The 61,409-nt window shown below is 37.7% G+C and overlaps 1 protein-coding gene across 1 annotated transcript; it reads right to left on the bottom strand.

The window, feature by feature from the left end:
• Positions 1–2,246: 2,246 nt before the first annotated feature.
• On the bottom strand, positions 2,247–45,363 carry LOC148939124 (uncharacterized). The gene is made up of 3 exons (XM_089107238.1): positions 45,289–45,363; positions 43,712–44,026; positions 2,247–2,321 (listed from the first exon to the last, which is right to left on the bottom strand). Exons 1-3 carry the CDS (start codon positions 45,310–45,312, stop codon positions 2,247–2,249), a joined length of 414 nt encoding a protein of 137 aa, XP_088963364.1. The 5' UTR covers positions 45,313–45,363.
• Positions 45,364–61,409: the final 16,046 nt, after the last annotated feature.

The following is a 61,409-nucleotide window of genomic DNA, read 5'->3' as shown; positions in this document are numbered from 1 at the left end:
GGGGAAGTGTACACCTCAAAAATATAATTTATATCTGGAAATCAATTGCTTAGAAGAAAATGGTTATCTAAAAATTTTTATTGGGTTTGTTTGGGGAGTTAGGTGGCATAGAAGGGTTATTAGTTGCCTTTCAATAACTTTTGACCTTGAAAAAATGCACTAGAACTCACTATTTTCGAATCGAATGAGCCCCCTTTGAAGTTTTTACGACGACACCTTCCATATGAAGTGCCTCTGGGGAAAAAAATAAATATTAAAACATTGGAGCCGTATGGCTTTTACTATAGGCAACGCTACAGTGTTGCCTCTGATAACTGCCAACTATGTCCCCTAACCAAAAAGTTGAGATTTTTTAAGCCTTTTGGCCAGCAAAGTTGGTTCCTATGGCTTTTCGTCACCCCTCCCTCTGCTCACTCGGGTCTTTGGCCCTTGTAGGGTCAATTAGATACCGTCACATATTCTTCATTTAAGCGATGCTCAGGTCTTGAGCCTTGCAAGATGATGACTTTCTTTCAGATGTATTTTCTGCATATAATTCTACCCCACAAAAATCATTGACAGACAGATTTAGCATGCTGGGAGGCATAAACTACACGTTATCTTCCAAAAATTACGTTGCTACAATCAGGGACATGTCTAGTTTTTTTGTCGGGGAGGGGGGGAGGTTACAAACAAACTTTTTCGGGGGGAAAGTGGCATACAAAAAAACTTTAAAAAACGCATCAAAAATTTTTTTATATTCATTTTTGTGACTTTTTTCGCGAGTAAGACAAACATTTCAGGGTGGGGGTTCAGACCCCCTAGCCCTTCTCCCTTGGACACGGCTTTGGCTGCAACCATTCATGGCGATAGAAACTGAGGAAGAGCGAAAGTATTGATTCTTCAGGAACATAGTCCATATTTCTTTTCTTCAACACAATACGTCCATTAAATTTTTGGAAAAGAACGAACAGTTTTTGTTGATTTATTGCCTTACAGATCACCTGATTGGTCTGTTTGTAGTTTTGAGGAGTAATTTAATGCTACACAGAAGCTTTAGCCTTACGTATAGCCGTAGTTAAAGGTTTACACCAACAATCAACGTTCAATTAAAGAGTTGAAAGCCAACATTTTACATACAACCACGAATATCACACCGAGTGAACTGGAAAAAGTTTGCAGAAGTGTTAAAGTGCTAATTGACATATCAAACGTTTACATACTTGCAACAAATCCTGTTAAGTATTGAATCAGTATATATATTTTTTTCAATGGATAGCGGTAGGAAAGCGGTAACCTGGCCCTGGTTTGCTACTCTAAAGCAGATCCTTATTTGCTTTACTGTCTTCGGGTATCTTTACTACTGAAAAGTGAACAAAAATAAAATAAAATAAATAGCTACTAGCTAGAGAAAAGTGAAAATCCAAATTCATAGACCTGTAGGGAATGATGTCTCAACTGATCGTAGTACAGCTGAACTTCCAATCTAATCCCCAAAAGATGATGGTGCTTGACACACAGTACTGGAAGAATATGAAGAACAGAGAAGGCAGACACCCCATATGTTCTAATAAGCCTTATATCCCCTACCAGTCTTGTCTGACAGACATCACATATCTTGTCTTATTGTTATATCCAGGGATATCACTAAATGCCAAAAACGTATATAATAATAATAATAATAATAATTTACTATAAGCAAAAAAAAAACAGGCCATACAGAACAGTATTCTTAATTACACTCCACAAGAAAAATAGCATAAATATCAAGTTTCACTCATTGATGTCAACGCTTCATTTACATATTTACATAACTGCCTGATTGTCCTTTTTACAGTCGTTTTAAGGATACCCGGGGACACCCAATTAACACCCTCAAAATAAATTTCCCTTAATATAGAAAGTTGCTGGCACTCGGTGAGAATATGGGCCACATCCTCAATACCAAGGTTACATCTGGGGCAAGAGTAATCCGCATCTGCATCTGCAGATGCAGATGCATCTATAATAAAAACAATTTGCAGCACTTATGTGACTAATATAATTATTTGGAGCTTCTAAAACGAATTCATCATAATGATACAATTTGAACTCGTGACTAAAAATTAAGCTCTAATTTGTGCCTATTCACTAAACAAATAGCTTTTTAGTTCAATTTGGGAGAATATAAAGAGGTTTCACGTGGATTGAGGATGATACTGACGAAACATATTAGTAATATGATAAAAAAATAACTTAAAGAAAAATCAAGAAGTCAAAATATTCTCTCAAGGAGCATATTCTTCAATTGCCAAATCATATTGGTGTCCTTTGCATCCTTTGACGGTATCCACTGAAGTGCTCTATAAAATAATTTGTATCTTCCATTATTACACCGAGATGATATTAAAAAAAAATGAAATAAAATTAGAAAAGCTCGTTTTCAGAATGGACTAAAAGTACTAAATAATTTTGTTTTTCCTGAATCGATAAATATACGTGAAAACGAGTGGTTTCAGTTAAAAGCTGCAAATAATTTTTTTTTTCTTTTCAAGAACTTATTTAATTCTAAACCCAGTCTATATAAATTGGGCCTTTGCTAGCTTGGGAAAATCATGGCATGTTATGTAGACTAGCTGACCCCTAAGTGGGTACTCTTGGTAAAATTTAGGACTTTTTACCCTCCCTCCTTGCAATTTTTTCCCTTTATTTGCGTTAAAAAGAGTGAAATTAAATCAAATAAAAATATCTTTTTTCTGAATGTACTAAAAACTACTTATTATTCCTGCAGCATGAACACTAAGAAACGCTTTGTATCTCAAAATATTCCAAAAAGTGAAAAGTCTTTTTTCCTGATACTCGTCAAGTGTGGGGCCGTCATAAGGGCCTGATTCATAGCTTTGCTTGTACCCCCTTTTGATAAACTGCATGCACACAGTATATTTTGATTTAGTTCATCATCCCTCCCAAATTCCCTAAATGTTTCACCTTAATAACCTTAGCCTGTTTTTAGCCCTACGATCAAATATATCCCCCTTTCCAAAGAAGAAAACCTATCTGTGAACAATGGGCAACTTGCATGACTTACAGGTCTTATAAGGGCTGTGGGGGGCTTTTAATCCCCGGAGACACAGTTATTGAACATTTTCGACCATTTTAAACAAAATACTTATCTCTAAATTTTGACCAGATATGTTTGTAAGTTGGGCAGCTAAAAAGGGCGTAGAAGGGGTCTCTAATCACTTTTGACTCTTAAAAAGCGCACTAGAATTTCCGATTTCCAATCAAACGAGCCCCTTCCAAAATTTCTGCAGCAACTGTTTTCATACGAAGTGGTCTGGAAAAAAATTAATAATAATAATAATACTTAGAGCCCACATCGATCTTTACTTAGCCGCGCTCCTACGAAATCATTAATGTTGGTATCGCTAAATAGTACGATATCATTAAAAAAATTATTTAGTCTCCCATTTTGAGATGATTCAATTTTTTCTGTGGTACGATTGAACCTCCCACCGTTAGTTCTTACAACCAAGAGTAATAAACAAGCAACCCTCCCAGACAAAAAAAGATTTAAATTGATTCCATTTTAACCTGTTATTTCTTTGCTTTACCAAATTATTACTAAGGGTTCCGAAAAGCTGAGGTTCGGGAAGTGTTGAAGCTGAGAAGTTTGTGTGGTAAGCAAACAATTAAAGATATTTCTTATTGTCATGTTATTCTATTTTTACCACTTCCAAACTGTCGTGAAAGCAATATGTCAGCAAGGGGTGACTTGGCCCAATAGTGACCTTTTACTCCTGCTAACATTTCACTGCAACATTAAGCCGCCTGAGGCCAACACAGCTACGCACACTTCTCGTCAAAAAGACGAGTTTTTTTTTAATCTTTTATGTAGCACAAATTGGCTCCTGTGGCTTTTTGTCACCTCTCCCTGCTCATTCGTTTCATGTGCTTTTGTACGCTTAGTATGATACTGCCACATATTCTTTATTAAATGATGCTCAGGCCATCAGCCTCTAATGATAGTCATTTTCTTTCAAGTATATTTTCTGCATATAATTTGTTTTTACGCTTGTTGTCTATCTTTGATTTGACTTTGAAAATAAATAAACACTCTGTAATATAAGACTGATCATTTGGTTTGTTTTTAATTTAAAGTTGAAACTATACACTTTAGCCTTTAAGATACCCCACAAAAATTATTGAAAGACAGATGTAGCAACCTGGGAGGCCAAAAACTGCACGTTCTTTGCAAAAAATTACGTTGTTGCAGCCATTTATGGCGATGCTAACGAGGAAGAACGAGAGCATAAGTTTTTTTTCCTGGAAAACGATCCGCAATTCTTGTCTAAAACGTCATGTGTCCATCAAGTTTTCGGAAAAGAACAAATCATTTTTGTTGATTTTATTGCCTTACAGATCACCAGACCAGTCTACCTGTGGTTTATCTGAGGAGTAACTTAATACTACACAGAAGTTTCAGCCATATAGTAGCCGTAGTGAAAGGTTAACAGCGACAATCAACGTTCAATTAAAGAGTTTAAAACCAACGTTTTGCACACTACCACGTATATCACACCAAACGAACTGGCAAAAGTTTGCATAAATGTTGACGTGCTTATTGGCTTATCAAACACTTACAACTCTTGAAAAAAAAGCTGTTAAGTATTGAATCAGCACATTTTTATCAATGAAGATAAGAACCGAGATGATTTACAATTTTATTCTTGTCGTACGATTGAACCTCCCACCGATAGCTCTTTTCTGTGCAATAATAAGAACAATTAATCTAATTAGTGTAACTGGTATATCAATGGCGCCATTTGGATGGGGGGAGGGGCAGGGGATACCGTGTCCCCCCTGATTTTTTAAGGGGCCAAATTTTAAACTCTGAAGCTCGTATTTTATTATTCTTTTTTCAAATTTCTTTGTTGCTTTCGATTTATTCCTGAAAAACCAAAAGCCAGGTCATTACAAAACAGCAAATTGAAGACAAACAAAGATTTGCAGCGAAGTCACCCATTTGAAGAACATCTCTTTTGGCATGTTTTCGTCAGATTCGGCTTGTCATATTATACTGTCTCCCATAATTTATGATATGGCGTGCTAAAACACAATATCATAAGACATTATGATAAGACATGGCGCCAAAGCACTCGTCGACAAAGGATTGAGAGAGTAAAAAGAAATTTCAGAGCTGGTATGGCAGCACGAAAGCAGTGACCGACACAAAGCATGTACCATTTCCTGGACCAAATTTAAGGCTATTCAGGCGGGGACGGCTGAATCTGTTGCCTCATGCCTCTCCAAAAAAAGGGAAAAAGAAATACTAAAGAACAGACGGTATGTAAAAGCTCTGCTAAAAACTACAGCCTTACTTGGATGGCAAGGTCTAGCGTTTCGCCACTACGGTGAAGGAGAGTCCAGTGCCAATCGAGGGAATTTCGTTGAGACGGTAGGTCTTTTAACGGAAATTAATTTAAAAAATTTTTGCTAAAAAATAAGTTTTTCAAAGAAAAATAAAGAAGAAATAAAACCTCATTAAACAAAAAATGAGCAAAAATAAAATAAAATAATCTAACGAGCGTGAAACTACCAAAAATCAGCATCGATAAATAACTGAAACCAAAACGAACAGAAATTACAATTAATAACCGAGTCAAACTTAAAACGAGCAAAATTAATATAAGTTGGGCTTAAAGTAGAGGGGACCCTAAAGCCCCCATCCCTCACCCCTGCTGCCACCTACAACTTTTTTTGCACCCCATATATGGGCATGGAATCCCTAGGGAGAAAGATTGCGTAATGGGGTCAATGACCTCTTTTTCCAAGGTCGATTTATTTGATGTTTCTATGTGTAATAACTCCGGAACGAAGGTTGCACATCCGCATTGAATTCTAACGGGAACAGTGTTATTGATCTAGGACTCGAGGGGGAAGTGAATTTCCGAGAAATTGATTGCGTAATCGTTCGTGAATGTCATGGTGTCCAGAAATAGTATTTGTTGTTGTTGCTCTCGAGCCAAAATGTTAAGACTTTCCCGGAAACAGTTAGATCACGAGTTTCCTTCTCAGCCAATCAGCGAGTCGGATACATCCCCCTTCTCAGCCAATCAGAGACCTGCTTACATATGATTTTCCCCGTTACATAACAATTCTCCCTTGAGATTTCGTATATAACGGACATGCACTGTGATTCAATTATCAGAAAGTATTTCGACGCTGTGTAAACAACAATGGATAAATTTGATGAACTTGAAGCCTTGGCAACTTCAATTTACCATGTAAGTACATTTTTTATTTTCAAACGAATTTTCCTTGGACATCCTCCAGTATATTCAGCTAAAACGTAAATATATTCCTTTACCCCAAATCCCCCCCCCCCACATACAATACAAACATCACTTTACAATCAATGGAAAACATAAAATAAATTCTTTTACCCTCAAAACCTAACCCCATCCCCCATTGTTTTACAACAAAAATTCTAGCAAAAAGAAATAATTCTCTTTTCGTTAAAGTTTGAATTTTCTAAAGTGTAATCTTTTCTCAATTGTAATCATTTCTCTAACTGAGACATACATCGATATGTTGTTATTAGCTTGCTCTGGTTTTGACACAAGACTCCAGTGTGTGGCTCTAATTAGCTATCACCCTTTCCGGCTTACAACCGCGGTCCACGGAACTCTTTCTCCGTCAAAATTAAATACATAAAATATTTTCTTTTACCCTCAAAACCTAACCCCCCCCCCTCACCGTTTTACAACAAAACTCTCGCAAAAAGAAATAATTATTTCTTCGTTAAATTTATGCAATTTTCTCAATTGTAATCATTTCTCTGAGACATCCATCGCTCTATTGTTATTAGCTCGCTCTGATTTGACACAAGGCTCTCTGGTGCGAGGCCTATAATTAGCTGTCACCCCTTTCCGGTGTGCTTACGAACGCAGCAGCCAAAGTCAAAAGGAACTGTTTCTCCTGTCAAATTAAAACGCTTTCATGCAGACAATTGCAATTTATTAAGCGCAGGCATATACAATCTCTTTTTGGAGAACCAGTGAAATCTCGTTATTTTCAAATTAAGATCTAACAATATATTTAGGACATTGGCGAAAGGGGGAGGGGGCCATGCCTCAAGTCTATCGCCATCATTGTAAGGTGAAAACAAACTGTTTCTTCGCGTGAAAAGTTAGGGGGGTGAGTTTAAGAAAAAGATACATTGCTTTATTATGCGTAAATTGAATAGCATTTTTACCATATCCTTCGGTGGGGGGAGGGGATATTTTTCCATGTCTTTTCTCAGGGGTATTTTCCGGAGGGCGATTTTCCGTGGGCTGTTTTTCTAGGGGTGTGATAAATATACAAACTAGGCCGGCTTTTGAATGGCTCAGTGAGTCGTAATTCTCAGATTCAAAAAAAGGATGCAATTAGTACATTTCACGAAATTTTTTACGTTGTGCTTTCTTAGTGATAAACTAAACAAAATTATATGGATGAGGGTACTAACGTTTTTTCTTTGAAAAGGGGGCAAATTATTTTGATACTAATTTTTTCCCTTCTTTTTAAGGCCAATTATGAAGAATGTATGGCACCACCGCCCGCTAAGAAAGCCAGAGATGACAAGACAGCCCCATCAGTGCCAGCCCCAATGCAGCCTGGGTTTATGTTAAAGAGAGAGTGGACGGCTACCAACCCTACCGAAGCTATGCAAGATCGTGAAATAGCCGGCCCAGTCGCACAAGAACATAGCGACGCCGCCCCGTCCACCCTCCAGCATGCACTACCCGGGCCATCTGGCACCCAAGTGCAGCCGGGATATGCAAATGTATGCATTTTTTCCTACCTTTCTATTTATTCATTTTTCAGTCCTTTTCAATCCCAATATAAACTTATCTCGGTGAGATATTAACCCCTATTACATATCTAAATATAATTTTTTGCAAGGAAACCACTCTTTTCTAATCTTTGCCATCTCTTCGCCGCTATCTCATAATAATATTTTTAGCTAATTTTCTAGTTTACTTTTTGAAAACCTTTTTATCACAAAATGCTATTTTTGCTATAATATTATATTTTTAAGTGGCATATAAGTAAAACTTTTATTTAATCCCAGTACAATTTTGTCATTTTTTTTTCAGGACCTGGCCCCCCCCCCCTTTTAAATCCGGTCACTGTTAACACATAAATTCAGCAGTCTGCTGAATCGGCTCGTAGTGAAGCCGAAAAGGGGTACTATACCCCGGGCATAATTTCCTCATAGAAAACTGCCTTTGCGTTATAAACTGCCGTTTTATTTAAACACAATTTTCTATGAAAAGGCTATCAAGTAAAGACCACGGTTTTTCAAAAGCTGATTAGTTTCTACCCATTTCCTCCATCTTTTCGCTTTTCGCTTTTTTTCGACACTGTAAAATTAAAATTTCATAGATTTTAAAATATGTTTTTCCCCCACTCAATTTGTGTTGGACAGAGATTATATCATTGCAATCTCTTACACATAGGCCTAATTATAATTTGAGTAATGTTTGTCTAGACACACGCGCCATGATTTTGCATGGGGAGACATTCCTGAATAACAATTAACGGTTCTCGAATTTAATTGTACTGTTTCCCAGAGAATACGCTTGGAAACAGAACAGACATGAGATTAAAAATAATCTAGGCTCATTTGGAGTCATAGACAACCTGTATGGGAAGTAGGCGAAACGGCTTATGTCGCCTAACAATACGGTTTTTTGGGGCATTAGGTAAACGGCTGGGAGCCGCGGAGCCCGGAATGTACCGATGGGTCCGGGGAGTGCTGTGGGGGCAAGGTTAGGGAAGCGCCGGGGGATGCGCCATGGGTCAGGGAAGTGCCACAGGGAAGTGCCACGGGCTCGAGAAGCATCGCGGGAAGCGATGTGGGCCCAGAGAAGCTCCACAGGGATGCGCCGTGGCTCCGAAAAGCGCCACGGGTCAGGGAAGCGCCACAGGGGTGCGCCACGAGTCAGGGAAGCGTTGGGGGAAGTGCCACGGGTCAGGGAAGCGTCACGGGCTCGAGAAGCATCGCGGGAAGCGATGCGGGCCCCGAGAAGCGCCATAGGGATGCGCTGTGGCTCCGAAAAGCGCCACGGGTCAGGGAAGTGCCACAGGGATGCGCCACGAGTCAGGGGAGCGTTGGGGGAAGCGCCGCGGGTCAGGGATGCGCCACGGGCTCGAGAAGCATCGCGGGAAGCGATGAGGGCCCCGAGAAGCCCCACAGGGATGCGTTGTGGCTCCGAAAAGCGCCACGGGTCAGGGAAGCGCCACAGGGGTGCACTGTGGGAAAGTGCCGCGAAAAAAAAAAAAAATTGAACACACTGAAAATAAACGAACAAATTGTCGCCTTCTATGTCATATCTTAGATTATCTTCAGTTGAATTAACCAAATGTTATTAAGCAATAATAATCCAAATTTTAACAGTAGGGATGATTTGAACACTTTGAAAATAAGCTATTTTTTCATTTATAGGTCGGATTGGTCCCCTACTCCCCGTTCAGTGAAGAAGAGGAAGAACCAATTCTAACACCGCCAGTGGAGATTCAAGACAATGACTGGCACAGTATCATTGAAGTACTTGATAATATTGATGAGTTTTTTGCTGATTTTTTTAAAGTAGATAGTAGCACAGTTGAGCTGGTAGACTTGAGCCCGAATACTTTACAAATTTTAAATGATTTTACAGGGAACCCTCCTCCCACTGATTACCCACTTCAAACAACTGAAGTGGAACAGAGTCCGAATATTGTTGAACAACTGGGGGGAGGGGGTACATCTTTCCCCGATTTTCAATTATCCAACACAATATTAAATAATATAGTTGTTTTCACTGCAACGTTTGGGGATCCTTTTAATACACTTATGGGGGGAAATTTTGTTTATGACCCTGTAGAAATTGTGCATGCCTATTTAGATAAAATTCGTGCACTACTGGAGAACCAAATTCAATTGTGGGGGGGTAGGGATTCAATGATTGTCTCCATTGTTTTAAAGGTTTTTTATTTGAATGAGGGGAAAAGCGAGGTTTACTATCATTTTATACATTCTGAGATGCGTGTAATTTATCCAAATTTAAAAAATTTTGAGGGTGTTTTTTGTGAGTGGGTAGGACAAATTATAACGCATCTCGAGAACTATAACGAAAATGGGAGTGGCTCAGTAGTTTTATTTATTGAAAATTTAAGTATAAATATTTGTAAATTTAAGAAAGATTTTATTTTAAGAGGGGGGGGGCAGGTGGGGGGTATGAAAGGGATACAGTTTTAAATTATAATCCAGATCTAGAGGGTTGTCGTGGTGTCCAGAAGATCTGTTTTGAAACAGATCAAATGTGTTTCAAGTATGTTTTCATCATCTCAGCATTCGAGCCTCTAGCACGTGACGCTACCAAGACGAATTTAGACAATTGAGCTATACATGGGAAGGAAGCGTCCCTTTTCCCCGTTGTAGATTTTTCTTGCTTAGAAGGAAAATACCCAGTAACGCTAAGATCCATTGACAATTTTGAAAGGGCTAATGCACATTTAAATATCGGCGTTACTGTGGTACAATATGAAACTGAATTTGAAGATGGAGCTCGCTCAAAAAAGAAGGGGGTGGTTTTCCCCGTAAGGGGTCCGTCAGTTAATTTGGTTAAACACTGGGTTTGGTTGCTATACACACCACCTAGTCAACCAAACACAATCGGTCATTTTAACCCTATCACTGACATTAGTAGAGTTCTGGGGGAGGGTAAGAAAAGGGGTACTTGTTTCTACTGTCCAACATGCCTCTCCAGATTTTGGAGTGAACTAAAGTTAAAAAATCATATGAAGCATTGTAGCCGCCACGGTTACCAGACAGCGGAAACGGTTTCAGGGGATAAGGCAATTCTACGTCTCAAAATTTTTCAAAATACCCTCCTCCAATGCAATAAAATATCTTTAGACTGTGAAGCTAAGCTGGTGGAGATGAATGACCTTCACTTTCCAAATCGAGTCAAAGAACACCTGGCTATTGCAGTTTCCTATGCCCACGCACAAAGAGACAGTTCTAACACCATGCAGTTGTTAGAAATAGTTGAAATATTTGATTAGGGACCCGAGTGCATGGTCAAGGCATTGACTAAACTGATTGGCACGGCTCATTGTGCTATTTCTCGTTTTAGAAATACGCATTATCCCATAGTGGTGTCTGCAGAGGATCGTCTCGTGATTAAAAATCAAAAAATATGTTGGGTTTGTAAGGGGGAGTTTGCAGAGGTGGATAAGGGGGCTAAAGGGAAACGTGGTGGGAGGGGGAAAGTCAGAGAGCATGACCATTTGTGGCAGGAAATATCCTCGGGAAGTAGTAATTTTAGAGGGGTTGCGCATCAATCGTGTAATTTAAATGTTAGCCAGCAGTTTTTTATCCCTGTTTTTATTCATAATTCCAATTATGACTTAAAATTTATTTGACCGGACGGGCACGTAGGCATAGAGAGGGAGGGGGACTAGAGTATTCATGTATAAATAGTTCTTTTACCTATAACATAAGTCCCAAATCGGCCGAGACGTGAGCGAGTCTCGAGATTAATGGGCTAGCTGTGTGTAAAGGGCGTATGTACTTTTCTAAATTCAGGTTTATATACTCTGTTAGTTTTTTTCCCAAGGTTGTTAGTCAATTGATTCATGTGCAAAAAAGCGACAATTTTGATAGTTTTCCCTTGCTTAAACAACACTTTTCGGACAGTGAAATGTATGATCTGTTGACCTGCAAAGGTATATATGCATACGATTATTACTGTTCTGGCGCACGCTTAAGCGAGGAGAAACTACCTCCAATTGAAGCTTTTTACAATTCACTGACCAACAGTGAATGCACAGCCGCGGAGTTTGAGTTTGCCAAGAAGGTTTGGTCCAAGGGGTATTGTAAAAATGGGTGGCATTATTGTAGACTGTACTTGGCCAGTGATTTTTTAACTCTGTTGGATATAGTCTGTAAGAACACAGACCAGATCTATTCAGAGTTCGGGTTAGATATAGGCTATTATTTTTCTACACCCCATTTAGTGATAGATTTAATTTTAAAAATTAGCAGGGAGGAACTAGGCCTAATCACCGACGTAGATCAGCACCTTTTTGTAGAGCGTTCACTGCGGGGAGGGTATGTTTGTCATGGGGACCGCATCTTGTCAACCGATCTGAGCAGACAAAGCACCGGTGTAAAGTCAAAAGCAGTGTTCTTGCACACGAACTCATTGTATCCTTCGGCAATGTCATACTGCTCTTGGCTGTGTGGAAACCACAAATGGCTTCAGAATCTTGATTAGGTCCACAATAGTAAAATAGGTAAGAACACCGAGTAGCCAGGATGTTTATTGGAAATTGATGATCTCAGTCCATGGGCAAGGCACGAAACATTAACAGATTTATTTTTTCCTTGTATCCAGCGACCGGGGAGCAGAGACTCGCTTAGCCCCTCAAATTTTTCATTGGCTGAGGATATGGGGATGCATTGGACTCCCTCTAAACAGAAACTGATTGCTGATTTGGACCCTAAGGAGAATATCGATGTTCACCATGTGCTTTTGCACTGGATGGTGAGCAATGGTTTCAAAATCACTAAAATACACCGGGTCCTACAGTTCAATCAGCGACCCTACTTGAAAACTTTTATCGACACCTTTGTCAATAAATGCTCTAAAGCAACTTCAAAGTTAGAGAAGGAAATGTATAAGCTCATTCTAAATTCAGCGTTTGGCAAAATGTGTGAAGGCGTTCGTAATAGATCTCGCTGCGACGTTGTGACTGACCCTCTAGAGTAGTGCACGAATTATTGCCGACCCCAATTTTACATCGTTCACGAGCATAGAGGCCGGCATGGTTCTTCTACACAGGCGAAAGCGAAATGTGGTACTGAACAAGAATATTGCAGGCGGCAGTTCAGTACTAGAAATTTCAAAAAAGCTCATGTTGTCGTTCTTTTACAATGTGTGCAAGGTGCAATGGCCAAGGGAGGGGGAGATTCAAGTTTACTATGGGGATACAGATTCTCTGCTGTTAAAGGTAAATGGGACTGAATTGGATTTATTGGATGATTTGCAAAAGGGCGAACACATCAGCTCGCGGATGGATTTCACCAACTGGAATCCATCACTCTACCCCGAGCTGGTGAAACGTCAAGCCCCCAACCAACTATTAAAATTAAAATCAGAGACGGGGAGTGATTTGATATCCAGGGGGGTGTTCCCGGGTCCCAAAGTTTATTGCGTGGAAACTCATAGTGGGGAAGAAAAGAAGGCGTGTAAAGGGGTGCCTACACATTTTTTAAAGAGTAATTTTAACATGAGCGTGTACAGAGACTGTGTAGAAAGTAGCCTAGTGCCGAGAGCACAAGTGTTTGCAATTTGCTCTCTACAGTATAGAAATTATACTGTGAGAGTAGAGAAAAATGCAATGTCATGTATATCCGACAAAGTCTATGTGCTCGAGAACGGTGTGAGTGTTCTACCCCACGGCCACTACCGTATTTCAGATCGAGTTGAATGCATTGACTATCGCAATCAACTTGGTCTGGATAAATTAACCTAACCTGACTAACCTCCACCCCAACCTGTTCATAAATTAACTAATCCCAATCTCACTAGCTTAACCCATCCACTAACCTGCAGTGACGATAACTATTCTTTTTCACCCCGCGGCCCCCCCCCCCCGGGGGAGGGGGGGTCCCTTCCCGCGGCCGCCCAGGGGGGGTGGGGGGGTCCCGCCCGCGGCCGGCCGGCTTTCGGCCCCGCGACCCGGGGGAATGGGGGAACCCACACCTTTAAATTCACCATAATCAAGTTCAACTGTGCTAGTTCATGTTCCCTGAGTGTGTGTATTTTCTGTTGTACAAAAAGTGTCAGGTATAGAAAAGTGTTTATTTTACATAAAGTGTTGTATAGAAAAGTGTTGTACAAAAAAGTGTTGTTTTTTATTGAACATAAAGTATTGTACAGAAAAGTGTTTTTAAAGACAAAAAGTGCTTATTTATACAGTGTTATCATTGTTCATGTTGAACAAATAGAGTTTTCATGTTGACCATGAAATTTTGTCAACTGTTCTTGTGTTATTTTTATCGTAGTTCATGTTGAACAAGTATTTTCATGCAGTGCCGAAATAAATACTGCCATGAAATATTGTTTTTTTGTTCTTGAATAGATAGATCTATGGGGAAAATTATTACTTATTCATTGAACACATATAATTTACAGTTAGTTGTAGTCCGACTGTTGTCCCCAACAGCATGTATCAATTTAAAACACCCTTCAGATCGTTTCTGTGTGGTCCCTCAATGTCAGGGAAAACAACACTTTTAACTAGAATAATTCAAAATTGCGATAAAATGTTTTTGGAAAAGCCGAAAAAATCTACTATTGCTATAGTATTTGGCAGGAGTCCTATGATAAAATAAAAGCTATTGACACAACCATACCAATAAAATTCATACGGGTACTTGATGTTTTCAATAGTACTGAATCGAAATCTTGGTTGATTATTGATGATTTGGCTGAATCCATTGAACAGTTCTCACAGGAAATGCTACAACTGTTCACTGTTCGCTCCCATCATGAACACATATCCGTCACCCTCGTTCTACACAATCTGTTTCATCAGAGCAAATGTATGCGAACCCTTGCTTTGAATTGCACCGTCTATATTATCTATCGAGTCGTTCGTGTTTATAGCTCGCGCATAACACACAAAAAGCACATATAACCCCGCGCCCCTAAATGTCTGGTGTCAGCGTACACTCAAGCGACTAGCAAGCCCTACGGTTACATTTCATTGGATCTTAATCAGAGCACGCCCGAGGATCTTCGTGTAGTCACCGACATTTTCAACAATGAAATTACAGTATATCTACCGGTGAACAGTAAAAAAGGCTATTAGTCACCATTATGACGCTTAAGAAATTACATGAACAGCGACATCTGTTTTCCGTTTTAAGCCCATCAAAACCACTGCTTAGGAAGGCTATGCTCAAACATGGGGTTGACAATGATTTCATTAATCTAATATCTGAACTGTTTTTAAATTTAACTGAGGATATTTGTAAAGTGCAATATGTTTTTAGAAACATTAAAACCAAAAAGGTGTCAAGGTTCGGCTCCTGGTCTTTAAAAAAAAATGTAAAATTTTTATTACGACCACGTCTCCTTCAAGCGGTCGGTAGCTTTTTCAAACTTTTACTACCGATAATTGCAGGACTTGTAAACAGTTTTCTATAGTGAGAGAATATGGCAAAACCCTATAAATTGACACCATTTGAACTTGTCTTCTCGCCCATCGAGAATTTTGAGTACAATCTAAGCAAATTCATTAACGACGAGAATATTGCCGATGACAAAAAAATGCTTTTACTTCAAGATGCATTGCGATGTGTGGACAAACATAAACCATATCGTGAGAGACCCACCGTCACCACAGATCCCCCTAACCAGGAAACATCTCCTCAAGATTATGCAGCACTGCAATCAAAGGAGAAGGAATTGAATTCAATTGTATTGAAAATTGAAAACCTATTGCCATTGACCTATCGAGAACAGAGTAAAAGAGTATTATCCTATCTAATATTGGAAACTGGCAATCAAGTTCAAGTCGAGAGCACAGGGAAACGAATTATAATTCAGGGAAAAAGTTATAATCAAGTTGATTTAATTTGTGATATGGTGACGAATCGTAAAGGACTCTTATCCTTTGACGATAATCTATACGCCTTTCTGTGTGTATCAAACTTTCCCAAAAGTCACATTGGCAATAAGAAAATTCTAAAGAAACTAAGAGAATATAGTCCTCCGATATCACCATTTAAAAAAGAAGAAGATTCAATATTTGAAGATGCTAGGAGCGTCACTGATTTTACAACACCCATGGCTTCTAGTCAAAAGCGAAGACGAATTGATTCGCCCGCCAGTGTGCAAAAGTGGAGTGGACTTTACACTACGTGTTTACGCTCAAAATGGATGAAGTTTTGAAAGGTGTCTATAAAAATATTGGCGAGGTGGGAAGTTTAAGTTCTCCCAAAACGCTTTCCAAAGCTGTCCCAGGCCCCACCACCACATTGAAAAATGCAAAAGAGTATCTAGAAAATGAACCGAGTTACACACTGCATCAGAATCACAGGCTTCGCAGCATACAATATCGACAAACTAAAGCCTTTTTCCCTCTGCATATAATGCAAATGGATCTTTTAACTTTAGACGCACTTCAACAGCGTCACAATGTGCCCTACAAATATATTCTGGTGTCAATCGGTGTTTTGAGTCGTTATGAATATGACCGTCCATGGGGATCAAAGAGAGGTGTTGAATTTGCTAGGGCCATTGAAAGTATTCTTGAACATGATTCATATATAAAAATTCAATCGGATCGCGGTAGTGACTTTGTTAATCCCCATGCGCACAAGGTTCTATCGAAATATAATATAACACTTTATCATAGTCACAGCCCGATAAAGGCTGCATTGGCTGAACGATTAATAAGAACTATTCGTCTATTAATTTCAATATTTTTCACTTTTAAAAATACATCGGCTTTTATTCATTATTTAGATAAAATCATGTTGATTTATAATCATCGATCCCATCGATATTTGTCCAACTCTACACCAAGGGATGTTCATTATAGTGAAAATATATTTGATACTTTTCTAAAGCAATGCTCCAATGACAATGAAAAGAAGAAAAAGAAGAAGAAATTCAATGTGGGTGATACTGTTCGAATTAATAGAACCACCAATATTTTTGAAAAGGGGAATTATTTTTGGAGCACCAAACTTTTTAAAGTGTCCAAAATCCTAGACACCGAGCCCACGACCTATCGGCTACGCGACACCAAAGATGATGAGATTCTCGGTGTTTTTTATGAATATGAACTGCAAAAAGTTAGAAACACTAGTGACATTTATCAAATTGAAAAGATATTAAAGAGTAGTACACGCCACGGTAAGAAACAGTTGCTTGTTCGCTGGCTAGGATACAACTCAGATTTTGATTCTTGGGTCAGTGCTGAAGATATTAACAATGCCCAATGATTTCTATGTGACTTTCATGTCCAATGTTTCTGATCCTCTCTACAATGACTTGAATAAAACAAGTGATTTTTGGACGAAACTCTCCCCCACCATTAATTTCGATGGAAAGTATGAAGTGTCTCTTGTCGACTGTATTCTCAAAAATACCTATGACATCCTGAGACAGGATCGTAAATATGAAATAAAAATTAGACCATATGATTGGCCGCCGCCACCAGGTGATCAAGAACAAATTCGAAAAATCAATTGGTTGAATTATCCATATATTGAATTACCCTTAGAGGAACTCACCTGTATGAACAATTTACGTCGTTCTATTAATAAAAGAATTTCCGCTCGTAAAAAAGGAGCTTTTCGTTTAAACTATTCAAAGGATGAGGGAAAGATCTACATTAGTTCACCCATTTACATTGTAAAGGTTATTATAAATGATAATCTAAAGGTTTTTCTTGGCTTTAAGCTCAATATAATCTATGGTAAAAGTGCCGGAAACACTAATTTCATTTTTGCCGACTATCTACCAGCCTTCACCACAGCCACTTGTATATTTTTCGATGCTTCATTTTTGGAAAAATCTCGAGTCGGTCAATCAAACGCTCCCCTCCTACGAGTTTTTCGAACAAAAAACCAATAAGGAACATATTCACCACAACAATATAAAGCATCTTCAGTATATCAAAGTAAACACTTGCTATTTGGAACTCTGTCAGTTAACACTAAGAACCGAATTGTGTGATTCAATAGCAATTTCAAAAGGTTTGGCTGTGATTACATGCCATTTTCGACCCATCGTTCAACAGCAAGATGTCTCATAAAAAAGTGGTATTCACTTGTCCTGATATTGACTGCTACGTTAATACGCTTAACCCAAGACAACCGGGCTATGGAGTAGAATACTACAAAGGTCGCACGTCAGTGTCTGGCTAGAGTCGCGGTAGGTTGTTGGATACGCTGTTTTAATCTTAGCTACCACTGGCCAGAAAATATCGTGGACTGGCTGCGACAGATTTTGCATTGTCTACGCTATCCGATTGGTGCTCTGGCAAGGGTTTTAAAAAAAGTGCTACGGAAAATGTTAGGTCCAGTGCGCGAACCCTTGGCGAGAAATTAAAACAGAACGGTAAAGGTTTAAAAAGGTCAAGAAACAATGCATCCCTCATCAGTCTCCACTCAGGACGGAAACGAAAGACATCCCTTTTGTCAAAGAAAAGAAGGAAAAAGGCGACACGTAGTGTAACCAGAAGCCCCAGAAAGAAAATTGTTAGATCGAAAATAGATTTCTTTTCCTAAAATGTCCTACCTACCGCATAAGGATTCTCAACCTTCAATCACAGCCTCATTGAATCTATTCAATGCCGAAAATGTTGATGTGAGTGTCAAACATGGATACTATGAACAATTTTATCCACTACAACCCCTCTCCGACAATATCCACTTTCAAATTTATTCCAATGAAGACTACTTTATGGACATGTCATCCACATTTATAGATTTGCAAATTAAAGTCCGGAAATCCGATAATTCAATACCTATTCGGGCCGATGGGATATCCTTTGAAAATTGTATACTACATAATTTATTTCGTCAAATTAGTGTGTACATCAATGGCACGCTGGTGAGCACAAGCAACACTCTCTCCAACTATGCAAGCTATATGCAATTCATGCTGATGACACCCAAGTCATACAAGGAATTGATAGGCGCCTCCAATGGATATGAATATATTACTAATACTGCTAGTACAGATGCACTTAAAAATGCTACAACTAGTGAATTACATCTAGTTGGAAAAATATATCATGAAATATTTAATATACCCCAATGGCTGCCGCCCAAGGTTAAAGTGGATATAAAATTGACGTTTGCACCCTCCAAGTTCATATTGAGAAAAGAACTTGTTGGCAATCCCGATGTAAGTCTCTCCCTCACCTCAGCAATACTACATGTACGCAAACAGCAGGTTAAGAGTTCTGTTGCTTTGGCCGTGGAAAAACTGAGAGCCAATGGCAACAATATTAAACTACGTGTTCCTCATACAATCACCAATCACCGTCATATTGCAATGGGCTCAAGCACCTTCACCGATTCATCCTTTATAAATGGTGAAATCCCTTCGACATTGGCGTTGACCTTTGTAAAAAGCGCCAGTGCGATAGGAACATGGACTGAATGTCCACATAAATTCAAGATGTTTGGACTTTCATCTCTTGTGTGCAAAGTAAATGGCATCCCACTCTACAATCTATCTTTTGATAAATCCTATAGAACGTTGTACGAGCTGACCATGCAAACCCTAGATCATGAGTCGCAACTATTTGAAAATGGTATAAACGAAGATTTGTTTGCTAAAACACATGGTATCATTATACTGGATTTGTCAGGTACACAGGATATGAGTATAGTACGTACGGGGAGTGTGCGTTTAGAGTGTACATTTACCGACCCTTTGGCTGAGAGTATTGCACTAATCTCACTAAACCAATATGAAACCTATTGGGAAATCACTCCCGAAGGCAGTGTTATACTAGACTTGGCGCCATGAACACCAGTCAAATAATCAATGTATTTAATATGGACCCCTACATGTCCCAGTACAAATCCTATTGTCTGCCCTCGGATTATCTTTGAAAAATTCAAAGTGTCAACAATACCTTGATTATTGTTAATAGCAGTCCCTCGACTGTGCTGACGGGTCATTGGCTGTGCATCTTTCAAACAATGAAGACGATTGAATTTTTTTATTCTCTTGGTCTACCCTACACATTCTACGCACCCCACATCAGTAACTATATCGAGAGCAGTGAGAAAACTATTATTCAAAATTGGAAGAGGATGCAGGATCTAACGACTAAAAGCTGCGGCTTCCATGCACTACTATATTTTGTGTTCCAATGTCGCGGCTATACTTACAAGCAGTTTCTCCACATTTATAGTGACAATCCCCGTCTGACCGAATTTCTAGTGGAAAATATCCTCTCAGACCTATATAGTATTGATTTCAGTGCCCTAAGAGTAAAGTGCTTAAAAAATGTATGTGAATTTGGTTATTAATAAAATGTATATATATACAACAATGTCTTTAAATCTTCACTTTAGATTTCTTCATCTTCGATGTATAGGCAACTGTCGTGAACCACTAATGCTGGTAAATCATTTGGATTCACTGTATATATATCTTGATTGACGGAAAAGTCAGGGTCACATTTTCTACAGTACAATGTAACTTCACTCTTGTCATATCTCTTTGTATAGTCAATTATACTATTTGCATTCATATTATGAAATTCAAGAGTTTCAATCTGTCTATTTGAAGCAATATCACACACAGTGTTTTCAAATGGTGAATCACATTCGGTCACTGCCAAATAAAAATCACTTGGTTTATAGTCATAGCAGGCATTGTCATCACATCGATGACGTAGAAACCAGATTGTCTTGTTACCCCAACAGTTGAATCGTAGACCAGATTCCTCTTCCCAGAATAATTTAAATCCGTGACGATACCAATCTCGTAGAAATAAACTAAAATCACGTTTGGGGTTCTTTCCAATCATAGCGGGGTAAGTATTCTCCCACTGATCACATTTATCATAGTGACAATTGGAGCACAGGTGCCCTCTAGGATGTGAGTCACACACCTCCTCAAGACATGAATTACATCCTTTAATTTGTACTGCATAGCCTCTATGTAATTTACAAGGATTACATAATTTACACTTTTCACTATAGTCATCAATAATTGTACAATTATCACATTGATTCCAACTGCCAAGAGTGTACATGCACAATGGACATATATAGAACATTTTTCGGTTTCCGATGTCAACTCACTCACAGCTAAAACGAAACTGATCCTCTTCGTTTGATAAATTCAACGAGAGGGAAATGGGGGGGGGGGGAGGAGTAACTCTGTGACGTTACCTCTTTCGAATGATGGGGGAGCCATCTACATTGAATCCATTGGCAATGTTTTCAAAAGTATATCCACAATATGATTCTGCCTTGTTCCAATTAATATGTCAATAAAATGGCTATAAGCCTTTGAATCACATTTTAAAAGTTTCATAAAATACTCCAATGGAAGAGAATCACTCCTCAGAATATTGTCAAGAGTTCCCTAACAAGAGAATATCTTGCGTTTAAGAGATAAATTGAGAAAAACATTATCCAAAATTAAATGTTTTTCCATAAACACTAGATTTGATCTAATTCTTTCTTTCTCAAATTTATTAATTTTTTAATCCTTTCACTCCGACCGAAGACTCTAGAATGTCCCTGATTCGTTAGGATACATGGGATCCTGTTTCCCGTTATCGGATCAATAAAATTCCCAATCGATGGCGCAATCAATTTCTCGGAAATTCACTTCCCCTTCGAGTCCCAGATCAATAACATTGTCCCCGTTAGAATTCTATGCGGATGTGCAACCTTCGTTCCGGAGCTATTACACATAGAAACATCAAATAAATCGACCTTGGAAAAAGAGGTCATTGACCCCATTACGCAATCTTTCTCCCTAGGGATTCCATGCCCATATATGGGGTGCAAAAAAAGTTGTAGGTGGCAGCAGGGGTGAGGGATGGGGGCTTTAGGGTCCCCTCTACTGCTTAAAACCCGCTATGCATTCCCAAGCCCAGAACAAAATTTGCACTTTACTGAAAAAAATATAAATGTTTTTACTTTTATAACTTTAATAAATCAAATAATATTAACATTTTGATTACTAAATATCAGTATATGTATATTAATCTGACAATGCACATTCATTTGTATTTTTTTAGTAAAAAGCAAATATTTTTCTGGTCTTGGGAAGGCATAGGGGTTTTGAGCCCAACTTGTGTTAATTTATGCTCGTTTTGCGTTTGACTCGGTTATTTATTGTAATTTCTGTTCGTTTTGGGTTTCTTTTATTTATCGATGCTGATTTGTGGTAGTTTCATGCTTAGTAGATTATTTGAGTTTATTTTTGCTCATTTTTTGTTTAATGGAGTTCTTTACTTTTCTTTGAAAGACTTATTTTGTGGAAAAAGCTTTTTAATTAATTTCTGTTCGTTTTATATTGACACAGTCATCTCTGGGATAACGCTAATTATACTATATTTTTTTTCTTTTTTTAATACTTTATAGTTTGGCCGGCATGGGCAACCGGGAGGGTGGGCGTGGTAGGGGGATTATTTGCCCTCCTTTGTCCTGGGGGCTCTGGGGGTTTGTCATCCTTAAATACATAATTTCCAAAACTTTCAACTACGATCAACAAAATGGCTATCTCTAAACTTTGATTGAAAGTTTGTGGGGAAATGGTGGGCGTGAGAGAGGGGGTTAGTTACTCTCGACTCACTTTCGACTATTAAAAAGGGCAATTTCAATTTCCAATCAAATGAGCCCTTTTTGAAATTTCTACAACAACTTTCTGTATAAACTTTATATGCCCCTAGTGCATAACTTACAACCAATGCACTGAGGGCTCTGAGGGGGTTATCATCCTAAAACACCTAATTTCAAGAACATTCAACTACGTTGAACAAAATGGATATCTGAAAATTTTTATTGGATGTGTTTGGGAAAATGGTGGGCGTGAGAGGGGCGTTAGTTGCTCTCCAATCACGTTCAACTATTGAAGAAGGCAATAGCCCTTTCAATTCCCAATTGAATGAGCCCTTTTGAAGTTTGTACGACAATGCTTTCAATAAAAATCTTATATGCCCCGAGGGCATAACTTACAACCCATGCCCTGCGGGCTTTTAGGGGGAGGGGTTGTCATCCTTAAAGACCTAATTTCCAAAACTTTCAACTACGTTGAATAAAATGGTTGTCTAAAAATTTTGATTGGATGTGTTTGGGGAAAAGGTGGGCATGAGAGGGGGTGTTAGTTGGCTTTCAATCACTTTCGACTATTAAAAAGGGCACTAGCCATTTCAATTTCCAGTCGAATGAGCCCTTTTTGAAGTTTTTATGACAATGCGTTCTATAAGAACTTTATATGCCCCCATGGCATAACTTACAACCCTTGCCCTGAGGGCTGTGGGTGGGGGGGGGGGGTTCATCCTAAAAGACCTAATTTCCAGAACTTAAAAATACGTTGAATAAAATGGCTATTTCAAAATTTTGATTGGATATGTTTGGGGAAAAGGTGGGCGTGAGAGGGGGGTTAGTTGCCTTCCAATCACTTTCGAGTATTAAAAATCGCACTAGCTCTTTGAATTTTTAATCGAATGAGCCTTTTTTGAAGTTTCTACGACAGCTTCTTCTATAAAAACCTTATATGCCGCCAGGGCATAACTTACAACCCTTGTCCTGAGGGCTGTGGGGGAGTGGCCTCCTCAAAAACATAACTTCTATTTGAAAATTAACTACGCTGAACAAAATGGCTATCTCAAAATTTTGATTGGATGTGTTTTTGGAAATGGTGGGCGTGGAAGGGGTGATAGTCGCCCTCCTATCACTTTTGCCTATTAAATAAGGCACTAGCCAATCCAATCTCCTATCGAATGAGCCCTTTTCAAAGTTTCTAGGACAACTTCTTCGATAAAAAGTGCCCTGCTCTAAAGGAAAAAAAAAATAATAAAATAATACATTGTGCAGAAATCGTTCTTATATACCCCCTGGGTATAACTTAAACCCCTAGCCCTGACAGCTGTGGGGGAGTGTCCTCCTCAGAAACATATTTTATATCTGGAAATCAACTACGCTGAACAAACTGGCTATCTCAAAATTTTGATTGGAGTTGCCCTCCAATCACTTTCGACTATTAAAAAGGGCACTAGAAACTCCAATTTCCAATCAAATGAGCCCTTTTCGAAGTTCCTACGACAACTCCCTCGATGCGAAGTGACCTGATGTGGAAAAAAATAATACATTGTGCCAACTTCGTTCTTTACTTAGGCAGCGCGATAGCGCTGCCTATGATCAACCCGGACCTGATGGACAAGTCTCGCAAGACCTATGGCCATTCCTTGTCACACGAGTACCAAAATGAATACATTTAGGTCACAGGAAATAAAATTAAAAGCTCTATCACCAAAAAAGTCAGAGAGGCAAAATATTTTGGCATTCTTTCTGACGAAACAAAATACTTCTAAAAAAAGGAACAACTTGCGATCTTAGTGTGCTATGTTCATGATATGAAAATCAAAGAAAGAGGCATAGGTTTCCACCACTTGCGCAAGGTTGACGCTGAGAAATTGGCCGATTTTATCTACAACGAAATAAAGGGTATCGGCCTTGACTGTACACTCACTGTCATTTCCATAGACTTAACCTTGTTATTGGCGATTGCAAGCAGGAATAAACGAAGAATTTCGTTAGTATTTTCAATTTTACAAATAGCTATGCTTTTGTTTCTAACAGCTACACTCGATACCAGTTGTTTGTTGAGGCCCAGAAAACTATCAACGTATCCGTGCTAACGCTTGAAAGGACAGTTGTGACACGTTGATCTTACTAGCATAGATCAGTGGCTAAAATTCTGGTAAGATACTACTGCATACTCGCAGTTCTGTCAGTTGTTCAAAAATCTTCTGACAGGGAGGAAGCAGCAGAAGCTATAGGTCTTAAGAATCAACTAGAGTCGTTTCCCATCATATTCAGTTGGCATGTCATTCACAAAGTTCTTGCAGCGATCAACCATTTTTCTGAACAACTGCAGGCCCCAGATCTGATCATTTGAGATGCCTGCATTTTAATCACCAAAACAAAAAACCAACCGAAGACAATGCGTGACGTCGAGTACTTTCGAGTTCTCTACGGCAAGTCAAAGGAGATGGCTATTAATGTCGGAGCTGATCAGTCGGAAACAAGCGCTCTTGCTTAAACCATACCAGCAAAATCAAAACGAGTTCAGAAGATATCCGGAAGACTCAGGGACTATTTGATGATATCAACTTGGAAAGCATTGTATTGGATACGAAAGCGCTGGAACAAAAGAGAAAGTGTAAAGAGAGTTCTTCGAAGTTTCGACCAGTGGGAAGTAAGTTTAAAGAATACTTTTCTGTCCATCTGCCAGTGCTATAACCCAGAAAATTTTGTAACCCCAAATCCGAAAACTTGGTGAGCACGAATTTAATTCTTAACATCGTAACAAACTTCGATAAAACTGGCATCAATGTTATACAGCTGAAGAGTCGCAGCTTCCACAGAAACCGGCAAACGCTTTAGATCTTTTCGAAAGCCTAGGAGGATTGAAAGAAGTTTTTTTCTGAGGTTCTTGAAGTCGTGAGGGTAGTCTTCACACTCCGGCTCACAACATGCTTAAATGAACGATTTTTCTCCGTGTTGACATTTTTGAAGGATTACCTTCTGACAACAATTGACAACGAGCGACTTTTGCACTTGCTCCTTGTGTTCTCTGAAAAGGCTGCAGTGAAAGAGCTGAATTTTGAAAAGCTGGAGGACGACTTCGCCACTCGCAAAAATGAATCCAAGGAGATATCCATTGCTTAAGTAACTGCACATAACTTTCAGTTTTTAATTTGTGTGGTAAATTTTTCTTCTTGTAACGATTTTTTGGTCCCTAACCAGGTTCCAAAAGGCAATATCTAAATAAATTACGTTGCTGTAATGTGTATTCGAAGACAAATCTGAAGAGTAGTCCGTCAAACACAATAATTACACTTTGAGTCAAAAATTTTTGAAGCCCCAAATTGATCTTTGGCCCCCTTCTGAGTTTTTCTGAAATGGCGCCACTGTTGTAAATTTAGGGCTTTTGTCTCAGTTCCTGACTGGAAAATAATTACAAAGTTCGAAAGATGCCAAGTTGCACCAAAGTCTAGATGGTGTGATGGTTTTGTCTACACTATCCCCAGTTCTCACTCAGATAAATAACCGATACTCTTTGGAGAAGCCTTTGACGTCAGTAAATACGTTTCCAGCTCCAAGTCAATGTTGATAAGCTTTAGTTCTTCTCCGGAGTTTTCACCCTCAAATAATGTAACTTAGTGTTACAGTTCGTCTTGTTGGCCAGCTCAAAGAGTATGGGTAGCTTATAGTAGTGGAAAGTGGCAGAAGTGTGGACCAAAAACTATCAAGGCCATCTACCGTTTGGTGACACTTGCTATCTTTTCAAGCTAAATCATCATTTTTCTGTCAGGCGCTGAGATCAGACACTTATTACTGCCCTGGTTTTACCATCTATACTAATTAAATTAATTATTTTTATTATACCACTGAAACAAATGCTAAGTGTTGCCAGACGCTAGATGGCGTTCACAGTTTTTGTTTGTCGACACTAGCGCTAGTTCCCACTCTTATACGGCGACCATACTCTTTTGACCAGCTTTCATTAGGCTACACACGGTATTGTTTTTTTTTTTGTCTTTGGTATAACGTAAGCATTAAAAGAGGAATGTGGCAATTTTCTTTTGACGCAATTACTGAAAAACTGCTTGTGCTCAAATATTTAAAGGAATCATCCTTGGAATCTTGACAAACCGCAATTATCTATTTCAAAAATGTTTATAAAGTCTCAAATTAAAAGCGAAAGTACAGTTGATTAAAGTGTGAAAGGTGAACAGCCTTTCACAGTTTTAGTTAAATGATGGAGCAAGATTAAAATTATGGTTAAAGTGAAACTATTCTATTCCTCAGTTTTGGTCAGGGGCTTAATTTGCTATGGGGCAGGCGTGGCATCTGCATCCCCCTCCACACCCCAATTTACCACAAGCTGAAAAAAATGTTGTCAAAACTAATTTAAGCGTAAATAATTCACATATTCACAGAAAACAGTCCTTTTTCTTTATTATACCTTGAGCTTTATGGTTCTTTTTTCCTTGGGAATCGGCTTCGACTTTGCCTCCCCCCCCCACAGGTTTGTACAAAATTAACCAACTACTTTTTAGTCTGCCCTATTGAAGCGTCGGATAATCTACACCACTAGGCCTATACTATACAGTTTTTCAAGAGAATATATAACTGAAAACTTTTCTCGTCTCTACTTGCACTCTTCTATTGCTTTTAAAATAGACACAAAAAGGTATAATTTGAATTAAAAAATCAGAAAAGAAACAATAAACTATTTAATAAAGTAATATACCTTTAGTCTGTTTGTATTGAAAAAAAAACAGAAAACGGAGATTTGTTTTAAATTGAAAAATCAAAAAAGAAAAGGAAAACAATATTAATAATAAGGGTTTTCATTTATATTTCATTTTCAGCAGGAGGGACGCTTGCCTTGCCTCACGTTGATCCTCCACTCTTAGAATTTACTCTCCCCCTATCTCTGATTCTCTCCTCTCCTCTCCTCTCTCATGTCGCTCTCTCCCTTCCTGTCTCGCCTTTTCTTTCTTTTTCACTTGCACTTCTTCAATCTTTTCAAATCTCTCCCCTCTTTCACTTTCTATCTTTTGAATGATTCATCTTGTAGCTCCCTATGCCAACGCTTGCTTTGAGCAGAGCGGTTTCTTATAACCTAATGATGGCTGAAAAAATATGACTAATTACATTACGCTTGTTTTTGAACAAAATGATAGATTTTAGGATTGATTTGTAGTTTTCTAAGCTTATTATAAAAATAAGCTCAAAATTTGAAAAAATATAATTAGTTTAAATGCCCAAATTTAGCTAAAAGTTTGATTCTAGCCTGTATTGACAGTGTTGAATCTAGTCATTGCAATAAATGCCCAGGACGTGTTGTTCTTCTGTGGTTTAATTTATAGACGATGTTGTTCATCGATTATGTAATATTAAGTCACGCTTTGTCGGAAGATCATAGTATTTTTTACGTGCAAGTTGTGAAATACCGTTTTAAAATCTTGCTTGCCTCATGGTTACACAACAATAAGTTCAATGGAATTTGGAAGATTTTTTTTTCTCGCAGGAAATTTTGATGGTTATTCTGATGGATTTCCTTCTGTTTTAAATTTTTGAAAAACATCAATTTTTTTTATCAATGTGAGGGGAGGAGACAAAAATAATACAACATCATACCGTGGAATAATGACAGTGATTAATGTATTTTTATGGCGCTATATTTGTACTATATTGGGACATTTTCTCTTACAATTCTAATCATGGGTATTTACGTAAGAAAAATGAATTAAAAAATAAATCAAATGAAAGTAAAGAACAACATTACGACTTCAGATAATCAGAAATTATCCAACATTTTATGGATCTTGTATCCCTTCAATTCGCCACTCTTTCCACTAAAGTGATTTTCTCCCCCTCAGTGATTCAATGATGAATGCTTTTACGCGAACAATTTGATATAGAAAGGAGCAATCGCACCAGCGCTAAAAAATAAAAAGCGCTAAAGGTTGTTGGCTAATATAATGGACAAATGGTACTGCTATGATATATGCCCTTCCTAATGTTCTTCTAATATGGTTTTCTGACGCTCAATCCTTATGAAATATACCAAAGTAAGATAGAAATATAATACTCTAGAACAAAATTTGGGCTATTGATTTGCACACAATGGGGATAAGACTTCAAATATATATGAACCATTCTAGGTACAGTATAGTGAGGTAAAGTATAGTGAGTCTGCATGCCTAATGTGTTAGGTACAATTATTTTGCCTATTTTGTAGTAACAATTGCTTTCTAACTTCACACTGTCCAAATACTTTACCTCCTTCCCCTAATGTGCAAATGTATAGCCCAAATTATATATTTATCATCTGTTCTGTTCACTTCGCTCCGTTTTGTCTCACGCTAAGCTGAAAGAAACTAAGAACCAAAAAATTGGTTCTATAATGCGTCAATGAATGATCAATTTGAACGGTAGAGCGTTTATCGTAGAAGTACCGGAAAAATAAAAGGATTTATATATCCTTATTTGTTTTGACCAATGTTATAATGAACGAAATAACATTTTAATCATATGCTTCGAAATGTAAGATTTAAACAAAACACTCGCAATTACCATTAAAACAACCAGCCCAAGTGTATTTTGTCCCCACATTTCTACCATTGTTTTGTGATTTTTTTTTCAAATTTAATTTATTTTAAGTGTTTCAAGTGATAATTGATACGGCAATCACGGTGGTCATGGATGTATAGCAGATTGTTAATTGACCTGCCTGATTTACTTTTGCGGCCTGTTAATATATTCATAAAGTGGCCTGTATTAATACCTGACACCATGGTGTTTATTTTAATCTTAAAGAATTATTAAGGTGGTATTTAAAATGTTTGTGACCTCTTAAAATATCTAATAATATTCAGGTAAAATAGTTTGGTCAGGGTTTTCAGACATAATCTTAAAAGTTTAAATTTCTGTACTTTTAAATTCACTGTTTTTTTTTTTTTTTTTTTGTTAAAATAGTTGCAGGTGTATGTTTTTTTTGCAAATTATTGATGGCTTTAAAAAAATTATACTCAAAGCTTTGCTGGAGGTTTTGACTAAAATAAAAATAAAATAAAATCTACTTTTCGACTGAACTAAAGCTAACATCTCTGATGTTTGTCTTAAAAAAAGAATCATTTGGGTTTTCAGCCAAAATCCTTACATATTTTATGCGATTCAACAAACAAGTTTGGTTTATGGCTAAAGTAGTGGAAAGTCCACTAAAATGCTTGGGACATGCTAGATATAGTTCTGTCTTCAGTCCTACTACTCCAAGAATATAAGAAAATTTTCCCCTTTTTATATATATTCCTCTTTGTTCACGAAATATGACGATTAAAAAGATCGTATTAGACGTTGAACGGCTAATTACAACATGAAGAAAAGTGTTCCTACAAAGTCATATCCAGGGTCTTTGTTTGGGGAAGGGCAGCTTTTTTTTGGGGGGGGGGAGGGGGAGGAGGGGCATATAGACTTAGAGGGATTATAAAAAAAAGCTTTACATAACACATCAAAAGTTTGTTTAAATCTATTTTTTTTACTTTTCTCCGACTCAGACAAAAATTTTTGGGGAGGGAGGGGGATGTTTCAAAGAGTATAGTCCTTCTATTGAATTCTAAGGGCCCTCCGTACCAAACAGGTTTTTCTGATAGGTATAGTATGCTACTGGTCATTACACCTTTGCCAAGAGGAACGAGTATAACTTGATTGGTGATTAGGATTTGAATAAAAGGAATAGTTTTCTTTACAATTCATATTAGTAAGAGAATTGAATTCAAAGAGAATAGTTTTTTATTTGCAAGGATATTAGTGGAGAAAAAAATGAGTGGTGCATTTACATTATTGGAGATTAATGATGGAACCGACAGCAGCAGAAGCAACGATATACGAGTACCTAATGTAGCTGGGGAAATAACTGCTGGCTGTAGACTATGTCTTGACTGGGACACTATGTATGCGAGATACGTGATATCATAAAGCAAATTTAAGCAGGAGGAGCAGCAGTGTTTTGCATGAAAACTGAATATTCTCCATATATATAAACTTTGATCAGCATTAGATGTTCTATAGAAATCTATTGATGAGAATAAAATATAGCAGTGCATATTATTATTATGATTGTGTTCAATAAGACTGTTTATAAATTAATGTTATTTTTTTCTTTCTATAGTAGACAAGCGTATATTTTCTAGAGTCGAAAAAAGAAATTCTGTTTAGTCTGAAGTAGATCATGGGAGAGTTAGGACTAAAAAAAAAAAAAATGGATAGATTCGAGAAAGATCGAATCATGAGGAATCTAGTTCTTATAGAAAAACGTTTAATTCTAGACGATGATTTTCTAGAATTGTCTATTCAAAGGAAGATATTTTCTCGAGGATTGCTTGTCTATATAATGAAAACTGATTCTCCATCATTAGACTATTGTATGAAGCTTCTACATCGTGGTCCAAATGCATTTACACAATTTATTGATATATTGATCACGACACGACAAAATGATATTGTGGATATGCTTTTAAACATTAGTTTTTAGAAATTTAGGACTTTTTTTTCATAAGAAAGATGGTGCTCAAGGATGATTTACTCCTCTCTCTCTCAGACAATTTTTTTTTGTTGCTAGCTCAGTTTCATTGTGGTAGTGAGAGTGTCAACACATGACAAAATGTTCCATACATTTCTGTTATGTATGTACTCACTGGGCAGCTGGTCATCATGTTAGAATTGCACAATGATTGAGGAGTATGATGAAAAGTGTAGATTATGCAACCCGTGTAAATTGCATAGAGGATATGCTGTACAAATTAAAGGTTGTACTTCCTGTCTTGAAGAGGTGTGTGACTCTCATCCTAGAGGTCACCTATGCTCCAATTGTCATTATGATAAATGTAATCAGTGGGAGAGTACATATCCCGGTATGATTGGAAAGAATCCTAACCGTGATTTTAGTTTACTGGTACGAGATTGGTATCGTCGTGGTTTTAGATTGTTCTGGGAGGAGGAACCAGGTCAACGATTCAACTGTTGGAACAACAAGAGAATATGGTTTCTACGTCATTGTTGTGAAGACACTGGGTGTTATGATTATAAGCCCACTGATTTTTATTTGGCTGTGACAGAATATGATTCGACACTTGAGGACACTGTTTGTGAAATTGCTTCAAATAAGCAAATTGAAACATGTGAATTCTATAGAATGAATGTGAATAGTATCATTGACTATACAAAGAGATATGACAAGAGTGAAGTCACACTCTACTGTAGAAAATATGACCCTGACATTGCACTACATCAGGATCAGTACACTGTGAATTCAGATAATCTACCTGCAATAGTTGTTGTCTACAAATACATAGTAGTGGATGAAATCTAAAGAGTAGAAAAGTCTTTTTATCGTGTATATAATTTTTTTTTTTATTAATAAACAATTTCACATATATATTTAGTACATTTTATTCTTAGGGCACTAAAATCAATATTAAATACACTTGTAAGTCTATTCTCCACTAGAAAGTCATTCAATCGAGGTAAGTCAACGTAGATGTTGAGAAACTGCTTGTAGGTGTAGCCAAGACATCTGAACATGAAAAAGAGTAGTGCATGAAAGCCACAGGTCATAGTCGTTAAATCCTGTACTCTTCGTTGATTTTGAATAGTGGTTTTCCCCCTGCTTTCAATAAAGTTGCTGATGTATGGAGCGTAGAATTTATACGATAGGCCAGGAGCATCAAAAAATTCAATATTCTTTGCTGTTTGAAAGATGCATAGCCAATGACCGGTCTTCAAAGTTGATGTACTGCTATTAACAATGATTAGGGTGTTGTTAACACTTAGAATTTTTTCAATGAAGTCCGAGGGTATGCAATAGGACCTGTACTGGGACATGTATGGATCCATACTAAATACGCTGATTATTTGGTTTGTGTTCATGGTGCTAGGTCTAGTAGAACACTGCCGTCGGGCGTGATTTCCCAATAGGTTTCAAATTGACTCAATGATATTAGCGTGATACTCTCACTCAGAGCATTGGCAAATGTACACTCTAAACGTGCATTCCCTGTTCGTACTATGGTCATATCCTGTGTGCCTGACAAATCCAAAACAATAACCCCATGATTTTTCGAAAACATTGAATCGGTTATTCCATTTTCAAATAGTTGAGAGTCATGATCTAGGGATTGCATGGTCAACTCGTACAGAGTTCTATAGGATTTTTTGTCAAATGATAGAGTGTACAGTGGAATAACATTCACTTTGCACACAAGGCTAAATAGATCGAAAAAATTAAAATCGTGGAGGGGTTCATTCCAGGATCAAACGACACTGCCAATCTTCACAAAGGCCAATGCTAATTTTGATGGGATTTCTCCTTTGATAAATGATGATTCGCTATAGCTACGAGAGCCAGTGGCAATATGGCGTTGATTAGTGATCGTATGGGGGACAAGAAGTTTAATGTTGTTACCATTGGCTCTTAGCTTTTCCACTGCCAATGCAACAGAGCTCATAACTTGTTGTTTTCGGACGTGGAGAATTGCCGATGTGATAATGACATTTGCATCGGGTGCTGCAGGAAGTGTTTTTCTCAAAATGAAATTCGTTGGGGCCATCTGTAACTTTATGTCAATCTTGACATTGGGTGGTATCCATTGTGATATATTGAATATCTCAAGATTTAATTTTCCAACTAGATGATACTCCTGGGTGACAGCAGTAGTCAACTCACCGTCAGTATCAACACCTGTTCGATATTCATAGCCCAATGATTGTCCTCTCATCTCCTTTTTCGCCTTTGGCGTCATCATCATAAATTGTATGTAGCGTGTGGATAAATTATTGCTAGTGCTTACCAATGATCTATTAATAGATGCAATATTTTGCTTGAATAGGATGTGTAGAATACAGTTTTTATAAGAGATACCATCACTGGCATTTGGTGTTGTATTATCTGACTTTTTCTTCACCACTACATTTAAATCAATAAATGTTGACGACAAATCAATGAAATAGTCTTCATTGGAAAATATTTGAAAGTGTATATTGTCCGAGAGGGGTTGTTGAGGGTGAAATTGTTCATAGTAGCCATGCTTGACACTGACATAAACATTTTCAGCATTGAATAGATTCAATGAGGAACTGATTGATGCATATGATTCCTTGTGAGGAAGATAAGTCATCTTAAGAAAAAAGCTACTTTTTCAATCTAACAATCTTTTTCTTTTTCTTCTTCTGCTGCTGCTTATTGGTACTCGTTGTTGCACTTTTTAAAGAACTTTTTGGTGTCATTAGCTTGCTAAATCGGAGGAGACTAATGAGTGAATGACGCAAACGCATCCTTTTAATCCCTCCCCATTTTGTCAAGATTTTAATTGTTCACCAACAGCTCTTGCTGAAGATCTTATATTTTCCTGACCACTCTCCTTGAAATTCTTGCCCGACTCCAAGTCCTGGAGTATGGAGGCAGTACAATTCGCTGCAGCAGGTACAATATATTTTCTGTTAAGGTGTAGGACAAAACAAAATAGCCTAGCATACCAGCTACCAAGACAATAACCAGACATTGTAGTATTACCCTTTTAGTAGTCCAGTCCATTGCCTATTTGAAGCGGACTCAAAGCACCAAGATAACAGTAGATATCGGGGCTGACAAATGGAATTCTTCTATTGTTCATTTTTTTAGGTTATTGTACCGTCGTTCTCGTTGACAACGGGTCGAAAATGATATTTAATCACTGCTAAGCCTTTTGAAAGTGCTAGAGGATTACCCAATTCAGTTCTTAATGTTAACTGAAACAGTTCGAAATAGGAAGTGTTTACGGGAATCTAATTAATAGTCCTGATAGTGTGATAGTGAATGTACTATTGGGGGGATTTTTTTTTAAGAATTCGTAAGAGGAGGGCCGTTGGACGACCGCCCAGAGAAATTTCCACGACTAAATCTTATAGAGACACAAAAGGGTATGTGTAAGAAGACAGCGGAACGTCATCGGATATGATTAGTGTTTCCGGCACTTCTACCATTGATTATATTGAGCTTAAGGCCAAGAACATACTTTATGTTATCACTTAGAATAACCTTTTTATTTGCAATGGGTGAACTAATGTAGATCTTTCCCTCTTGCTTTGAATCATTGAAATAAAAAGCTCATTATTTAATATGTAATATTTTTTTTTTGATATTACTACAGAAATCATTCATACAGGTGAGTTCCTCGTAGGCTAATTCAATATATGGATAATCCATCCAATTGATTTTTTGAATTTGTTCTTGATCACCTGGTGGCGGCGGCCAATCATAGGGTCTAATTTTTATTTCATATTTACGATCCTTTCTCAGGATGTCATAGGTATTTTTGAGAATACAGTCGACAAGAGCCACTTGATATGCACCGTCAAATTTGACGGCGGGGGAGAGTTTTGTCCAAAAATCACTTGTCGTATTCAAGTCATTGTAGAGAGGATCGGAAACGTTGGACATGAAAGTTACATAGAAATCATTGGGCATTGTCAATATCTTCAACACCGATCCAAGAATCAAAATCAGAGTTGTATCCTAGCCATCGAACAAGTAACTGTTTCTTACCCCTGCGAGTACGTGTCTTTAATATCTTTTCAATTTGATATATTTCACTAGCATTTTTAACTTTTTGCAATTCATAGTCATAAAAGCCACCGAGAATCTCTTCATCTTTGGTATCACACAAACGATAAGTTATGGGTTTAGTGTCTAGGATTTTTGCCACTTTAAAAAGTTCAGTGGACCACAAGTAATTCCCCTTTTGAAAAACATTAGTTGTTTTATTAATTCGAACAGCATCACCAACATTGAATTTATTTTTCTTCTTCTTGACTTTTGATTCATTGGAATATTGTTTAATAAAGGTGTCAATTGTATTATGATCCAAATGATGAGCTTCCGTTGGTGTAGAGTTGGACAATGATTGATGAGATAGTTGATTATAAATCAACGTGATTTTATATAGATCATGAATAAAAGACGGCGTATTTTTCAATTTACAATATCTTGAAATTAAAAGTAGAATAGTTCTTATTAATCGTTCGGCCAATGCAGCCTTCATAGGACTTTGACTATGATAGAGCAGTGTTCTATATTTCTCGTGTACTTTTGCAACATGAGAATTAACAACTTCACTACTACGATCTGTTTGAATTTTTTTATATGAATCCTGTTCGAGAATGCTTTCAATAGCCAGAGCAACTTCAACACCTATCTTTGATCTCAAAGGAATTGCATATGAATAGTGACTAAAAACACTGAATGCAAGTAGAATGTACTTGTACGGTGTATTGTGACGTCTTTGAAGCTCATCTAGAGTCAGGAGATCTGCTTACATTATATCCAATGGGTAAAAGGCTTTAGTTTTTCGATATTTATTTGCACGAAGTCTATGATTTCTATGCAGAGTGTAACTTGGTTTATTTTGTAGATAGTCTTGTACACTTTTAATGCGAACACCCGTGATTTTGGAAAGAGTGGTGGGGGAACTTAAACTCCCCGCCTCACCAATATTTTCATAAACACCTTTCAGAACTTCAGCTATTTTGAACGTAAACACGTTGTGTAACGTCCGCTACCCTTTTGTGTACTGGCTGCTGGTGGTGGTGATGTTGACTTGATACGTCTTCGCTTTTGTCTAGCTATCAGTGGTGTGCTAGTATTTTCCAAAATTGATTTAAAATCTTCTTCTTCTTCTTCTTCAAGTTCATCTTTTAATGTTGATGATGATGCACGTTCATTTATTTTTTTTAGAATTTGTCTATTGCCAATAAGACTTTTGGGGAAGTTTAATGTATTTAGAAAGTTGTATAGAAGAGTGTCAAATGATAATAGTCCTTTACGATTTTTAACCATGTCATAAATTAAATCAAGTAGATTATAGCTCTTGCCTTGAATTATAATTCTTTCCCCATTGCTCTCAACTTGAATTTGTTCACTTTCCAAGAGATAGATTAGGAGTCGTTTTAGTTGTTCACCAAAATAGTTGGGGAATATAATTCAAATATTAAATACAATATAAAAAAATTCCAACTTATTTAAATGTGTTCCAAAACCACACACTTTAGAAGATGATTCTTTTTTGGGATAAGTAGCAACAGCAGCAGTGGGCTTTGATCGATAGTGTTTGTCCACTTGACGAAGTGCATCTTGAAGTAAAATCAGTTTTTATCATCATCAATAGTTTCATTGTCAATGAATTTACTCAGATTGTCCTCAAAGTGTTCCACGGGTGAGAGAGCGAGTTCTATTGGACTCAATTTATAGGGTTTTTTCATCTAGAGAAAACCTTTTAGAAGTGTTGAAATTATTGGCAGTAAAATCATGAAAAAGCTACCGCCCGCCGGAAGAAGTCGTGTCTTTTTAAAAATTTTTCCTTAGTTTTTAGAGGCTAATTTACGTACAAATGAACGATGTTGCTTTGCCTGTCGCTTAACTACTTCTGGTAGCGGAACATTACCCTCGGTTATATTTAAACAAAGTTCAGATATTAGATTAATGAAATCAATGTCAATACCATGTTTGAGTATTGCTTTTCTAATCGGAGGTTTTGAAGTGCTTAGAACTGAAAACAAATGACTATTTTCATGTGGGTTTTTTAATGTCTTTATATCGCATTCATGTTATTTTTAGCGTTAACCGGGAGAAATTCAGCAGTTCCCCTGTCAAAAATATCTGTAACTGGGGCTAGATCACTAGGTGTATTTTTATGAATATCAACGCTGATGGAAAAGGGGTGTTTATTATTTTCCTGATTGTATGCTGAGAGCAGAATTTTAGGGACACACGTATAGATTTGTTTATTGAGGGTTATTAGCGAGCTAGAATCACGAACAACTCTGTAGATGATATAGTAGGTTCAATTCAAAGCAAGTGTTCGCATACATGTGCTCTGATGACAGAGATTGTTTAGAACTAAAGGATCGGACATTCTTTCATGATGAGGTCGAACAGTGAAAATTTGCAGAATGTGCAGGGACCATTGGTCAAAAGATTCAGCCGGATCGTCAATGATCAGCTAAGAGTTTGATTCAGTAATGATGAAATCATCAAGTCCCTGTATAAACTGTCTCTGCATAAATCCCATGGAAGTGGCCGCACTTGCTTTTATTGTATCTTATGACTCCTGCCAAATACTATAGCAATAGTAGATTTTTTTCGGCTTTTCCGCAAACATTTTATCAAAATTTTAAATTATTTTAGTTAAGAGTGTTGTTTTGTCCGAAATTGAGGGCCCACACAGAAATGATCTGAATGGTGTTTTAAATTGATACATGTTCCTTTCAACAGTTCACCTGGAAAACTAACTGTAGACCCTAATTGTCTAATGACTAAATAATTTTTCCCTACTACTACTCTGTTCTTCAAGAAGACAAAGACAAAGACAAAGAATCATATTTTTTTCTTTTATTATATGCACATAAAAAATTAAAAATACATTTAAAAAAAAATACACTTTTAAATTTATTCATAATAAAAAATACAACAACAACATTTACATAGGTACACACACACAGAGAAAAAACACTTTTTTTTGTTTATTTATAGAGAAAAAAACATTAAATTAGAGAGAGAGACCACTTGAAAAAAAAAATACACTTTTTAAAATTTATTTATAAAAAAATACAACAACATTTACATAGGTACACACACACACAGAGAGAAAAAGCACTTTTTTTGTTTATTTTTTTATTTATAGAGAAAAAAAACATTAAATTAGAGAGAGAGCACTTGAAAAAAAAAATCTGCTCTAAGTCAAAAAAAAAGATAACTTTGGTGACGGAGCGCCCCCCCCCCCCGCGCTGCCGGCGGCCCCCCCCCGGGCTGCGAGGCCCCCCCCCAAAGGCCACGAGGCCCCCCCAAAGGTTTTTAGGAAATTAGTTACAGGACTTTATTTAAACCGAGACTTTCCCTGTGGGCAATACATTTGATCCGGTCTGAAGTTAAATAGTGTCCAAGGGGGAGGGTGGTCAGACTCTATTGACAGACATAAAATGTGTCGGAAATGGCACTCACATCAATTTTTTCTACACGTGCAGTATAGGAACTTTTGTTCACTACACGAGTTGCCAACAAGTTGTAACGTGGACTACTAATTTGAAAAATATACGTACTTTAAATGGTTCGATCAAAATTCTTGCTAACAAAGCATGTGGGTACTCCTTTGCAACGTTTCTTGATTTCCTCGTCGTATGTCTGTATAAAGTACACCTTCGGACCTACAAACATACCACGGAAAATCAAGTCACTACCCGTTTCAGATTTAAAAAATAAAAGCTGAATAGGCGCCCGACGTTTTACTAGCTCAGGGTAAAGACCACTCCAATTGGTGTAGTCCATCCGTGAACTGATAATTTCACCGTGCGCCAAATCATCAATTAAATTTGCTGTTTTTACTTTTAACAGTAGAGAATCCGTGTCACCATAGCAGACCTCTACTTGCCCCTTTTCAGGCCACTGTATCCTAGCCACATTGTAGTAGAATTCCAACATGAGCTTTTTTGAGATCTCCAAGATAGCACTGCCTGCAGCAATATTTTTATTCAAGACAATGCGTCTTTTTTTCCTATTCAAAAGTACCATGTCCGGGCCAATGATTGTAAAGGAAGTGTAATTGGGATCGCAAATAATTTGAGCAAATTGTTCTGGATTGTTCACAACGTCACAACAATTCCTATTGCGAACCCTTTCACACATTTTACCAAAAGCCAATTTCAAAGTGAGTTTATAAATTTCTTTTTCGGCTCTCGTCTGTGCTGCAGAACGTTTGCCGAAAAAAGTGTCAACAAATGTTTTTAAATATGGTTTTTGACTAAACTCGAGTGCTCTGTGAACCTGTGTGAAGTTGAAATAATTGTTGAAAATCAATTTTAACGCTACTTGGTTTAAAAATATGTTTTTTTTTGGCAGAAGGTCAGCAATAAGTTTTTATTTTGAAGGTGCCCAATGCAATCCGTCCACCTTGACTAAAATCCTATTGCGAGGACTCGAAGAGTCCTTAGTCACATGTATATTGATACATGGGAAAACAAAATCCTTTAATGAATCATGAAGCTCGACTGCTATCTCTCCATCAATTTCAAAAAACCGTCCAACCGGCCCATTCTCCTCAACACGGTTAATGCTGGGGAAATGGGGAGCTTGAGAGTCATTGAGCCATTTTTATTCGCCGCAAGGTAGTGCATAATGGGACATGGCCGAGGGGTAGAGAGAATTCATATCGAGGAAAACTGAATTCGATTTTGTCCCCGTCTTCTCTACTGTTGGATCGGTTTCCAAGATACGACCCCCGTAAACAACAAACCCCCCCCTCCTTGGTCACTTGATAAACAGGATCTTATCAAGGCGAGTGATTAATCCAATCTTGCCACAGCAGAATTCCAGGCTAAGGTATAGAACTAGATTATATGGCGAAAAATAATAACCAACATCACGATTAATTTCCTCAGAGATTTTGTCCGTGTCTTTACACATAATATCTAGCAGATTTAACATGTCACTCAACAAATGAATCTTGCAACAGTCAAGCCGGTTTTTGAGCACTCCTCTTACTCGAACTTGTGATAAAAATCAATATGACTCAAGAGTGTACCTCTGATCGTGAAGACTCTCGTAAAATGATTCAATACAAGGAATAGTCTCCTCGGCGAATCTCGACATGGAACAATAATAATCATAAAGATAGATGCCCTGGACCGTTAAAAAATCATAAAAATCATTTGGAAATTGTTTCTTGAGAAGGGGGAAAGCATTGCAGCCGTCATCGTTTTTCTGCACTTGAATTAATTCGCTCAGTTATTTAGTGAAAAAACTGTAGGAATCTAAAAAGCGAATTTTATTCGTGTACTCAACACCGGCTTCAACAAATTTCCACATAAATTCCAAAACAAGCAACTTTTCCGATGATTTAGGTATGATTTTCTACGTAAAGCTGTCTATCACCCATGCATCATCTACTGGTCGATTTCTTTGAAGATGAATCAATGCAGTTAGCACATACTTCATATCGTAGTAAGAGTTATATAAAAACCGCGGTAGAACAAGTTGTTGGTTAATTTTTAAATAACGTGAATTTTGAGCCCACCTACTAACGCTACTTATTACCGTTGAATTATGATCAATAAGATGGTTATGGTCCCGGATCGCGTCTTTTGGGGCAAGGGTACTGCTACACACCCAGCAAAATGTCCCCTTTTTAAGCGCCCGTTGTTCTTTATCATACACTGTCATTTGATAAATGGTATTACTTAATCGTGAAATTGCATTGTTTGCCGTTTTTATTAACGAAACCAATAGCTTTTCCATACTGACCTCCTCGTCCATAGTAAAAAAAAAACTCTTACAATTAAATTTTATTGTTGGCGTCGCGACGGGCGTGTGCATAGGAACACGCAACTAGTTTGTGTTCCTTGACTATATTTGGCTTTGATGGGTCCGATACCTCAACCAGTTTTGTTTAATAATCTAAAGACATTTTATCAGATTGCAGGAGAGAATTTTGAAAATTTTTAAATTGTAAAGTGTCTTTGCCTTCTGCCGGCATTTCAATTCTTTGATTTCCATGAATTTTGCAATGCCCCATGTGGTCTGAGAATGTTCGCTCAGATCTAAATGAGGAAAGGCACATGGGGAAATAAAAACATTCTCCTTTGGTCTTGCCTTGACATAGGAGTCGACTTATTGCTGTAACGAGGAAAAAATGACCATAAGAATTTACATCTTTGGGAGGTTCGTAAATACCCATACACAATTTTTAACATTTTCCACCATCGGTGTCCTTACTGAGTACAAAACCCCTTTTTTATTCGGTTTTTCCCCCCCCGCTACAAATTCAGTGTGATCATGGTGTACATCCCCCCCCCCCCCCAGAATTTCAATTTTGTTTCAAAAAATTGTTAATTATTTAAAGGAACCCAGCTAAATTACCACTAAAAAAAAAAAAATTAATTTATGAAGATGTTTACCACCGTTACGTGCAAGTCTGTCAAGATTTTTCATTGATGATTCATCTTTTAATGTCTTATGGGCTGCTGCTAAAAACGCATATTTAAAGCATTGCAGCCCTGTGTCAAAATTGAAACCCTGAACTCCTTTGGTAGCCGACAAATCTGGGTGGCATTTTATTCCTTTACCCCTCCCTCCCCTTAAAATAATGTTTTTTTTAAATCTACCGAGATTCAGATCCATGCGTTCAATGTGTAAAATGGTTGACACACTACCCCGATCATTAATTTTAGCAACAGTTTAAATGAGTTTACTAGCCAATTTTAAACAGTATTATTAAAGTTCTCGTATGCCTGGGTATAATTTCTGGTTGACTGTCTAGAAATTAAGATAAAAAATGCCCATAGATGTCCCCTTTTGTAAATAAACTTTTTGATTCACTGATGCTTTAAGTCCCCCTCGACCTCACCAAGTTTGGATTTCAACATCAATAAGCGCTCGAATTCTCTGGATATAGCTCAGTAGATCATTAATGGTGTAAGTAAAAATAATTTTCGCGTTTTACTTGGGACGGCTAAAACCAAACCAGTACGTTTGCAAATGGCTTCGAACAGATTCTAACAAATAAAAATCAGGCGATTCCGGGGACGTAGCACTATTTTCATGTCCTGACCCTGTTTGTTCAGGACTCAATTCACTAATAGTAAAGTTGCTGTTAAAAATGTCCCCGGAAAAATGAGCTGGTGTTGTATTACTACTATTAAGTGGAATGGTGGAGGAGGGTGACAGGGAATTGTCAATGACACTACTCCTAGTCTGTTCAATCAGATTGGGGGGATGTGACATGAGGTTCCCTAGTACATGTTCCAAGGTGCTTGGAGACAATTGGGCGAGCCAGCCTCTATTTTCCTATGATAGAATTTCATTATGAGGACCCAGTTCAGATTTACTTGTAACATCACTTAAATGTTCACGCATGAAACTATCTGCCCACTCTGGGTCCTCAAGCATGTCAATATCGCAAGTTAAGTCCTCCAGGCTGGCCATTTCCCCCAAAAAATCGTTAAGGAACCCTCTATGCCACTCCAAATTCTCTAGAAGTAGTGTAGGTTCATCCCTCAACTCTGCTGGTGGTGACAGAATTGGTTCTGTAAATACAAATGCTTCCTTACTCAATGGTGTCGCTAGTGTTGCTATATTTTTTATCTGTAGAAAAAAAAGTTTTATTTTTTATGTAAAATAATCATATTTTTTTATAGTTAATAAACTTTCTCCATTTCTCATGGTCGTTGCCCCCTCATTGTCAGCTGAACAATTAAAAGAAGAAGAAAAAAAAAGTTACAACGCCTTATGTATTTAGTAATGTCAACTAAACATCTTAAAAAAAATATATTTTTTTTTTAGTCAGGAAATTGTAGTCTTATTCTTAGGAGGGTAAGTTAGAACAAGGGAATGATAAAAAAAAACTAATGGAGTTATCCTTGAAATTTTGATAAATAGAACATCGGAATATGGGTCCAATTTGACTGCTTGGCCCTCGTACATCTAACTCTCAACAACATGGTACCATTGTTCGACTCACGCAGTATGCTCTACGAATACTTGCTCCTCAGCTTCAGTTAATGGACACGAGTCCCATATGTTAGCGGTCGTTCGTGTTACTTTCTCAATAATCCGTATTTTCCTGTGTGTTTTGCCAACGGATTTGTTTGAAGTTGTGGATGTAGTTGACCTGGGCTAAATAAATGATTGTAAGAGAGAAGAACTTTTTTCTCCATCCATATCAACAATTAAAGTACAATTAAAATGTTGGATGGTCCTTTTTAGAGCCCCCCCTCCCCCTCCTCCCCCTGGGCGAAACCGTGAGCACCGGGAGCTTCCGTTGAGGGAGGAGGATCGATGGCCTTTCGAGTTGGGATATCGGACTTCACAGAACTGCCCAAATAGAAAAGCCTCAAATTCTGTCTCGAAAACACGTAAGTGTTTCAATGAAATGATTTTACCCCAAATAATGTTTCTTGACAACACTGTGAACAAATAGTTGGAGATTAATAAAAACCTTCTTATTGTCACAAGAAGCCCACTTAGAATTCAAAGCGGATTAAAAAGCGATGGGGGATCTGATAAGGAGTGGATGCGAGCAAATGGCTTAGCGAAAAAATACCAGTTTAATAGTGCTTGCCAACTGTTAAATAGCAATTCGTTTTTGTTTTTTTTTGTTTTTCAAATAGTTAGTTTTTGCTTAAAAGGCATATTGGAACTATTTCATTATAATGCATCTTGGTTAGAAGTTAAGATGTAAGCATTCCTTTATATACCGCTAATTTGGTTAATGAAAGAGAATGAAATAGTTTAGAAACAAATTTTAAGTTTTACTCATCAAAAGCTATGCGCCTGAGAAAATTTACCTTATTTTTGAAAATAAGGATAGAAAAAAAAATTATGTATTTACTTACAAATTCTGACTGGGCTTCTACATCTGAACTCCTTGGCAAAACATGAAGGGAGTCAAGCTCACAATCCTCAGTAGGCTGAGCTGAGGCATTATGAGAAGCAGTCCATTCTCTCTTCAACTTCCTTCCAGTTTGCGTGGAGCTAACACTGGGGTTAGAGGGCTCTGTCACTATAAGTTGGGTGCTCGTTGGATGGTCCAGATCGTGTGTAATTCTACCGGCATATTTGATAATTGATGGTCTTGCAGCTTGCATTAATACACCTTCGCTATATCTTGCTTTCTTGTCAGAAGGGGGGTTATTGCACGTATCCGCTTCCTTGAAAAAAAAGGGCAAATTTAGCATTTAACAAAAATACATTTTGGGTTTGGAAAATAATTCAGTTTATGTTAGGCATCTAAAGTGGTGTAAAACATTTTTTTTTTCAATTAAATAAATATTTATATTTTCCTTTATTATCAAAATAAAATACTCATTGTTACAAATTTAGATTTTTTTGAATGATTTTCAGCTCTTAAACTAAGGTAAGCAGCATAGATTCTAAATTGTTTTGGTTCTTCTTCTAAATACTAAAAGCATCATTAGGCGAGTCATACTCCCTGTTTATGTACCCCATCCTTCCTGCCTGAGTATCTTGTAAAAGAAAACTTAAACCAACCATTTTGTGAATTAAAAACAAAAAAAGCCAATTAGAATTTTTATCCACGCACTTATCGAAGGCGAAAGAAGTCGTAATAGATTCTAAATTGTTTTGGTTCTTCTTCTAAAGACTAAAAACATCATTAGGCGAGCCCTACTCCCTATCTATGTGCCCCATCCGTTCTGCCTGAGTATCTTTTAAAAGAAAACTTAAACCAAGCATTTTTTGAATTAAAAATAAAAAATGTCAATTAGAATTTTTTATCCACGCACTTATCGAAGGCAAAAGAAGTCATAATAGATTCTAAATTGTTTTTTTTCTTCTTCTATAGACTAAAAGCATCATTATACTACTATGATCTAAAAATATCACTGAAATACATTTTCCAGCAGTACATGATAACGAACTATAAGTAAGGAACAAACCGAAACTCTAAAAAGCAAGCTTTTGTAACAATTAATACATTAAAAGAATCAACATTTTATTCTAACCCCAAATTACCGATCGAGAGCTAAGCACTTTTTCAAAAACATCCCTAAAAAGGTTAACTGATATTGATAAAAATAGCACCGTAAATGCAGACTGGCACGTAATCATTTTAAAAAACATCACTAAAAAAAAGCCACTGATATTGATATAAATGAAGCTTTTTTAACAATTGATAAATTAAAAGAATCAACTTTTTATTATAATCCCAAATTACCGATCGAAAGCTAAGCACTTTTTTCAAAAACATCTCTAAAAAGGCTCACTGATCTTGATAAAAATCGCACCGTAAATTTCAGCCTATAAGAGAACTATGTAGAGGTTTCAGCTCCTAAAAACAATAGGCTTCTAAGTGTATAAGTACCCTTAGTTCTAGTGTAAGGAAAGAATTTCTTCCTTAACTTAATGACAACACAATTTCTTTTTATTATAATAATGAGAAAATTTTGCTCACCAGAAATTGCTTAGAATTATCCATTTTCTATGTAAATGTTTACAAAAAATGTCACTAGTGTTAAGTTGAATAAACTATTCAGAACTGTTGAAGAATCTAATTTGAAACCCGAATATATACAGAAAATAATTGCATAGCAGCGAAACAAGACATGCTGGTTTTGATTTATCACTAAAAAAAGACATTGAACTTTGAAATTGCGTAAGTCTCTTGACAAAGAAAGAGTCTAATGACCAGTAGAATAGAATACCTATCAGAAAAACCTGTTTGGTACGGAGGGCCCTTAGAATTCAATAGAAGGAGTATACTTCAAAGCCCTTTAATCTGAAGAAATGGAAGAGTTTTTGATTTTTTTTTTGGGGGGGGGGCACAATATAAATTCAAAAATGCCTATTTGTGAAGCATTTTACTGTATTGAATTTTAATAAGCCTATCTGATAATATTTAAAACAACTTAAATTTTTTAGTTTAAACAACCTTTTAGAAATTGAAACTCTTGAACATTCCTATGATAATTTACATAATTGAAAACCCTAGTTCTAAGGTTTACATTACTATCTCTTAAATATATTACCCGTCCAAGATGATGCAAAGCTCTAGTTCTAGCCATGGGTGTAGTTCCAGGATTTTTATTGGGAGAGGGAAGGGGGGGGGGGGTAAGAGGAGATCCACATCTGGGGAGTCAGGAATCATAGGATATTCTTCGGGGGAAAGGAATGTTGGAAAATTTGTCTTCAATAGTACATTTTTCTTCAAGCGATAGTGAAGAACAGTTACTATTTAGCAAAGGGGCTACTTGATTAATTTCTAAACATTACACAATGCATAATAAACAATAGACACACATAAAAAAAAACATAAAATTAAGCACTGGTGCTCGGCTTTTAATAAAATGTTTAGCAATGAGCCAAAGAGTTGTTACAGACGACAGTAGTTTAGTGTAAACAAGCTTTTGGTCGGGTGATGGTCAATCAAACCGTTGCTGGTAATTAAATGTAAGAAAGCAGCGATCAGAAGTGGGGGTATCATGGATTTAAATGGGGCCCTATCCCTTCAAATCTCGGTACCAGTCCCTTTTTTTAAAGTTCTTTAAGAGGCCAGTAGTAGAAAGGAGGGTGCTACTCCCGTACGAATACATGTGCTGCCATCTACAATTTAGTTAAATGCTGACGGGGCACTAAATATGGGCATAGTGTCCCTAGGGAGAACACGTGGTTAATCAAAGTGAGTCAATGCCCTAAATTTCCCAGGTCGATTTATTTGTTGTTGTTGTTGTTTGGCCAAGCGCACGCTCGGGGTGAATCTTAAGATCCAGGAATAGGAAAACAGGATCACGTATTTCCTTCTCAGCCAATCAGAGACTCGGATATATCCCCCTTCTCAGCCAATCAGAGACTCGCTTACATATTAGCGGCGGAGGTTTGCGGAGAATATGAGGAAAGGATTTTTGCTATAGTTTTATTAGTCTGTGAATATAATTCAAAGGAGTAAGAACAGTTTGACTTTACTCATTTGGATATACATTTGTGTGTTGATGAGTGGAATGTTTACCCTATTAGAAGTTGATAGTGGAGTTGAAGGTAATAATACAAGAGCACCAAACATTGCGGTGGAAATCACGAGAGGATCACGGCTTTATCTGGAATGGGATGAAGTATTTGCAAGATATGTAATATCATTGAGCAAATTTAAAATGGAGGATCAATTATGTTTCGCTGCAAAAGTTGATATAGCACATGTGAATAGACTTCAATATGCTTTAAGTGCATTAGTGAAACATATCGAAGACAATAAACTGTATCGCTAATTGTACATGCCTAGTATTATTGTTGTAATTATTAAATAAAATAGTTTCGAAATCGAAAATGTTCCCTTTCTTTTCTGGTCAGGTTAGGTTAGGGCTAACGAATCAGGGTCAGTCTAGCGTCAGCAGTCAGAGTGAAAGGATTGAAAAATGAATAAATTTGAGAAAGAGAGAATTAGATCAAATCTAGTGTTTATGGAAAAACATTTGATTTTGGATGATGATTTTCTCGAGTTATCTCTTCAACGTAGGATATTCTCTCGTTAGGGAACACTTGACAATATAATGAAAACTGATTCTCCCTCATTGGACTATTGTATGAAACTTTTAAAATGTGATTCAAATGCTTATACTCATTTTATTGATATATTAATTGGAACAAAGCAGAATCATATCGTGAATATACTTTTGAAAACATTGCCAATGGATTCAGTGTAGATGGCACCACCATTCGAAAGAGGTAACGTCACAGAACTACTCATCTTTACAGTCCACCACCTTGAATTTATTGAACGAGGACGATCACTTTCGTTTTAGCTGTGAGAGCGTTGGCATCGGAAACCAAAAAATGTTCTATACATGTCCACTATGCATGTACACTCTTGGCAGTTGGACTCAATGTGAGAATTGCACAATTACTGATGACTATAGTGAAAAGTGTAAATTATGTAATCCTTGTAAATTACATAGAGGCTATGCAGTACAGATTAAAGGATGTAATTCATGTCTAGAAGAGATTTGTGACTCTCATCCTAGAGGGCACCTGTGCTCCAATTGTCACTATGATAAATGTGATCAGTGGGAGAATACTTACCCCGCTATGATTGGAAAGAATCCCAAACGTGATTTTATTTTATTTCTACGAGAAAGGTATCGTCGTGGATTTAAATTATTCTGGGAAGAGGAATCTGGTCTACGATTCAACTGTTGGGGTAACAAGACTATTTGGTTTCTACGTCATCGTTGTGACGACACTGCCTATTATGACTATAAACCAAGTGATTTTTATTTGGCAGTTACCGAATGAGATTCACCATTTGAAAACACTGTATGTGATATTGCTTCAAATAGACAGATTGAAACTCGTGAATTTCATAATATGAATGCAAATAGTATCATTGACTATACAAAGAGATTTGACAAGAGTGAAGTTACATTGTACTGCAGAAAATGTGACCCTGACTTTGCAGTCAATCAAGATCAATATACAGTGAATCCAAATGATTTACCGACATTAGTGGTTCACGACAATTGCCTATACATCGAAGAAGAAGAAATCTAAAGTGAAGATTTAAAGACAATGTTGTATATATATGCATTTTATTAATAAACAAATTCACAAACATTTTTAAAGCACTTTACTCTTAGGGCACTGAAATCAATCCTGTATAGGTCTGAGAGGATATTTTCCACTAGAAAGTCGTTCAGACGTGGATTGTCACCATAAATGTGGAGAAACTGCTTGTAAGTATAGTCACGACATCGGAACACAAAATATAGTAGTGCAGGGAAGCCACAGCTTTTAGTCGTTAGTTCCTGCACCCTCTTTTGATTTTGAATAATAGTTTTCCCACTGCTCTCGATATAGTTGCTGATGTGTGTTGTGTAGAATGTATAGGGTAGACCAAGAGGATCAAAAAATTCAATCGTCTTCATTGTTTGAAAGATGCACAGCCAATGACATGTCAGCACAGTCGACGGACTGCTATTAACAATAATCAAAGTTTTGTTGACACTTTGAATTTTTCCAAGAAAGTCTGAGGGTAGACAATAGGATTTGTACTGGGACATGTAGGGGTCCATATTAAATACATTGATTATTTGACTGATGTTCATGGCGCCAAGTCTAGTAGAACACTGCCTTCGGGAGTGATTTCCCAATAGGTTTCATATTGATTTAGTGAGATTAGTGCAATACTCTCAAGCCAATGGGTCGGCAAATGTACACTCTAAACGCACACTCCCCGTAAGTACTATACTCATATCCTGTGTACCAGACAAATCCAGTACAATGATACCATGTGTTTTAGCAAACATTTCTTCGGTTATACCATTTTCAAATAGTTGAGAGTCATGATCTAGGGTTTGCATGGTCATCTCATGCAATGTTCTATAGGATTTATCAAAAGATAGATTGTAGAGTGGGATACCGTTTACTTTGCACACAAGAGATGAAAGTCCAAACATCTCGAATTTATGTGGGCATCCAGTCCACGATCCTATTGCACTGGCGCTTTTTACAAATGCCAAAGCGAGTTTTGACGGAATTTCGCCATTGATAAAGGATGAATCGGTGAAGGTGCGTGAGCCCATGGCAATATGACGTTGATTGGTGATTGTATGAGGAACAAGTAGTTTAATATTCTTTCAATTGGCTCTTAGTTTTTCCACTGCCAAAGCAACAGAACTCATGACCTGTTGTTTGCGTACATGAAGTATTGCCGAGGTGAGGGAGAGACTTACATCAGGATTGGCAGCAAGTTCTTTTCTCAATATGAATTGGAGGGTGCAAGCGTCAGTTTTATATCCACTTTAACATTGGGTGGCAGCCATTGGGGTATATTAAATATTTCATGATATATTTTTCAAACTAGATGTAATTCACTAGTTGTAGCAATTTTAAGTGCATCTGTACTATCAGTATTAGTAATATATTCATGTCCATTGGAGGTGCCTCTCAATTCCTTGTATGACTTGGGTGTCATCAACATGAATTGCATATAGCTTGTATAATTTGAGAGATTGTTGCTTGTGCTCATCAGCGTGCCATTGATGTAGAAACTGATTTGACGAAATAGATTATGTAATATACAATTTTCATAGGATAATCCATTGGCCCGAATTGGTATTGTATTATCGAATTTCCGGACTTTTCTTTGTACATCCAAAAATTTTGAAGACATATCCATAAATTAGTCTTCATTGGAATAAATTTGAAAGTGGATATTATCGGAGAGGGGTTGTTGTGGATAAAATTGTTCATAGTATCCATGCTTGACACTCACATCAACATTTTCTGCATTGAATAGATTCAATGATGAGGTGATTGAAGGTTGAGAATCCTTATGTGGTAGGTAGGACATCTTAAGAGAAGAAATCTAATTTTGATCTAACAATTCTCTTATTGGGGCTTCTTGTTCTGTTTATACTACATTTTGGCTTCTTCCTTCTTTTCTTTAACAGGAGGGTTTATGTCCTTCGTTTCTGATCTGAGTAGAGACTGATGAGAGATGCGTTGTTTCATGACCTTCTTAAACCTTTTCTATCCTGTTTTAATCTCTTGCCAAGGGTTCGCGCACTGGACCTGAGATTGTCCGAAGCACTTTTTTTAAAATCCTTGCCAGAGCCCCAATCGTATAGTGCAGAGGATGCAAAATCTGTCGCAGCCGGTACAAGATATTTTCTAGCCAGAGGTAGTGCAGAGCGAAAGAGCTTAGCAAACCTACTGCCAAGACCGTAGCCAGACATTGACGAGCGACCTTTGTAATAGTCCATTCCATTGCCCTGTTGTCTTGGACCAAGAGTATTAACATAGCAGTCAATATCAGGACATATGAATACCACTTTTCTATTAGACATCTTGTTGAACGATAGGACGAAAATGGCATGTAATCACAGCCAAACCTTTTGAAATTGCTATGGGATCACCTAATTCAGTTCTTAGTGTTAACTGACAGAGTTCCAAATAGGAAATGTTTACGGGAATATACTGAAGATGCTTTATATCGTAGTGGTGAATATGTTCTTGATTGGTTTTTCGTTCAAGAACTCGTAGGAGGGGATCATTTGAATTACCAACCCGAGATGTTTCCACAAATGAAGCGTAGAGAAATATACAAGTGTCCGTGGAGAAAGGCAGGCGGGTAGTCAGCAAAAATGAAGTTACTGTTTCCGGGACTTTTACCATTGATTATATTGAGCTTAAAGCCAAGAACATCCTTTAGGTAATCATTGAGAATAACTTTTTCTCAGCAATAGGTGTACTAATATAGATCTTACCCTCCTCCTTTGAATAGTTGAAATAGAAAGCTCCTTTTTTACGAGCGGAAATTCTTTTATTAATAGAACGACATAAATCATTCATACAGGTGAGTTCCTCGTAGGGTATTTCAATATATGGATAATTCATCCAATTGATTTTTTGAATTTGTTCTTGATCCCTTGAAGGTGGTGGCAGCCAATCATAGGGTCTAATTTTTATATCATATTTACGATCTTTTCTCAGGATGTCGTAGGTATTTTTGAGAATACAGTCGACAAGAGCCACTTCATACGCACCGTCGAATTTGATGGTGGGGGAGAGTTTCGTCCAAAAATCACTTGTTCTATTCAAGTCATTGTACAGAGAATCAGAAACATTGGACATGAAAGTCACATAGAAATCATTGGGCATTGTTAATATCTTCAGCACTGATCCAAGAATCAAAATCTGAGTTGTATCCTAGCCAGCGAACAAGCAACTGTCTCTTGCCCCTACGAGTACGACTCTTTAATATCTTTTCAATTTGATAAATTTCACTAGTGTTTCTAACTTTTTGCAGTTCATGTTCGTAAAAACCACCGAGAATCTCATCATCTTTGGTGTCTCGCAGTCGATATGTAGTGGGCTCGGTGTCCAGGATTTTGGACACTTTAAAAAGTTCGGTGCTCCATAAATAATTCCCCTTTTCAAAAATATTGGTGGTTCTATTAATTTGAACAGTATCTCCAACATTGAATTTCTTCTTCACATTTTTTTTCTTTTTCAACATTGGAATATTGCTTTAGAAAGGTATCAAATGTATTTTCACTGTAATGAACTTCCCAAGGGCTTGAGTTGGACAGAGATCGATGAGGTCGATGATTATATATCCGCATGATTTTATCTAAATCATGAATAAAAGCCGGTGTATTTTTCAGTGTACAATATCTTGAAATTAATAGACGAATCGTTCTTATTAATCGTTCAGCCAATGCAGCCTTTATCGGGCTGTGACTATGATAAAGTGTTGTATTATATTTCAATAGAACCTTTTGCACATGGGGATTACTGCCACGATGGGGATGACAAATTCACTGCCACGATCGGATTGAATTTTTCTATACGAATCCTGTTCAAGGATACTTTCAATGGCTCGAGCAACTTCAACACCTCTCTTTGACCGTAATGGAATGGCATAGGCATAGCGACTAAAGACACTGATTGCCACCATAATATATTTGTATGGTGCAATGTGACGCCATTGAATTGTGTATAAAGTTAAAAGATCCATTTACATTATATAGAGAGGGGAAAAGGCTTTAGTTTGCCAATTTTGTTTGCCACGAAGCCTGTGATTCCAGGGCAGTGTGTAACTCTGCTCATTTTGTAGAGACTCTGTTGCTTTTTTTAATGTGGTGCTAGAGACAACTTTAGAAAGGGTTTTGGGTGAACTTAAACTTCCCGCTTCACAAATATTTTCATAGACACCTTTCAGAACTTCATACATTTTGAACACAAACACTTAGTGTAATGTCCACTCCCCTTTTGCACACTGAAGGGTGAATCAATTCGTCTTCGCTTTTGACTAGCAGCCACAGGTGTTGTAAAATCACTACTGCTGCTGCTAGTATTTTCAAAGATTGAATCTTCTTCTTTTTTAAATGGTGTTGGTGTTGGTGTTGTTGTTGGAGGACTATATTCTCTTAGTTTCTTTAGAATTTTCTTATTGCCAATAAGACTTTTGGGAAAGTTTGATACACTTAGAAAGGTATATAGATTATTGTCAAATGATAAAAGTCCTTTAAGATTCTTCACCATATCACAAATTAAATCAACTAGATTATAAATTTTTCCCTGAATTATAATTCGTTTCCCTGTGCTATCGACCTGAACTTGATCACCACCACTTTCCAACATGAGATATGATAATACTCTTTTACTCTGTTCTCGATAGGTGAGTGGCAATAGGTACCGAATTTTCGATACAATTAAATTCAATTCTTTTTCCTTTGGTTGTGCAGAATCTTGAGGAGATGTTTCATGTTTGAATGGATAGGTAACGGTGGCGATGGCGGCTCTCTTACGATAAGGTTTATGTTTGTCCACACGACACAATGCATCTTGAAGTAAAAGCAGTTTTTTTTCATTGGCAATATTCTCATCATTAATGAATTTGCTTAGATTGTCTTCAAAATGTTCAACGGGCGAGAGGAAAAGTTCAAATGGAGTCAATTTATAGGGTTTTTCCATTCTCTAGAGAAAACTGTTTACAAGTCCTGCAATTATTGGCAGTAAAAGTGTGATAAAGCTACCGCCCGCTTGAAGGAGACGTATACTTTTAAATTTTTTCCTTTGTTTTTACAAGCCAAGGCGCGTACAGTGGAACGATGTTGCTTTGTCTGTTGTCTAACACCTTCTGACAGTTGAACATTGCCCTCAGTTAAATTTAAACAAAGTTCAGATATTAGATTAATGAAATATAAGATATACTGTAATTTCATTGTCGAAAATGTCGGTGACTACACGTAGATCCTCGGGCGTGCTCTGATTAAGATCTAGCAAAATGTAACCGTAGGCTTTATTAGTCGCCTGAGTGTACACTGACAACAGAAATTTAGGGGCGCCGGGGTATATATGTTGATTGAGTTAAGAATAATCTCGACTCAAATATGTACAGGTAGATAGTATGGACACAACACGTCAATGCATAAAATTATTTGCAATTTCTCTAACTAGGCAGATTGTTCGAAAGTGCGTCTAAGGACACCTGTCTATGGTGGGTTTAAATGCAGAACCGCTTTAACATTTTCTGTGAGAACTGTTCAATGGATTCAGCAAAGTCATCGATAATCATCCAGGAGTTCGGCTCAATACCATTGAAAACATCAAGTCCCCGTATGAATTGTATTGGTATGGTTGTGGCAATAGCTTTTATTTGATCATAGGACTCCTGCCAAATACTATAGCAATAGTAGATTTTGTTCTGCTTTTCCAAAAACATTTTCTGACAATTTTGAATTATTTTAGTTAAGAGTGTTGTTTTCCCCGACATTGAGGGTCCACACAGAAACGATCTGAAGGGTGTTTTAAATTGATACATGCTGCTGCTGCTGCTGACAACATTTGTACTACAACTAAATTTAGACCACAAATATACAGTGAATAAGTAGTAGCAGAAATTTTCCCATTGATCTATATGCGTTAACAAGAGTAACAACAAAAAAACAATATTTAATGATCATATATTTGCAACTTGAAAACTCTATTTGTTCATCAGGAACAACGATAAAAATAACACTTTATGTTCAACAAGAACAACAAAAATATTTCATGGTCATTTATTTGCAACATGAAAACTCAATTTTTTCAACATGAACATGAACAATTATAAAAATAGCACTTTATGTACTATATAAATAAAAACACTTTTTTTCCATGAATAGAAACAACAACACTTATTGTATTTAAAACCTTTTTGTCCAGCAAGAATACTTTTCTGTACAACAACACCACTTTTTGTCCAGCAACATGAACACTTTTCTTTACAACAAGAACAACACTTGAAAACAACAGAAAACACTTGAAAATTGAACTAGCACAGTTGAACATTATAAATTTAAAAGGGCCCCCCACCCCCTAGGGGCCGCAGGGCCAAAGGCCGGCTGCGGACCAGACCTCCAACCCCCCTGGAGCGGCCGCAGGAAGGGCCCCCCACCCCCCGGGAGCCGCGATGGAAAAAAAAAACAGTACAATAGTTGTCGTCACTGCTGCTACAGGTTAGTGGTTGGGTTAGTTGAGGTTAGATTAGTTAATTTATGAACGGGTTGGGTGGTTAGTTAATTTATGAACGGGTTGGTGGTGGTTGGGTTAGTTGGTCAGTTGGTTAGTCAGGTTAGGTTAATCTATCCAGACCAAGTTGATTGCGATAGTCTATGCATTCAACTCGGTCTGAAATACGGTAGTGGCCATGAGGCAGGACACTCACACCATTTTCGAGCACATAGACTTTGTCGGATATACACGACATTGCATTTTTTTCCACTCTTACAGTATAATTTCTATACTGTAGAGAGCGAAGTGCAAGCACTTGTGCTCTTGGCACTAGGCTAATTTCTACACAGTCTCTGTACACGCTCATGTTGAAATTGCTCTTTACAAAATGTGTAGGCACCCCTTTACGCGCCTTCTTTTCATCCCCACCATGAGTTTTAACGCAATAAACTTTAGGACCCGGGAACACCCCCCTGAATATCAAATCACTCCCCGTCTCTGATTTTAACATTAATAGTTGGTTAGGGGCTTGACGTTTCACCAACTAGGGGTAGAGGGACGGATTCCAGTTGGTGAAATCCATCCGCGAGCTGATGTGTTCCCCCTTTTCTAAATCACCCAATAAATCTTCGGTCCCATTTACCTTTAACAGCAGAAAATCTGAAACCCCATAGTAAACTTTAACCGCCCCCCCCGTGGCAATTGCACCTTGCACACATTGTAAAAAAAACGACAACATGAGCTTTTTGGAAATTTATAGTACTGAACTACCTCCTGCTATATTCTTGTTCAGTACCACATTTCGCTTTTTCCTGTGTAGAAGAACCATGCCAGCCTCTATGCTCGTGAACGATGTAAAATTGGGATCGGCAATAATTCGTGCGTACTCTAGAGGGTCAGTCACAACGTCGCAGCGAGATCTGTTACGTACGCTTTCACACATTTTGCCAAACGCTGAATTTAGAATGAGTTTGTATATTTCCTTCTCTACCTTGGAGTTTGCCCTAGAGCGTTTATCAACAAAAGTGTCGATAAACGTCTTAAATAGGGTTCCTGACTGAACTCCAGGACCCTATGTATTTTGGTGATCTTGAAACCATTGTTCACCATCCAGTGAAAAAGCACATGGTGAACAACGATATTCTCCTTAGGGTCCAAATCAGCAATCAGTTTTTGCTTAGAGGGAGTCCAGTGCATCCCCATATCCTCAACTAATGATCGATTTTAGGGGCTCAGTGAGTCCCTGCTCACGGGTCGATTGATACAGGGAAAAACAAAATCTCTGACTGAATCGTGAAGCGCCAGAGGAATGTGCCCGTCAATTTCAAAGAACCATCCTTTTGGCCCATTTTTCTCGACGGTGGTAATGTCGGGGAACTCACAAGGATTCTCAAGCCATTGATAGTTCCCACACGGCAAAGAGTAGTGAGACATTGCCGAGGGGTACAATGAGTTCATGTCCAAGAACACTGCATTTGACTTTGCACCGGTGCTGTTTTGTCCGCTCGGATTGGTTGACAAGACGAGGTCCCCATGAAAAACATACCCACCCCTCATTGAACGCTCTACAAAAAGGTTCTGATCTACATCTGTGATTAGGCCTATTTCCTCCCTACTAATTTTTAAAATCAAATCCATCACCAAATGCGGCGTAGAAAAATAGTAGCCTATATCTAACCCGAACTCTGAATAGATTTGTTCTGTGTTCTTGCAGACTATATCCAACAGAGTTAAAACGTCACTGGCCAAGTACAGTCTACAATAATCCTACCCATTTTTGCAATTCCCCTTAGACCACACCTTCTTGGCAAACTCATAGTCTTCGGCTGTGCATTCACTGCTGGTCATTGAATTGTAAAAAGCTTCAATTGGAGGTAGTTTCACCTCGCTTAAGCGAGCGACAGAACAGTAATATTCGTATGCATATACACCTTTGCATGTCAATAGGTCATACATTTCACTGTCTGGAAAGTGCTGTTTAAGCAAGGGAAAGCTATCAAAATTGTCTCTTTTCTGCACTTGAATCAATTGACTCAATGCCTTGGGAAAAAATTAAAAGAATCTAAAAACCTGATTTTATTCCAGTACGTATGCCCATTATTTACTACCTACTATTTCAGCTCGAGAAGCAACAACTTCTCGGCCGATTTGGGAATGATGTTATAGGTAAATGAATTATTTACCCATGGACTATTTACTCCCCCTCCCTCCCTGTGCATACGTGCCAGTGCTGGTACAATAAATTTTAAGTCATAATTTGAGTTGTGGATAAAAACAGGGATAAAAAACTGCTGGCTAACATTTAAGTTACACGATTGATGCGCAACCCCTCTAAAATTACTCCCCCCAGAGGATATTTCCTGCCACAAGTGATTATGGTCTCTGACTATCCCCCTCCCCCCTCTTTTCCCTTTAGTCCCCTTATCCCCCGCGACAAACTCTCCCTTACAAACCCAACAGATTGTTTGATTTTTACTCGCGAGACGATCCTCTGCAGACAGCATCATAGGATAATGTGTATTTCTCAAACGAGAAATAGCACCAGTATCTGTGCCAAGTAGTTTATTCAGTGCCTTGACCATGCACTCCCCCTCATCCAATGTTTCTACTATTTCTAACAACCGCATGGTGTTAGAACTTTCTCTTTGCGCAGGGGCATAGGAAACTACAATAGCCTGGTGTTTTTTGATTCGGTTTGGAAATCGGGGATCTTTTACCTCCACCAGCTTAGCTTCACAATCCAAAGATATTTTGTTGCACTGGAGGAGGGTGTTTTGAAAATTTTTGAAGCGTAAAATGGCCCTATCCCCTGAAACCGTTTCCACTGTCTGGTAGCCTTGCTGTCTACAATGCTTCATATGATCCCGTAGTTTTATATCACAACGGAATTTTGACAGGCATGTCGGGCAGTAGAAACGTGTCTCCCTCTGCTTACCACCCCCCAGAACTCTACTAATGTCTGTAATAGGATTAAAATGGCCAATTGAATTGGCAAGGTCACTAGGTGGTGTATACAACAACCAAAACCAGTGTTTAACTAATTCAATTGACGGGCGTCTTACGTGGAAGACCACCCCCTTCTTTTTTAAACGAACCCCAACTTCAAATTCAGTTTCATACTGAACCACCGTAACTTCGATATTTAAGTGGGCATTAGTCTTTTCAAAAATATCAATAGATCGTAGCGTTACTGGGTATTTTCCTTCTAAACAAGAGAAATCTACAATTGGGAAATTGGACCCTTCCTTTCCATGTACAGCCCAATCGTCTAAATTCGTCTTGGTAGCGTCACGTGCTAGAGGCTCAAATGCTGATATGAGGAAAGCGTACTTGAAACATTTTTGATCTGTTTCAAAACAGATCTTCTGGACACCACGACAACCTTCTAAATCTGGATTATAATTTAAAACTATTGACCTCTCAGACCCCCCGCCTGCTCCCCCTCTTAAAATAAAATCTTTCTTAAATTTACAAATATTCACGTTTAAATTTTCAACATAAAGAACTACAGAGCCGCTCCCATTTTCATTAAAGTTCTCAAGATGCGTAATAATTTGACCTACCCACTCGCAAAAAACACTCTCAAAATTTTCTAAATTCGGATAGACCAAACGCATCTCGGAGTGTATATAATGGTGGTAAACTTCGCTTTTCCCCTCATTTAAATAGAACACCTTTAATCAATTGAAACCTTAATTGAATCCCTCCCCTCTCCTTATACTTGAATTTGGTTCTCCAGCAGTGCACGAATTCTATCTACATATTCATGCACAATTTCTATGCGATCAAACACATAATGACACCCCCCCCTCATAAGTGAGTTAAATGGGTCCCCAAAAGTTTCAGTTTGAACAACAATTGCGTTTAAAATTATATTAGATAATTGAAAGTCTGGAAAAGTGATGAATTGGGCCTTACCCCCTCCCCCTCTTGTATATCATCAACACTCCCTCCCCCACCACATTGTTCAATATTTGGGGTATGGCAATCCGCTTCAGTTGTTTGAAGTGGGGAAATGTAATCATTGGGGGGAGGGTTCCCTGTTAAATCCCGGGTAAAATCGTCCAAAAGCTGTCGTGTGTTTTGACTCAAGTCCCCCTGCTCAATTGTGCTATTATCTACACTTAAAAAATCATTTAAAAATCTTCAATATTATCTGGAATTTCCAGTACAGAGTCGCTCCATGGTGAATTGTTGGAGAGCCCCAAAGGTACATCCTCTCCTTCTCCAACTGAAGATGATGATGATGATGATGACGACGAGTATGGGACCAATGGTCCAACCTATAAATGAAAAATAGCTTATTTTCAAAGTGTTCAAATCACCCCTACTGTTAATATTTACGTATTATTTAAAACATGCTTAGTAGTAGTAGTAGCAGTATGCACATAGTAGCATTTGGTTAATTCACTGTTCCCTACTCTATCGATATTCTGAAAGTTCAAATTTCCAACTTAATATAAGATATTTAAAATCTAAAACGTTTTACATAGAAGGCAATTACGATTTTGTTCAAACAACTCCACCCCCCCTCCCAATTTCCACTATTTAATTCCCCCCCTCCGAGTCGGCCCAGCGGGCCACCGCAGCGCTTCCCGGGCCACCGCAGCGCTTCCCGGGCCCCAGAGCGCTTCCCGGACCCACCGGCGCTTCCCGACCGCCACCGCGGCTCCCAGCAGTTTACATAGTGTCCTAAAAAAAATATTGTTAGATCATAAGTCATTTCTCTCTCTAATTCCCTACAGGTTGTCTAGGACTCATTAGCTTAATTATTGTAAGCCGCGTCTGTTCTGTTCCAAGACTGTTCAGCAGGAAAATACAATTAAATGGGAAACCGTTAACTCTTATTGAATGCTAAGCCCCTAAAATCTTGGCAAGTTTTAAGGTTGAAAGCTGTCAAAAATATTACGCAAATTAGAATCCATATATGCAAAGAGATAAATGGGGTAATCTCTGTCCTTCTCTTAAAACTATAATATTCAATTGTGAAAAATAGCATTTTGAATTCATAGTGAAGAGATAGCAGTAAACTAGAAATTACCTAAAAATATTATTATGAGATAGCGAAGAGATAGCAACAGTGGGGGAACAGAGAAAATAGCAAAGATTAGAAAAAAAGAGTGGTTTCTTTGACATGCAAAAAAATTACATTATATTTAGATATCTCTTAGGGAGGGGGAGCAGAGAAATTTAAAACAATGGTTGGGGGCAAGGGGTTAATATTTTAATATCTCTGAGATACACTTTTACAGGGTTGAAAAATAGTGAAAAGAAAAGACCTAAAAAACATTGGAAGAAATAGATATATATTTCTATAACTAGAGGTAAAAATGCCCACATTTGCAAATCCTGGCTGCACTTGAGTGTCAGATGGTCCGGGTAGTGCGTGTTGGAGGTTGGATGGTGCGGTAACATCACGCTCTTGTGTAGACTGGACGGGTATTAAAGGTCCATGGAAAGCAGCCATCCACTCGCTCTTTAATTTTCGGCCTGGCTGCATTGCAGCCTGCGTGGATGGGACTTTGACAGTCAACACTTGTTTTGGGGTCGTGTAAGGGCCAGCATACTTAATAATGGATGGTCTCACGGGGGCTGCCTCGTCCTCTCCCGCTCTCTTAGATGAAGGGGGTATACATTCTTCACAATTTGCCTTAAAAGAAGAGAAAAAAGTTAGTATGGAAAATAATTTCCCCCTTTTTTTTTACAGAAGGAAAATTAGTATTCCACCCACACTAACCATAATTTTGTCTAGAAAAGCATTTATCGCAAAGAAGCCCCTTCCCCAGCATTTTCAGCAAAGCAAAAAGTAAAACTTCACGAGAAATATACTAGGCTTAGAAATCAAACGTTTTATTACACAACTTGTGAAAAATAAATCTCGACAATCAGTAGTCTATAGCCTTAGGATAGAAATCAATGTTTCTATTTTTACCATTTAGAAAAAAAAATAAATGTTCCACTCTATAGGCATTTAATTAGATAAAAAAAGATCGTTAACCCAGCAGCCTATATGCCTAAAATTTGTGATCATAAGTTAAAAATGCTATTCAATTTACGCATAATATAAGCTTCATGCAACTCCTAAAGACTTTTCTTTCTAGCCTTGCATATCAAAGTTAAAACCATAGTTTTCACGCTCCCCCCTCCTGGGAATATAAAAGAAACTTTATCGAAAAAAAGCTTGAAAAAGATTAAAAACATGCCTAGAGACGCAACGCATATATTTACACATTATTTTTTTTGTCAAAGGGCGTACATGTCTACACAACGAATCCCCCCTTACTTTTGATGCGAAGAAACAGTTTTGTTTTCACCTTACAACGAAGCTCTTAGAAGCGAGGCATTGCCCCCTCCCCTCCCCCTTTTACATAATGTCCTAAATATATTGTTAGACCTTAATTTGAAAATAATCTGTTTCACTTTTCCAAATAAAGATTGCGTAGGCCTGCGCTTAATAAATTGCAATTGTCTGAAAAACCGTTTTAATTTGACGGGGAAAACAAATCATTTTGATCTGAGAAACCTTTTACAGGAAGTGCTTTAAAAAGGTCTGACAGCTAATTTTAACCTCGCGCTGGAGAGCCT

This window comes from Artemia sp. Qi Xiang Cuo, chromosome 21 (assembly GCF_049724085.1).
Source record: "Artemia sp. Qi Xiang Cuo chromosome 21, ASM4972408v1, whole genome shotgun sequence".
Taxonomy (NCBI): domain Eukaryota; kingdom Metazoa; phylum Arthropoda; class Branchiopoda; order Anostraca; family Artemiidae; genus Artemia; species Artemia sp. Qi Xiang Cuo.
The sequence above is the reverse complement of the archived record's forward strand: the minus strand, read 5'-3'. Positions and strand labels throughout refer to the sequence as shown.

Bases quoted from the DNA above. Each gene is read 5' to 3' on its own strand.
- LOC148939124 (XM_089107238.1), bottom strand. From the start codon at position 45,312: ATGGATAATTCTAAGCAATTTCTG. The intron at 44,027-45,288 runs GTGAGCAAAATT...TTTTTTTTCAAG, and splicing joins ATAATTCTAAGCAATTTCTG to GAAGCGGATACGTGCAATAA. The intron at 2,322-43,711 runs GTAAGTAAATAC...ATTATTTTATAG, and splicing joins TAGAAGCCCAGTCAGAATTT to AGCACTTCAGTGGATACCGT.